The sequence below is a fragment of the Talpa occidentalis genome, unplaced genomic scaffold (assembly GCF_014898055.3).
Source record: "Talpa occidentalis isolate TD23 unplaced genomic scaffold, MPIMG_talOcc4v2.1, whole genome shotgun sequence".
Classification (NCBI taxonomy): Eukaryota; Metazoa; Chordata; class Mammalia; order Eulipotyphla; family Talpidae; genus Talpa; species Talpa occidentalis.
This window is the reverse complement of record NW_026555331.1, coordinates 67,073,098-67,145,186: the sequence shown is the minus strand read 5'-3', so window position 1 is coordinate 67,145,186 and position 72,089 is coordinate 67,073,098. Positions and strand designations below refer to the sequence as shown.

The 72,089-nt window shown below is 38.1% G+C and overlaps 1 protein-coding gene across 1 annotated transcript; it reads right to left on the bottom strand.

Annotated features, from left to right (window-relative positions):
* Positions 1-22,516: 22,516 nt before the first annotated feature.
* Positions 22,517-55,897, bottom strand: OPRK1 (opioid receptor kappa 1). Its single transcript, XM_037506653.2, has 4 exons — positions 55,696-55,897; positions 55,034-55,338; positions 38,868-39,220; positions 22,517-28,171 (listed from the first exon to the last, which is right to left on the bottom strand). Exons 2-4 carry the CDS (start codon positions 55,288-55,290, stop codon positions 27,639-27,641), a joined length of 1,143 nt encoding a protein of 380 aa, XP_037362550.1. The 5' UTR covers positions 55,291-55,338; positions 55,696-55,897; the 3' UTR covers positions 22,517-27,638.
* Between the last annotated feature and the right edge of the window lie 16,192 nt (positions 55,898-72,089).

The following is a 72,089-nucleotide window of genomic DNA, read 5'->3' as shown; positions in this document are numbered from 1 at the left end:
TGGACAAGTGTCTGTGACAGAGAATATCCAGAGATCCTGGACATTCCCTTCATTAGAGACCCGAAATTTGCTTTAGGCCACTGCTGGGTCCATCTAGCATTTCACAGGGATGTTGGGCACTGCTCATAGGAACTTAAGGAGTAAGCATAGCAAGTCCAAACCCTCTCATTGGCATCTTTCTGTCTTTTTAAGAGACTAAATATGAGGGCTGGGGGTACAGATGTCTAAATAACTGTATAGTTTCAATGTCACAATTTATTATGCATTACCTCCCCCCCCCATCCCCCAAAAGTGAGTCTGCCACTAATTATCCCCTGGTAGTTCACTTTATGTGTCTCAGCTGCTTCATATCAAATGAAACAATGTGAATTTATAATATCTCAGATCAAGATCTCCTTTAGCTTTGAAATTCCCATCTACCTTTTCAACCTGAGCAGATTGTTCAAATAAGACAGTTTTAGGCACCCAGCTTGAAGCCTGAGGGGGTTAATGATGCCAGAAAATGGTTAGGAAGCCTCAGGCAGGATAAGCAGTAAGTCTTTACTGAGGCAGCAGAAGCATTTGGATCATGTGCAGCTCTGGACCACAGGGAAGGTGCATGGGAGCGGGGGCAGTGGCAGTTCCCTGGTAGCTGAGAGACCCCCACCCCAGGAAACCCCTTCTGTCCCCCTTGGTCAGTCTCAGTCCCCAGTCTGCAGCAGCAAGAGCAGCAGTGGCAACAGCAGTGGCAGTGGTCATCAGCCACTGTCCCCCTGGGCACTGGCAGCAGCCATTCAGTCAGTAACCCCCTCCCCCGCGGAGTTCTATTAGCTTTTATATGATTTACAGACAAAGCCACAGGCACATGTCCATTTTTAAGCCTAGTTTACAGAACTATGTTTACACGTATGCGAACTATGCATCAAGGTTACATATTATTTTCCGCTCTCCTCAAATGGGGTCTAAATCTCAAGGCTACATGTTATCTACGAGGTCACCTGTGCTGGAAGGTCACAGTGGAAAACAGGCAGAGAAACTGAGAAAACGGTTTATTTCACTTGCATCACACACAAAAACCATTTTTTAAGAAATTCCAAAATCTTCCAATAATGTTCAACAAAGGGAACTTAAATGAATGAAAGTGTTGCAAAAATACATAAAATCAGTGACTGAGATTTCAAGATCTACTTCAACTACTTTCTGGGGAAAATATAGAAAAAATAAAGAAACAAGTATCCAGACTAAAAATAGAAAAAGAGTAGGTGGCAGAATATAGAATTGTATAGAAGTTTGAGAAATATGCAGATTAATGAATGAGCTTAACATGAAAATGAGAGTCTGAAAGGGATAATTGAAGGTCAGGAGTAGTCAGAGAAACTAAAGAAGCCAAAAGTATATAAAACATGAAGAAATATAGTCCATTAAAATATTTTTTTAAACAAATGCAGGCTATAAAGTTGTGCTGAATAAAATAAAGACCATAAAGACCAGGGGAATTAATTAGCATGTACTGAATATCTATTATGTGTTAGACATTGACTTAAGTGATTTACATATCCTATGTAATTTACAAGCTCATTGAAGAAATAAATAACAAAAAGCTAGGATCATCATGAATAATTAATGTTTATTATACATACACATTGGAAATTAAAAAATAATCTTTTTTGATGGCTCTGAATCCAGTGGGACTTCAGCATAGACTTGTCAACTGTATTTTGAATGTTACTTGGCTTCAAAACCATTGACCTAATGCTCAGTCTTTTGCCTTGAGAAGGTTATATTCAAGTGGTGAAAAGATTGCATTGTTGTAATTGTGCACAAGGGAGTAGAGGGCTGTGGAGCCTACCAAGAAGTCGAATTCAATTGTTTTCACTGAAAAAGAAGGTATAGTATTGATTTTAATTGGAAAAAGACCAGAGGGACTAGAAAAGGTCTTAATTGAGTCATCTTAACTATGGGTCAGGGCAAAATAAGAACTGGCTATAGAGAGTTGAGAGTTGAAAGGTCTTTAGAAGAGTTATTGTAAGTACAAGTGTTCCAGGACCCCTTGGAATTAGACCTTGATAGCCTAAACTTTTCTGTTATTTAGTTCCCAGTCAGTTGCCAGTGAGAAATTGACCCTCCACCTTGCCGAGCCTTTTCACCTTTGGGTTATAGCTCCAGAACAAGCCAAACCCTGAAGGCTGCAGAAATGCACATGGCAGAAGGCTGACCTAGAAGTGACCTAGGTTTTATTAGCATGCTAAAAGATACCTCTGGGTGGAGAATTTAGATGCTAATGAGACGTGAGACATTAGATTCTTGCAGCTCATCTGTGCATGCCCGAGTATAGCCCACCCTAGGACATGCTATGACACTGCTCCCCACGGGTAAACAATACCATAAAACCAGAATCTACACCACTCTCAGGCTGAGAATCTGGCTCAGGGCAGTTGCTGCTCCTCTCCTATGTTGTGGTCCACCATAAATGTTCCACTCTTGAAACCTAATATTGGCTTTTCAAAATTTGTTGGGGTCAAATTGGGTAAAGTCAAACGAAGACCCTTCAGAATCACTAATACAAATTACAAAATACCAAAAACCACCCGGGCTTATATTCCACACTTTTGGGGTATAAGAGTAGACACCTCAGGAAAGATACAAAGTTGAGATCTAACAGCAACTGGGCAGTACATGAGCACTATTTAGAAGGGTGTTTTATGTGTGTGTGTGTGTGTGTGTGTGTGTGTGTGTGTGTGGGGTGAGGGTGGGGTCAACACATGGAAATAACTTGAATTATGTTGACAGGTCCCAGACAAAAGATTAGGGCTCAGAACACTCTGTCACAGTGACCTGTTCTTAATCCAAATTTTGCATTTATGATTATGCACACTTGGCTAAGTTGCTCACCTCTATGAACCATAATTTTCACCTTTAAGAGAGGAATCAGAATAATAGGATCTATTTGAAAAAAATTTTGTGAGGATTAATTGAATTGAGGTATGTGTACTTCATGAAAATTAATCATTAATAATCACCACTGTGATTAAATCATTAAGAAAAAAATGTATTGTTGGAAGTAAAAAATTGATGATAAACATGGAAGAAGAGATTGGTGGGGAAGGGGCCAAGGTAACTCATTCTTGGACCCGTGACCTCTGTCCCCCTCACCCAAGTTAGGGTTTGACTTATAAGTGTTGAGATAAGTGGGATTTCTCAGAAAAGAGGAAAAGTTACATTTGACACCAGAACAGGCAGAAAAATAAAGTTTGTTTCTATGGGCATTGTTTTCAGAGGATTAGGCTAATTTCCAGACAGGGTAACATGCATACCCTGGGTTCATTATATCTTGTAGGAGTAGTTTTCAGGAGAGAGAGGAATGACTTTAGGAGATAAAAGATGTGTCATAAGGAAATTTCTGTTTGCTCAGATATCTGCAGGTCACAGTTGTGGTTGGGGCAGAAGGCTCCAGGCTTGTGATATCCATTTCTGTTGATCTGTGTCAATGGCAGGACTAACCTTAGGGAACCTTGAGTTCTTTGAGGGCTATGAACTCTGCTTCCTCCTTTTCCCAAAACTTGTCAGTTTTCTTTCATACTTATAAGAAAGAACTGCTCAAAAGAACTAGCAAAAGGTCAGTCAAAAACCAAACCCAAAACAAGCACTTAACACCTTGTGAGTGGAGGTACCACATTCCCCACCCCACTAACATACAAGATGCCTTGAATCACAAGTCTCAGAATCCCTAACCTGGATTTCCTGAGCAGGGGATCGAGGGGCCAGGTCAAGTGGCCATGATTGGCATATAACTGCATGCATGCAAGCATGGGGGCTTTTTCTGGATTTCTTCTTGTTTCTGCAGCTCCTGGGACTGTCAACCTGGGATCACTTGTTGGCAGGGCATGGTATTTGACTATGTGTTAACCAATTAATTTTGTTCTCTCTCTCCCTCCTTTTCCTCCACTAGCTGCCTTTGTAAATAAACCTTTTTTAATTTCCTCTCCACTTCTCTCTGCGTGTCTGCTTTTGCAGTTTGCCTGGAATTCTTAAGCACCCGTGATACTCATACCCAGGTCATTTCATTTCTGTGGGGTTGCCCTGGAACAATTTGACTGCAAACTTGAGACAAGGGGGTGGGTAGTGGGGTGGGATCCGGGGAGAGAAGGAGCCCAGCAGAACTCAATGAAGGATTATTGGTGCACTGGTGGTAGGCAGGGTATGAAAGTATCCATTTGTAGAAGCTTGAAACTGTAGCCTCCCCCACCAAGCAAATGTGAAGTTGTAAACCTATTTTACCTCAATAAACATCACTTGGAAAAATAAATAAGTAGAAGATAGGAGATCATCAACAGATTTTTAATTTCCCAAATTTGAATATTTGTGATTAGATAGATACGCTTGTCTTCAATAAAGTGACATTTTTTTTTAAAGATTTATTTATTTATGCTTACAAGAGCTGGGGTGTGGGCCAAAGGTGCAGGAGGGTGAGAGGTTTCACCAGAGACAGTGGGGAGCAGAGCAGGTGGATTTACTGAAATACACTGCTGAGGGGAGCAGCAGGTGAGACAGAAGAGGTCTGCTGTGCTATGTGGGTCAGCAAATCCCCTGGCTGGGGGTCAAACTTGTGTTTCAGTGGCTGTGGATTGCTTCATAATGCTGAGACTTAACCCCTTGCACCACCAGGGAGGCCCTGAAATTTAATTTTAAACAAACAAACAAACAAAAAAAAAAAGCGAAGAAAGTTAATTGCTGTTACCATGATCTGGTACGGAAGACTAACCTGGAAGTGGCTAGAGCATCTCTGTAAGTGTGGTTAGGGAAGTGGAACAGACCTAAGGTGAGAAGGCAAACAGGAAATAAGTTAAACTGGGGGTAGAAAAGAAAAGGGTACTTTAAGTCATAGATTAAAGGACATGTTATTAAATCTTGGTTACTGGTTATGGAGAAGAAACAGCCCTGCCCAAGCTGTCCCAAAGAGTTGATGCTTTAGTGACTTGGATAGTTATGGTAACTATGATAAAAATAGGAAATATGTCTCAGAGAGAGGGTTTGAGAAGAAGAGGAGACTGAGATGTTGGAATTTGAAATATAATGGAAGAGACAATGTAAAAGCCCCAGGAGGAGCACCAGGATTCACCCAAAAACAGCTAAGAGAGATGGTGAGGCTGGGAAGGGAACAAGACAATTAGCCTTGAGAGGAAGGTAATAGAGAGGCTAGCACAAGGAGAGGATACATTAAAGGAAAGAAAAATTAAGGACTTAAGAGGTAAGAGCCCCAGAAAATGGAATTCAATGGAAACCAAGTAAGGGATTAAGAACATCGCTATAAAGCCCTGAGGAAGTTGACAGCCTGTCCACAAGGAACTTTTAGCAGGCATGAGAGGCCCAGGTATTGATTATGCATGCTGACCTACCACATGTGGAAGAAACAGGCTCACTCAGGCTGTAGGTTTCTTATTAGGTGAAAAAGAAATCAGAAGAGATTGTTTTCGTTCCTTTCATCTTATAAATTCCTGGGCAGAATCAGAGTGGTGGGGCAGAAGCTAGACTTGTGAAATTATAGACAGAATGCTTTAAGAAGAAGGCACTGTCCAAATACTGTATTTTCCAGAATGTTTAAGGTAAAAGGGACTTGTGTAATATCTTTAAGCATTAGCAATGTCAAAGAAAGGTGATTAAATAACCATAGGTTAAGAGTACTGATCTGTGCTGCCAAGAGAAAAAATAGAGCAGGATAAATAATGGCACAATAGAAGAAATAGGCAAAAGAATCCTATGGGGGATGTCCTTTTTCTCAGTCTCTACAAAACATTCTGGTTTTTATAAATTGAATTGAATCCACCAAAGTCCAGATAGTTCAGAAAACCAGAAACGTGGAGTGCCTTGGAAACCAAGGAAGTCATTTTGAGAGAGTATAAATAATATACATTTAAATATTTTAGTGTTTGTGTTAACTGCTTATGATTTCATGGTCTAGTCACAGAATTTTGTTCTCAAGACAATTATGTTCTCAAGTACCGCAGTCCTATATGGTACAGATATTAAGCAAGTTTCTTATCACTAAGACTCCTGTGTACAACTGCTTCTATATGTAAAATATGCTTGAGATTTCATATTCATGCAGCTTAAGATTCAAGGGGGTAACTAACAAAAGCATAGAACTCCTGTGATGTTCTGGCAATGACAAAACTAACAGTTTTTCTTAGCGCTATTATAGTGATACACTTCACTTTAAAATTATTCTAGGCAAAACTAACCATACTATAAGGACACTACAATAATGAAAGCACATTGAGGGAGAAATAGTTTAGAAAAATCTGTCAGCAGATGATCATTCAGATCATTAGTGACATGGGCCTTTAGCAATCAATGGAAGATTTCTCCAAAACACCAATTTTCTCAGAAAATAGACATTTGCTTTTTTATGGATGACAATATTATTAAGAAAATAGTTTTTGTTCAAGAATAAGAACCTTGGATTATCAAAATCCCTTTGAATTCTAGCCCAGAAATTTTGCTTGGATTTTGATTTAACATTTACCAAGTATATCTGACATATAGACCTAGCCAGACATAGCCAGACAAAGCTCAGTATTGTGAGATTAGAGTTTTTGAGCGTATTTCTTCCTTAGGTCACACAAGCTTTAAATAAGCATTCTTTCCTTCCAAAAGACAGTAATTTACCCTAGACAGAATTCTTAATTCACTATAAAACAATTCTTAACTTTGGTATTCAATAAAGTTTCCTGGTTGCTGCTCCACAGATCATTATTTAGCAGACTGAGAACTAATTTTTGTATGGCGTCTGGCCATTTACAATTTATTGCAGTATAAATCATCTCTTTATAACCATCCCCAGAGGGAGTTATTATCCTCATTTTCTAGGTGAGAAAAACATGGCTAACTTAAGGCTTTTCAATTAGTAAATGGCTCCGAATATAAGCCTACAGCTGCCATAACACTGGGCATTTCCTATTTCACACAATTCATTAATTTAATCATTTATTTAATAAACACTTATTTAATGCTAAATAAAGGAATACCAAGAGGAATGTTTTGTTCACGACTATATGAGCTCCTTCTGTCCAAATCATTTTAATTTGCTTGGCCATCCTCCTCCAAAAATGGCTCCAAATAGCTCTATCACTTATAGCAGGAATATAGGGGAACCAAATAAGACATCAGTGTAAAAAAATAATAATAGTACAAAACACAACAAAGCAAAAATGGACAATTATACATCAGAGACATCCTGCAGGGGAGGAGGAGGGAGAGGGATCAGAGGGAGGGAAGAAGGGAGGAGCACAGGGGACTGAGGTGATGGTGCACCAGTGCATTGGTGAAGGAAACTATGTGGACTACACCTGAGGGGGTGGGGGAAATGTTTAAAAATGAACAATGATGTAAAAAATAATAAAAGATAAAATAAAAAGAAAAGTAAATGATAGTCTGTAAGTATGGCATTATAGTTCTAGAGCTGGTTTTATTGAGAAACATAATGGAAATAAATACAAATCAATGCTATGAAATATTTTCTGGATTCCTAAGGTGATTTGAGGTAAAAGATGGGCTTAAAAGAGCCACAGAGAATAAAAAAATTGGATAAAAGGCAATATGAAGGGAAGAAAATTAGATAAGTGAGTAGAAAAAATCATAGGGCCTATAGTTTTACAGTGATTTTTTTCCTACCTTGATCCCTATCTTGTCAGGAAAAAGGTGACTTTCTACCACTATAAATCTATAAGTATGGTGCCTAATCTGAAATTTCAAATGGAGATGATCATTAAAATAGTCAGGACGTATGGTTGATGTAGACATATAGTTGCACCTGTAGAGTTGCATTAAAAATTTAACTCATGGACTTTTAATTGGTTGATCCTTTGTAATGGTCTTTTGAGTCACAAGAATTAAAACAATGAGGTATGGATTTTTTTACTTGTTGTTTTAATATGTTTAAACTTAAAACATGCTAAATTGTAAAATAACTTAGTATTCAAAATTTAAGTGTGTGCTCTCATACCAAAAAGATAGCAATAAAAACCACTCTATTTTATTTTATTTTATTTATTATATAAGTGTTTTTGAGCAGCTATTAAGTTCAAGGCAGTTTGGAGAAAATGAAGAAAAACATGACCTCAGTTATTGTTGCTAACCTTCAAATAGAAATGTGAAGTACATGTGCTACACAAGACTCTTTTTGTATTACTTTTTGTTGAGTTAACATTGGTTTACAACCTGTATACGAGTCAGAGTTACAGAATCACATTTCTTCAGATATACATTACCAACCACATGCCTACAGCCCCCAAATATCTTTTAGACCCCCTGCCATATTTGCCCCCCACCATTCCTTTTTGAGCATCAACTCTAAAATCAGATTCCTAAGGTTTATTTTGATTAAGTTTTGTCTGTTCTTTTTTTTCCTCTATCTTCCACATATGAATGAAATCATCCAGTATTTGTCCTCCAGCTGACTTATTTCACTTAGCAAAATCTCCTATAGTTCCATCCATATTATTACAAATTGCAAAATGTCATCTTTTTTTAAAATAGACAAGTATTCAATTGTGTATACATATCATCTCTTCTTAATGCACTAATCTGTTTTTGGACACTTAAATTTTTTGCATAATTTAACTATTATAAGTAGTGCTGTGGTGAACATGGGAACGAGTCTACTACCAAGTCAGTGAAAAGAACCACTATCCTCAGAAAATTCTTTAATTTGTAAATGCTTATTTTTCAAAAGATCATTTTATTTGCAATTTGTCATAAATATAAACATGTATCTACACTCAGACACAACAATTTTACTCTTAGGAAGTTACTGGAAAAATAAAAATATATTTAAAAAATAGACAAATATAAGTATGTCTATGACACTTTATTAATAATTGGTCAAATTTCCAAAGAAAGGAAAATGGAAAAAAATCTATATAGAAGAAAAAATAAATTTTAGAGCAGAAATAAATGAAATTCAAATCAAAAAGATGTCCAAAAATCTATGAAAACAAAAGATGGTTCTTAAAAAAAAAAAAGGACACAAACCACCAGCTAGGCTTGCGAAGACAAAAGAAAGAAAACTCAAATAAATAGGATCAACAGTAAAAGAGGAAAAGTTACAAACAACACTGTAGAAATTTAGGTAATAAGAGGTTACTATGAACATTTAGTTGCCAACAATTTCAATAGAACAGGTTCTTAGATTTATACTGTCATCCAAGACTGAATAGGGAAAAAAATAGAAAATATGAACAAACCAATCACAAATAAGAAAGTTGAAACAAAAACAAAACTGTCCCCAAAAACAAAATTCTAGAACCAGATGAACTCACAAATGAGTTCTACTGAACTCTTAAAAATAAAATAATACCCATTTTACTCAAACTCTTTCAAATATTGAGAAAGAAAGAATATTCCCAAACACATTTTAAGAAGTAATATTGTGCTAATATAAAAGCCAAACAAAGACAACACACATGCAATAAAAAAAAAAAAATTACAGACCAATCTCAACAATTACAGACACAAAAATCCTCAATAAAGTCTTAGCAAAAAGAATCCAACAATATATTAAAAGGATTATGCATAATGACCAAGTGGGATTTACACTAGGGACACATTAATGGTTCAATATCTGAAAATCAATGTAATTCCTTACATCAACAAATGGGAAAATAAAAACTATATGGATCATTTCTTTCAATCCATGAGGAGAGGATGTCTTTTCATTTCTTTGTGTCTTCTTTTATTTCTTTTAACATTGTTTTATAGTTTTCTTTGTATAGATCCTTTACTTTTGTTAGGTTTATTCCCAAGTATTTGATTATTTTTTCGTTTCAATGATAAAAGGGATGGTTTTCTTTATTTTTTCTTCTTCAGATTTATTGTTTGTGTATAGGCAGGTTACTGATTTTTGTGTGTTGATTTTGTATCCTGCTACTTTTCTGCACTGCTGGTGGGAGTGCAAACTGGTCTAGCCACTATGGAAAGCTGTGTGGAGGCTCCTCAATCTACTAAAAGTAGAGCTTCCATATGATCCAGCAACCCCACTCCTAAGTATTTACCCAAAGGACCCAAAAACATTAATTTGAAAGGACACCTTCATCCCCATGTTTATTGCAGCACTATTTACAATAGGTAAGCTATGGAAACAACCCAAATGCTCAAAAAATAGATAACTGGATAATGAAAATGTGGTACATATACACAAGGGAATATTACTTAGCAATTAAAAAGATAAACTCATGCCATCTGCAGCAACATGGATGGAGCTGGAAGGGATCATGCTCAGTGAAATAAACCAAAAAGAAAAAGATACATACCAGATGGTCTCACTCATAGCAGGAATTTAGAAAACCTAAATAAGGGATCAGAAAAAAGACTAATTGTAATAAAGTAAAAATCAAAATCTGCAGGCAATTATAAATCAGAGGCACACTACAGGTGGGGAGAAGGGAGTATGATCAAAACAAGGAGGGGGGTGGGAATTTTACAAGGACGATAACCAAGATGAAAATGTATACATTGTACAAAAATGCAAAATGATGTAAAAATATATAAAATAACAACAAAAACAAACAAACAAAAAAGCCATATGGATCAGATCAATAGGTGCCAAGAATTCATTTGATAAGATTTAGCATCCATTTATGATGAAAACCTTTGAAAAACTGGGAACAAATGGGAAATATATTAACAAAATAATAATAGCTACATATGACAAAATCACAGCTTGCATCATTTTCAATGAAGAAAAACTGAAAGCTCTTCTACTTTTTTTTAAAGATTTATTTTTTTTTATACAAGAACTAGGGTACAGGTCAGAGGCGCAGGAGGGTGAGAGGATTCACCAGAGACAGAGCAGGGAGCAGAACAGGCAGACAGACTGAAATACACTGCTGAGGAGAGCAGTGGGAAAGATAGGAGAGGTCTGCCATGCCATGTGGGTATCTCCCTGGCGGGCTGGGAATTGAACCCATGCTGCAAAGGAAGCAGACAGCTTCACAGCACTACACTCCACCTGCTGTGAGACCAGGGAGGCCCTAAAGCTTTTCTATTAAAAAGAAAGACAAGGATGTCCATTTTCACCACTACTATTCAACATAGTATTAGAAATCCTAGCTGTAGCAATTCGGTACAATAAAGCTGTAAAAGCAATTTAAGGTGGGGGCCTCCCCTGGTGAGGAAGCAGGTGGAGCAGAGTGCTCTGAAGCTGTCTGCAGCCTGTGCAGTGCTGGTTCGATCCTGGCCAGCCAGCGAGGGTCCCACATGGCGCAGCAGACCTTTCCTATCGAGCCTGCTGCTCCCCTCCACAGTGTATTTCGTCAGTCTGCCTGTTCTGTTCCCCGCTATGTCTCTGGTGAATCCTATCACCCTCCTGTGCATCTGACCCCGATTCTTGTATAAATAAATAAATCTTTAAAAAAAAAGAAAAAGCAGTCTAAGGTGGGAAAGAAAAAGCAAAGCTACCATTATTTACTGATGATATGATAATATACAAAGAAAACCCTAAAAGCCTCACAGAAAAACTAAACAATATACCAGTTTATCAAAGTGGCAGGATGCAAATTCAAGACACAAAAATCAGTTGGTTTCCTACATGAAAAGAATGAGCTAGAATAGAATAAATTAACAAAGCCGTCCCATTTACAATCTCACACACACAATCTGGGAATAAAACTTAAAAAGGAGATGAAGGAACTTTACAAGAAAAATTATAAATCATTGTTAAAAGAAATAGAAGAAGACACAAAAAATAGAAAGGTAGTTTCTGCTTATGGATTAGAAGACTCAACATTGTCAAATAGCTATTCTAGCTGAAGCAATTTTCAGTTTCTATGCAATCCCAATAAAAATCTCAATGGCATTCTTCAAAAAATGGAATGAATGTTACTGAAATTCATATGGAACCACAAAAACCCTCAATAGACAAATGTCCCTTCACTAAAAAAGGGAAAAGTGGTGGTAGAACACTTCCAGACTTGAAATTATACTACACCATCATGCCATAATAATTAAAATAGCATGGTACTGGAACAAAAACGACACACAGACCAATGGAATAGAATTGAGAGCCCAGAAATAAAATCACACATTTATGGACAACTAATCTATGACAAAAGAGTGAAAAATAATAATTGGAACAAGAAAATCCTCTTCAATAAATGGTGCTGGGAAAATTGGACTGTCAAATGCAAAAAAATTAAAACTAGGCCACAATCTCACACCATACATGAAAATCAACTCAAAATGAATGAAAAGGCTAGGATGTAATAACTGAAACTGTAAAATGGATAGAAGAAAACATAAGCAAACACTCCATGACATAAACTTCAGAAATATCTTTGTGGATTCACCCCCAAAAACAAGGAAAACAAAAGAGAATTGTAAACAAATGAGACTACATCAAAATAAGAAGCTTCTATAGTGAAAGAGAATGTAACCAAAATAAAGAGACACCTGACACCCTCTCTATGGAAAGGGAGAAAATATTTGCACACCATATATCTGAAAAGGGACGAATATTGAAGATCTATAAAAAGTTCATACAACTCAACGAAAATTAAAACAATAATCAAATCAAAAAATTGGCAGATCTAAACACTCATTTTTCCAAAGAAGATACGTATGTGGCCCACAGGTACATGTAAAAATGTTCATTATCACTTACCATAAGCAAATTGCAAGTCAAAACCACAATGAGACACCACCTCACACCAGTGAGAATTGCCCAAATTTAAAAAAAAAAGAAGAAGAAGAAAGAAGCAACAAGTGCTGGTGAAGGTAATGAGAAAAGAAACACTCTAGGGCCTCCCCTGGTGGCGTAGCGGTTGAGCGCTGGGCTGCAAAGCTGCCCGCAGTCTCTGCAGCACCGGTTTGATCCCCAGCCACCGGCGAGGGTCCCACATGGCAGGTAGACCTCTTCCGTCGGACCCGCTGCTCCCCTCAGCAGTGTATTTCATCAGTCTGCCTACTCTGTTCCCCATTCTGGCTCTGGTGAATTCTCTCACGCTTCTGCGCTTCTGACTGTACCCAGTGCTTATATAAATAAATAAATAAATCTTAAAAGAAAGAAAGAAAGAAACACTCTGTAAGACTGTTGGTGGAAATGGAGACTGGTCCAGTTCCTACATAAAGCATGTAGAGGTTCCTCAAAAGACTAAAGTTAGATCTGACATATGATCTGATATTTCCACCCCTAACTAGCTACAGAAAGAACACAAAAATCTCATTCAAAAGGAAACCTACACTGTTATGTATTTAGGAGGTATTATTTGCAATAGCCAAGATATACAGACAACCTAAATGCCTGAAAACACATAAATGGATGAAGAAGATGTGGTGTGTATGTATATATGTATATATATATATATATGCACATATATATACATATACACAAACACACACAATGGAATACTATTCAGCAATCAAAAATGACAAACTCATGCCATTTGTGGCAACATAGATGGAGCTGGAAAGGATTATGCTAGATAAAATAAGCCAAAAACAGAAAGATAAATACTGATTATTATGTGGAACACGAGAAACCAAACAAACAATTAGACAAAGACAAATTTAAAAGCAACCTTTGAAAACTGGCCATAGATCTGAGGCATCCAGAAGGGGAGGGGAAGAAGGAGGCCATGGAGGATGAGTAAGAATGGGGACATGGGGAGAGCACAATGAGCCATGTTTGAGGACTATGGGTGCTTTGGTAGTGGAAGTGCTACAGTTAGCACACTTGAGAAAAGAAACCCTATATTGTCAAATTTTAACAAGTATATAAAACAGTGGTATATCATTAACAGTAATAAAAATAATATTATACATATGCAATGGAATATCACTCAGTAGTTAAAAATGATGAACTCCTGATACAAAAAAACATGAATAGATTTCAAAAACCTTTTACTAAATGAAAGAGACACTACATAAAAATAATGCATACTGTATTATTCCTATTTATAGCACATTTTAGATCAGGCAAAAGTAATTTATGATGGAAAAGAATAAAGACAAGAATTGCTGTGAGGGCTTTGGTGATTGAGGAAGGTTAAAGTTAGCTTTATAAGGTGGGGACAATGTTTTCTATAAATAAAGATTTTGTTAGCCTAGGTTATGTATTTATAAGGACTCAGTTCAGAAGTTAGTTGGCTTGGTAGCAGTTTAGGCAGTCAAAATCAGGAAGTCTGGCTCCAAAATATAGACCTCTAATAGAACACTTTTCTGCCTCTTTTTCCTTTGTGGATGTTGATATGAATTGAATATTTTTTTTTTTCTCCATCAAGTTAGTGCTAGAACTCATGGGCAGTGGCTCACATTTTAAAATACAAATTTGTGTTCTCTGGAGCAGATATTTCTTAACAATGGTAAATATGTTGGTTAACCAATTCTGTTCCATGTTAGTTAGCCCTGTTCTGCTAATTGGCAGTTTCCAGATATATGCTGTCTGGGAGGGGTGAGGAGAGGAAAGAAGACAGGAAGAAAGAAGAGGACATAAATATTAGAATTATTGACTTTTGCAGATTTGCTATTGCCTACTTTTAGTCTAAATAATTAGATATCTCACTGACATCTTTTCAGTTGGTGCTTTCTCTGGCCTCTAGAAATTCAGATCAAATTAGGAAGGCTTGATTGCCCTTTCTTGACCCCTACACGACCATGAATTAATACATTGCCCAGATACTTTACACCCGTCCCAATGTAAAACCATGGTGTAAGATAGTTATTTCTGTGTTAAAGAATGGTATGTGTCCCTTGGCACAAATAACTTTATAGCTTTTTATTACAGTGACAATAAGATCATTCGTGCATTATAAGAAAAAAAAATTACCTCCTTGTATTGTGTACAGAGCAACCTTGACCTTTAGTCAAGGCTTAGAGCCAATTTTAAATAACACATTTAGTAGAGTTGGCATCAAGTTTTCCTCCTACAAGAAAAAAATCTGATTTCATCAGTATTTGACCAGCCCCTTTTGAGACTGGGAGAAGATGTTCATCCCTCAGGAAACACAAGTATCTTAATTGACTATTGATTGACTGTGATTATCCTGAATTTTGTTATTTCTCTCTCACATAATATTTATTTCCCAGAGATAAAGTTAGTTATGCTTATATAATGAAATATGAAATCTATTTAAAGTGTTTCAAAAGGAATGGCTTACTTAGTTACTTAGTTTCTTTGACTTTTATGTTGAGTCACTACTCAAATATGGAGTAACAAAATGAAATGTCAAAAGGCAGATGAGTGAAATGTTCCATGGTCAAACTGCCTTCGAGAGCCATTCTCTATTTCCAAATGCGTTCAGGGCACCAAATGAGGAACAGCATGACTCCAGTTTAGTTTCGGAGTCTTCCAGTTTGACATGTACAGGATTTGGAAGTTATTATTCCCACCTTCAGAATAAGAAAAAGAGAGAAAAACAGAAAATCAATGACTTTTGAGATCCATCAGTGACCTAGGTGACAGGCCCAAAAACTGGAGAGTGGGGGACGATAGAGAATCAGTTTCCTGAGAGTCAAGGCTGCAGCTGGTAGGAACTAAAAAAGGCTAAGGGACTAATTCCTGGAGACTGAGTGGGTACCAGATAGAGAGAAAATGAAAACTCCTGCTGCCAAGCCTTAGATTTGTCCTCATATTTTTTTTTGAGTTTTTAGATACAGGAACCCCACTTGTCAAAGAGAATAATCCCTGCATACTTCACCACTTTTAAATATACCCAGGACATTCTCTTCTCATTGGTAAAGACCTGAGCTCAGGGGAAACTTTTAACAAAGACTAACTAGTTTAGGTTTTACCAGAATGTGTAAAGGAAACATCCAGTTCCAGCCTCTTTAGGCTCCTATAAATAGCTCATATAAGAAGGTGAATAAAAGAGACATTTAAGAGAGTCATACCAGAACCAGGGGCCAACATCGAGTTATAAGGATATAGATGCATTTCCCTTTCCCATACCTCACCATCATACCAGAAGATTCCTTTATAATAATAAATTACTTTTAAGAAGAACACAATGTTCATAAACTTATTTTAGGAGTCTCTAGGAAAACATAAGGCAACAGGGGAAACAAAAAGCAAGGGTACCAGAGGAACTTTTATCTCCTAATACACCCAACTACAATGTATAGAAGGTATATAGTCTAATACCTTCCCAGATAATTATAAAGCATCATTCTAAAGGTATATTTACCTCAGTTTGTTTTACACAGTACATTGTACCTACCATTCAACAAGAAAAACACATGGCATGCAGCGTGGGTTCAATCCCTGCTGGCTGGGGAGATACCCATAGAGTGTGGCAGACCGCTCCTGTCTCACCCACTGCTCCCCTCAGCAGTGTATTTCAGTCAGTCTGCTGGTTCTGCTCCCCACTCTGTCTCTGGTGAATCATCTCAACCCCCACTACCCGCATCTCTGGCTTGTACCCTGGTTCTTGTATGCATGAATAAATAAATCTTAAAAAAAATAGCAAAGAAACAAAATGAAACAAAAAACACAGACCAAAGAGGCAAACCAATAGTAAAATCAGACTCAGGTATGACAGACATTTTAGAATTATCAGACAAGGAACTTAAAATACCTATGAATAATGTGTTAAGGGTTTCATAAGTGCACAGAAAAACAGAAACATAGACACCATAAAAGAATGAATAGGTGCAAGAGTTTAGTCTCATCATTATGAAGCTATCAGCAGCCACTGCAGCACAAATTCGATCCCAGGCCAGGGAGCTACCCACATGGTACAGCAGAACTCTCCTGTCTTGCCTGTCGCGCCCCTCAGCAGTGTATTTCAGTGGACCTGCCTGTTCTGCTCCCCAGTCTCTCTCTGGTGAAACCTCTTACCAATCTGTGTCTACACTCCAGCTCTCGTATGCATAAATAAATAAATCTTTAAAAAAAAGAATAAGTAGCATAAGCAGAGAGATGGGGACTCTAAGAAAAAAACAATCATAAGAAAATGCTAGAAATCAAAAACTCTAACAAAAATTAAGAATGTCTTTAGTAACCTTATCAGTAGACTAGACATGGCTCACTGAACTGCTAAGAGAAAAAAATAGTAGGAAATAAAATCAGAAACAATGGACTATGGTGGACGATTATGGGTATCTTGGTGGTGGGTGTGGTGTGATAACTTACGTGTGAAGAGATGTGAGCCCATACCCCTACATCGGATGCAGTGTTGTAGCCAAACTTATTTCAATAAAAAATCGTACAGGCCTCCTGGTGGTGCAAGGGGTTAAGACACAGCGCTATGATGCTATCTGCAGCCACTGCAGCACAAGTTCAGTCCTGCCCAGGAAGTTATCCACATGGCGCAGCAGACCTCTCTTGTCTTGCCTGCTGCTCCCCGAGCAGTGTATTTCAGTAGATATGCTTGTTCTGCTCCCCACTCTGTCTCTAGTGAATCCTCTCACCACCCCTGCCCCTGCATCTCTGGCTTATACCCCAGCTCTTTTATGCATAAATAAATTTTTAAAAAGTCAAAAATCAAAAATAATACATTTTTTAAAAAAGGAATATTTTTTAAAGTACAATAGAGGATTTTTTTAATAGCTTTATTTTTAGAAAAGATTTTGAAATACAGTACAATTGAGAAGATAGAATAGAGGTTGCCATTGTACTGTACACTCAGGATCATGTATTTTTTTTTAAGATTTATTTATTTATGCAAACAGGAACTGGAGTACAGGCCAGAGGTGCTGGGGGTGGGGTGAGAGAATTCACCAGAGGCAGAGTGGGAAACAGAACAGGCAGATTGACTAAAAATACACTGTTGAGGAGAGCAGTGGGAGAGTCAGAAGAGGTCTGCTGTACCTTGTGGCTAGGGATGAAACTCATGCTGCAGAGGTTGTGGATAGCTTCATAATGCTGTGCTTAACCACTTGCGCCACCAGGGAGGCCCAGCTTCCCCTATTATTAACAACTCACATTAGTATGGTGCATATACTGGGTTTAGCAAAAACAGTTTTGACTCAAAAGTTATCACTAATGTCCATACATCATTTTGACTTCACTAGTTTTTTCTAATGTCTTTTTTCCTGTTCTAGTATTCCATCCAAGTTACTCATTACATTTAGTTTTCATGTTTTATTGACTCTTCTTGACTGTGACAGCTGCTCATACTATTCCCTTTAGATGTGCTGTCAATGAGCTATACCCCCAATCCTGACAGTTTTGAAAAGTACTATTCAAGTTGGGATTTTTCTGATGTTTTCATCATGATGTAGACTTGAGTTATGACTTTTTGGGAGGAAGACTAAAGTATGGTACCATCTCACTATATCACATCATGGGTGCACACTATCAACACAACACATCACTCATGTTGACCTTAGTCAACTCTGATTTAAGTTCACTCTTTTTTCCTGTCTTTCCACATTGTAATCCAGAAGGCAGATATTAGGCACAAGCCCACACTTTCTGACTGACGAGTTGTGCAATGCCTCCTGGAGGGAGAAAGAACTACATAAAATATTTGGAGATTGTCCCTTACCCCCATTTTATTTATTTATTCAATTATTTATCCATGCCACTATGGACTCAGACATTTATTTTACAACCTAGTTCTGATCCAATACTACACTTTTCAAAAATTTCGTTACTCAAATTCTTCTACTTTTGGTCAGTTAGCAATCTTTCACCAGATTCCTGGTTCCTTTGATGTTTTTCCAGAACTATGGGACTAATTATTTATTTTTAGCATATTGTTACTTTTTGGTACTACAGGATGTTCCAGGTTCATCTTGTATTTTACCACCCTCAGTCTTAGAATTATTTCTTGTTATTAGTATTGGAGATTGGTGTTAAAAACCATTATTTGGTCACTATATATGTCATTTCTGTTAGACTCTCTGTTGACAGAGCAAGAGCATACATGTTTATATAATTACCCAAGTATTTACATATCTATAATTTTTTCTATATATATTCATTGGTGTCTACATTACAATAAAAATGAGGTCCTACTGAGGTCTCCATATCTAATCCATTTCAACATGGATTATTTTAGTCTCATTTCCTTCTTAGTTCCCCTTTTCCAACTGGGAAACATGACTCACACCATCTTCCAATATAATATAATCTCTTTTCTCATGAATAAAATGCTAGAATCTACCTTCCTCACAACGGTGTTTAATTTAAACCAGATAGTTAAAGTATTTACTTAGGTATAAATAGCCCCTATTTGACTAATTGCTTGATTTTAATTATTATATATGTATAATAGTATCAGATTAGCACTTACTATCATAGAAAACAACTTTATCAATTAAAATACATTCCACAGATGCAGTTGATTTTGTCTTTAGTCATATCTTGTCATATATAAACCTGTGGGTTTATTTCTGGGCTCTCAAATTAATGCCATTGATCTGTGTGTCTAATTTAATTCATATTAAATTTACTATAGCTTTGTAGTCACATTGTTTTGATATTTTTTTATTTCTTATAAAATTTAGTAATGTTGCTCTATTTCTCTGAAGAAATTATTGAAACTTTGATAGGAATGAATCAAATCTGTATATTGTGATAGTTATTGTGGTTATTTTAATAATTCTAACTGTTGCCATCCATTAGCAAGGAATATCTTTCCATTTCCTTGTTTCCCTATATCTTTTAACAAAATCCTGTATTTTTCATTGTACAGTTCTTTTACCACCTTTGTTAAGTTTTTTCCTAGATATTTAATTATTTTTGATGTAAATGTAAGTGAGATTGCTTTCTTGGTATTCTCTTCTGTAATGTAACTGATTTTCACTTATTTTTGTTGTGTCCTGTTATTTTATTGTAATGATTGGTTATTTCTAATAGATTTTCAGTGGAATCTTTAGGGTCTTTTATATATATTATCATGTCATCTACAAACAGTGATAGTATTAATTCTTCCATTCCAATTTTCTTTCTTTTTTTTAAAGATTTATTTATTTATACAAGAAATGGGTTACAGTCAGAGGCGCTGGAGGGTGAGAGAATTCACCAGAGACAGAGCAGGGAACAGAACAGGCAGACTGACAAAATACACTGCTGAGGGGAGCAGCGGGAGAGTCAGGAGAGGTCTGCTGTGCCATGTGGGATTCTTGCCAGACGGCCTGGATGAAACCTATGCTGCAGAGGCTGCAGATAGTTTCATAGCGTGAAGCTCAACCCACTGCGCCACCAGGGAGGTCCTCCAATTTTATTTCTTTTATATCTTTTTCTTGCTTAAATCTCTAGTTAGCATGTCCAGTATTATGTGTTGTTGCTGTTTATGTTGTTAAATGACGTGGAAACTAATATTTGAATATCATAATCAAGAAATATTCCATAAGTCAAATTTTGCCCAATGTTGCTCTAAATGGAAATGCCTTCTTTTTTAAAAAAAAATAGTCCTTAGAAACAAATGTTTATGTACAGAGGAATGTATACAAAATATGACAAAAGAACACTGAGATTATGTTTAAATCTGAAAATAAAGTTTTTGGGAGAAGTGTCATAGAATAAAGTAAGCAAAAACTCACTGAGAGGGTCACTTTATTCAAGTGTGCTCATCTAAGCACAACTTCAAAATGAAAACAGGTTATTGAAAAAATATCTTCTAGTTAAACAACACAAAAAATCAGCATTTTAAAAAATCTATTCAAGTATTTGTTGGCACAATATTCTTTAGTTTATCTCATAATATAACACTCTTAATTTTTATTCAAATGGAAGCATTCTCCAGCTGACACGCCATAGTTTTGTGTGAAGCTATACAAAGAATGTCAATGTCCATTCTCTGTTCACACATGAAACACAGATTATTTTATATATTTTCCCCTCACTGTCCCTGCAATATATTCTCTTTTCTCACGAATAAAATGCTAGAATCTACCTTCCTCACAATGGTGTTTAATTTAGACCAGATAGTTACAGGATTTACTTAGGTATAAATAGCCCCTGCATAACAAGGTCTCATCTTTATGGAAGATATAAAAAGGTATAAGAAAAGCATTAATTTAGTCAGCCATTGTACATTATGTTTTGTATTAAATGTGCCATTTTAGTGTTATTTATAACATTTGCAAATATTCATTTTTTCTCATGAATTTCAACTTGTTTTATTGATAAAATATTTTTAGGTTGGAACTTTTCAGAAATATTACTTATACTGTGGCTTATGTGTTAAATTTTACCTACTAATTTTAAGGATAGTCTATTCTCATTTATAAATACAAAATTTGCAAATTTTTATGCTAATTGCTATTTAGAATGAATACTTAGGAATATCAATATTTTTAGTGTGATTTTCTTCTTGGCAATACATAAATCTGGAACCTAAATCCCAGAACAGGAGAGAAGTGACACCACCTGTCAGAGCACTATGTTTCTTCATCCTATGGCAGCCTGTGGCATCGTCATTCTCCGCTTAGCCCACCCCCATCTCACCCTCCATCTCTACCTCCACTTCCATGCTCCTTTTATATCCACATTCCTTATAAAGCTGCTGTTTCTGCTTTTCCACTTCCATGAGATTCTTGCCCTTTCTTTATGTAGAACCAAAAATAAAAATATCACCGCGTCTATGCTGGGATAAGGAGCTGTTGTATTTCTTTTTTTAGAGTCCACTTTTCAGTTCTCTGGTTATAGAATACCTATTCTCCAGTGGTAATAATCCATTCTGTGAGGCTCAAGGAAAACTAAATCTTCCTGACAGCTCCCTGCTGATACACAGATGGAGCTAGAGAGAACACACAACCCAGGCCTGGCTAATTGGTTTAACCCTTCAATTATAATTGATTTAGGGATAGGGGAATTAGAGTCCCTCCCTTGGATATATGGGTGCTGTAAATAAGAGGGTCTTATTTTTCATTGTGTGTTGTGAACTGTATGGGCCATGTCATCCTGGAACTTCTAGTACCACTGTTAGAAAAAGATTGCCTAAAAATGAAGGCAACACAGAAGCACAAGAATAAAGAAATGAGGAGAGAAACAGAGATCTAACACAATCATTTGGGCACTGAAACCATCTGCGTTTATCACCTACATGCAGCACCCCCGCCCTGTACTGCATATGAAGCCCCCATGCTCATGAGCCAGCATCCGAGTATTGTTCCTCAAGTTTTTCTGCTTCTACTTGAAAAACTATCCTCATCTTCTCAATACACTGGTTTTTAAATTGTTCTTGGTTTGTAAAGACAATCAACATGAGGTTTAGGAACAGATAATTTACTGCAGTGATGCTATATTAGGAACAGGACAGAAGGCTGCTTATGTTTTTAGGTTTTTGTTTGTTTCATTATTTTTTATTGGGGGGAAAGTTTTATTTTGAATTTTGTACAGTGAACAAGTGTTTTTCACTGGAGGGAAGTTTATAATCTTGATTCTGGGATCTTGACAGCATTATTGTGGAAACAAGGTGAATTTTCCTAAGTGATTGATAGGTTTGGGAAATGAAAATCATAGTTTAGATTTCTGCATGTTTTGTTCCTTTACGTCAATCATCCACAAAACTGTCATGGATGGAAATTTAGAGCAATCATTTTAGTTCTACTAAAGTATCACTGAAACCAATAAAGAAGAGATGACTTACCAGAGTAACCGAATATTGTGATTTTAGCAGGCACAATATTTATTGTATGGCAAGGCACAAAATCATATACACAAGGCATAAGTCTCTGCTTTTAAAAGTACACAATGTAAATATTATGTATTTTAGTAATTATTATTATGAACAGTTTTGTTTTAGCAAAGAAAACTGCCCTAGGTCACACAAGTTTATACCCTTTTGGAATAGAATTTCCATATTTACTTTGAATCTTCCAACAACTCTTGCTTAGAAAATAAATCTTAGTGAATGCATATACAACCTTCTCCCAGTTTCTCACTTAAAAGTTCAAAGTTAAAGTCAATCTATATATTAATTTAGTAATCTTATTATATTCCAATACTCAAAACATCTCTAAATTGTCTGATAATGGTTTTTCAATTTAATGTTTTATTTCTCAGTAATACAACATAGGATGCAACCATTTTCTTAAGATTTATGAACATAATCTTTGATTAAAAAAAAAAAACTGTTTCCAAACTATGTTTCCTTTTAGTATTGAGATTCCTAAGCATATTCTGAGCCACTAAAGGTAGGTCCAACCTCCTTATGGTTAGAACTGATTTTTCACCCTCACTGCTGCCCCTGCATGGCTGTTTCACATTTCTTATTTTTTTTTTTTGACCCCTCACTAGAACCTGTCTTCTAGAAGCTGTTACCAGAGGGGAAAAATGGAATTCGAGGAGGGACTTGATCAAGAGGTTAGATAGAGGAAAGTCTGAGCTCAAGGGGCCCTCTTCACTCTGATGGGAGAATAGGAACATCAACAAATGGGACACACACACATACACACTATCACATTCTTATCCACAAACCTATGCATCACACGGGCTCTCACATACTATCACACATGCACACACATTGGCACACTATCACACACATGTGTGCCTATGTACTTACCCAGAATCATACACACAATCACACATATGAAAAGGAAATATTTAGGTAAGTACTATTTCAGAAAATAGACAATTCATTTTATCATTCTTTAAATGTTACAAGTATGTGAGTAAATAAATAAATAAATAAATGGGTTGCCCTAAAATAACATCTTCACCTTTCCTTTTTTCTGTTTGGGGAAATAGTGTTAATAATAATGGAGGCACTTGGGACAATCCTCATGGCTGCTTAGAACTGTTTCTCTCTCCTCTTGAAGTACACATTTAGCTATGAAGATATGTAGTATAATCAGACACAAATAGTGTCAATGAGGACATGGGGTACTAATATAAAGAAAACACATTACTATAAATTCATTCTGTGATTATGACTCTGTTAAAATTTTGGACTGCGTAAGAATCTTCAAGAAAATCTGTTTTTTTTTTTTTTTTTTTTTTTTTTTTTTTTTTTTTTTTTAACAAAGGAGCAAAGAATATGCAATGGAGCAAAGAAAGTTTGTTCAATAAATGGTACTGGAAAAACTGAGCTGCTACATGCAAGAGAATGAAGCTTGACTACTATCTCACACCATGCACAAAAAACAACTAAAATGGATTAAAGAACTAGAGAGAAGAACTGAAACCATAAAATATATAGAAGAAAATATTGGCAAAACACTACATGACATACACCTCAGTAACATCTTTAAAGATATCACCCAAAGCAAACATAGTGAAGGAAAGGATAAACAGCTGGGACCACATCAAATTAAAGAGCTTCTGTGTTGTCTCAATAATTCAATACGATTTCAAGGATTTAAAACAGTATTTTAAAACATTTTAAAAAAAACATTCTATAGTTTGTCTGAAGGTTTCTTCTGCTGTTGTCACTTGGAGTCTTATGTAGTTGCACTCATCTGAGGGCAGAGAAGGAACAGATGGACCAAGATGGCCTCTCTCCCCTTTCTGGCAGTTAGTATTGGCTGTTGGGTAGGGTACCTTGGTTCTTCACATGGCCTCTGAGGCAACACAGAAGGGACATTGTAGGTAGGAGCAAAAGTGGGGAGGGAGCCTAAATGACTATGGTGGAAAATTATTGTGGTTGGTGAGTATGGTATAGCATACATCTATGGAGTTGTGAACATCTACCCTTAAAACAAGGTGTTGTAAATCTACATTACTTCAATAAACATACAACATGTTTAAACAAATAAAATTACACTTAACAGGAAAAAAAAACCAGCTTCTGTATAGCAAAAGAGACATTAACCAAAACAAAGAGATGATTGGGAGGAAATTTTTGCACATAATACTAATGATAAGGGCTGATCACAAAAATCTACAAAGAGCTGGCAACACTCAACAAAAACAAAGTAAATAATCCAGTCAAAAAATGGGCAGAAGAGCTAAAAAAGGAACTTCTCCAAAGAGGAAATGCAAATGGCCAACAGGCATATGAAAAAATGTTCAACATCACTTTTAATCAGGTAAATGCAAATCAAAACCACAAGGAGATACCACCTTACAGCAGTGAGAATGACACATATTTAAAAATCTAGCAATGACAAATGTTCGCAAGGATGTGGAGAAAAAGTAACTCTCCTGCGCTGCTGTTGGGAGTGCAAACTAGTCCAACCACCTTGGAATGCTGTGTGAAGATTCCTCAATGTACTGAAAATGGAGCTTCCATATGATCCAGCAATTCCACTCCTAGCTATCTACCCAAAGAACAGAAAAATATTAATTCCAAAGGGCACCTGCACCCCTATGTTTATTGCAGCATTATTTGCAATAGGTAAGCTATGGAAGTAAGCCAAATGCCCAAATATAGATGACTGGATCAAGAAGATGTGGTTAATATCCACAACGGAATATTACTCAGCAATCAAAAAAGATAAACTCATGCCATTTGTAGCAATGTGGGTGGAGCCGGAAGGGATCATGCTCAGTGAAATAAGTCAGAAAGAAAAAGAAAAATATTGAATGGTCTCACTTAGAAGAAGACTGGATCCAAATAAGGGATCAGGAAAAAAAAAGGAACTATAATAAAGTAAAAATCAAAATCAGCAGGGAACTCTAAGCCAGAGACATTCTACAGAGGGGGAAGAAGGGAGTAGGATCAAAACAGGGGTGGAAAGAACACAAGGGTCCATGGTGATGGTTCACACATAAATGGGTGGTGGGAATTTCATGGGGACTATAACTGAGATGAAAATGTATACATAGTACACAAATGAAAAATGATGTAAAAATCATATAAAATAAAATAATTAAAGAATAGAGAAAGAAAATATTGGAACATGAAAACAAGTAAAAGAAAATCTAGGTTTTACTGTTCTATAAAGAGGTTTTTTATATCTTACACATCAGCAGGGTTTGTTCCTGGAACCATTTTCTATGTAGCCATCTCTCCTATATGAGAGTCAAAATTTTGAAGCATGATGTGTATGCTAACCAATATTTAAGTCATTTCTATTTACATTTAGTTATGGCACAAGGCCGCCTAAAAATATCAATGAAATTTAATAAATGTTTAAAATGCTCTATGAAAATGAAATGAGCACTTCATTTTCATTAGGAAAATCTGTGTTAGCTGCCATAAAAATGCAGAATGTAGATAAAATCATGGTAAGTTTTTGAGCCACATGTAAAACCTTCAATGAAAACTGTGTTCCCTAAATGAGAGAGTAATTACAGAAGAGAAAGTGAACAGAATTTATATATGTAGTCACGTCTATAGTAATACAGGTCTATGCATTTGATTTTCCTATTAAATTCCAGAGGATGTTGTCCTAATAATATATAGGCTTAAAGAAGAGATGATTGTTACTTCTGTATTATCTCTTTCTTTTACCCAGGTAATTCCAGCAAAAAGCCATTACCTCCGAAACCATAGTTCCAATGGAGAGAATGGCAAATTTATGTATCATCTGGAAGAACTAGCCAAATTGCCCAAAATGTGCTGCTCGTGGCATTATCCCCAAGATATGTGCTCTTCTTCACAGAACAAAATACCAGGTATGTCCAAGTATCATGAGTGACATAATGTCTTCATTTAGCCCACAATTAGGAATGAATCCACCTCTTAAAAGCCACAAAATAATATGTCAAAGTCTAAATAAGCAAAATGTCCTCATTCCATTAATAGAAAGAATATAATAATAAATACCTATTCATAAAGAGACGGTGCACATAAACTGCACACAGATTTTGCAGTGCTACAACCTGGAGTGAGTTAAATATTTCTTGATTCATTAACATGTAAATTATGAGCACTGGTAAAGAAGCAAAGGCTGCTGGGGGGTTGGGAAGGGATGGGAAGGTCAGTAATATCCTAGCTTCAATTCTAAAAACTCTGGAGACCCCATTGGTGTACTCTCAGGAAACTCCCTGCCAGAAGGCAAGTCATTTTTTATTTACACATATATATTTTCACAGATGCAATTTTATATATATATATATATATATACACAAACACACGTATATAGAAACACACTCACATATATATGTGGTATTTAAACCACTTTATATTTCTTGACATTAAGACATACTTTACCACAAGATTATTTATATAACTAGCATGCTTAAACAAGCTGTACTTTTCAAGAAAGTAAAATATGTTGCGAATCATAAATATCAAAATATTTTTTTATTATACATCAACATCAGAAATCTCAGGTATGGGTCTAAGATATAATAAAGGTGGAATTCTCATCACACAGCCACATGAAATTCAAGTCCATAGAGTGAAAGAGAACTGGGCATGGAGCCTGGAAATGGTCCTTGTTCTTATTAAATTGTTGCTATCAATGGTAAGCATCTGAATTGGATGTCCACTGAGCTCTTAAACCACTTTTTTTTAATTTTCCATTTTTATAAACAGAGCTTTTGGAATCACATTGCATAGAAAGACCACAACAGATGGGTCTTGAACTAAATCTTAGTAACCAAAAGGATGACTGTTTCTTGTTCATCAAGGAATCTGGGAGTCAGTCTTGATTCCCTGCCTAGTAATTGCTCTAATCTTCTGTACTCCATTCCTACATCCTTGATGCTTCCACTGACCTAGTTTGCTAATGCAACCTGCGTTGCATGAATTCAGACCTTCATATTTCTAAAAGTTTGTTAAAAATTCTCACTTTCCATTTCAGACTGCAGTAGTAATCTGAGTTAAACCTAAATCATTGAACTCCTCTCTTCCTGGAGAACTACAAGAAGTCATCTCCACGACTAGTCATACTGGCTTATTTATCCCATCAACATCCCTCATGTAAGCAGGATCTTGCACTGTATTTCTGACCCTACTGGTGCTCTGTCGCTCCATTCTCATTTTAATTGGAAAGCAGAAGTCCCTGAAACACCTCTTGAAGTTTTCATCTAGAAAGGCATAGAGAATGGGATTCAGGCTGCTGTTGGTGTAACCTAAAGCAATGCAAAAGTAATAGCTGGAGAGGGCAGCCGTGCTGTGAGAGGTGCTCCCTAGAGCTTCCACAAGGATGAAAATGTGAATGGGTGTCCAACAGATAATAAATACTGCCACCACTACCAGGACAAGCCTGGTGATCCGACGCAGGTTGCGGTCTTTTTCTCTGGAGCCAGAAAGAAGCCGGACACTCTTTAAGCGTAGAATCATCAGGGTATAGCAGATAATGATGATGAGGACAGGAATCACAAAGGCAAAGATAAAGACACAGATCTTCATGAAGAGGTCCCACCAGGTGTAGTCATCATCTGGGAACTGCAAGGAGCACTCAATGACATCCATATCTGAAGGAGTTGAACAAAACAAAGAAAACCATGAAAAAAAAAAAAGCACACTATTGTTATTATCAAGGCTGCAAAGTGTGTTAAATGCCAATTTGAATCCGTTTAGTTGCAAAGGATCAATTATGATGAGGTAGTATTTGAAGCAGATCACGAAATCAGGAATGAATGTCCTATGTACTAAACACCTTGTTTTTGTGTGTAGAACAATAAAGGTAGAAAGTCACCATTTGTTGGAAACATATGCAATGCTATAGAATACATAAGATCACCTAGCAATGTAAATTATCTAGATGTTGAAAGTATTTTTATATTGATTATTTTCAGGAGAGCTAAACTGATAAGTTATAGCATTAATATTTATTTGCATTTCAATTTATTAACAGTTCTCTCAGAGGTCAGGGTCTGGCAATAAAAGCTGATACTGATTTGTAATTAATGACTAAGTATTTAGCCATAATAGAATCAACCTTAACAGAAAAACATTAACAGATTTATAAGAAATCATTATGTATGACAATAAAAATTTATATGAAATTTGTCTAAACATGAATCAGGTATTATAATTTAATTGGAAACACTGACTATGTGACATTGCTGAAACATGAAAGAAGGGAGGTAGAGGAGGTAAAAAAGAAAGAAAATATGAGGAGGAGAATCAACATCATTATTATCATCATCAAGAAAATTCATAATAAAGCAGAAAATCTTCCTTTCTTACCAATATTGACTCTATAACTCAAAATAAATATGTATGGATATACTAACTTAGAAAATTGCTTTACTTGCTCTACTTATCTTTGCTGGATAGTACTTTTTTGCATTGACTTCAATATTAGAAAGAAAAAAGATTAGAAAGAGGAGAGACCCAGGATAAGTAGCTTTTAAAATACTGTCATGGAGGTCCCAACATAACCAACGCTTCCTTTCTCAGCATCAATCAGGCCACACTTTTTTCTTTTGTTTCTGAAGGCCATTGAGCACAGAGAAGCAAAATTCTCTTTGATTTAATCCTTACCTACAAATAAAGTAATCATGACTAATACTTCAAATCTGATTTTTATAATAAAATGATTTTACTCTGACATTCAGAAAATCTGACCCAAAGTTAGTATGAAATATTTGGAAAAAAAATCCTTCAGTGAAAAAATAATTATCTTCTTAGAATTTAAGTTAGAAATAATTTAAAATACAAAGAATATAATCATTTTGGACAAATAATGATGACTCTCTTAGAGACATCTTTTATTACTTTAATTAAATATCAGGTCAAAACTGAGTAGTAAATACATTTCTCAGAGTTACCTGAAAAATTTCTCTAAAAATTCATTTTCCAAACTATTATTACTATGAAAATTCTACTAGAAATGAATAAGCATCTCTTTATATTTTTCCTTTACTGTTTAGGGTAGTAACAACAGTTAACTAAATGTTTAAAAACTATCACCATTATCATAGAAGTAAAACATTTATTAAATAAATTTCGATAGGTGGTACAACCCAAAAGTCTGAGTTTAAAAAGTATCCTCTTCTGGGATTGGTTTGTCTGTTGAATCTAGTTTCTTGGAAGATAGGTGTATATATTTTATACTTTCTGCTAATTTTTTTGCACTTTAACAATGTGTGCTCCTCAGGGTTGTTTCAGCTAAAATGCCATTTCACAGATGCTGGTATCAAGGTTGATATTTCTGAATAACTCTCTAACATGCAACTTACATTGTATATATATATATATATACTCAAGATAGATTCTTTGCTAACATTTTTTTCTCCTTCCAGAATGTATTGATTTTTTTTTAAAAAAAAAATTTATTTATACAAGAGCTGGAGAACAGGCCAGAGTCGCGGGAGGGTGAGAGGATTCACCAGAGACATAGCAGGGAGCAGAACAGGCAGATTGACTGAAAGCACTGCTGAGGGGAGCAATGGGTGAGACAGGAGAGGTCTGCCGCACCATGTGGGTAGCTCCCTGGCCAACCAGGAATTGAGCAAGTACTGCAGAGGCTGCAGACAGCTTCACAGTGCTGCGCTCAACCTGCTGCACCACCGGGGAGGCCCAAGAATGTATGCTATGGTATCATAGCTATGCAGTGCACTGGGTAAATATTAACCAATATTTAATCCCCGCCAATAAAGGGTGGAAGGAACATACAGAATTTATGGAGGATAATTTGAAAAATAAGCAAATGAATACCACATAAAAACCCTAAAAAAATGGCATGATTACAGCAATTTGTAGACAAGAGTAACCTGTGATGATTAACAAGGCAACACAAGGGCAGATTTTTAATTTTAACTTCTTTGCATATCATAGCATTCAATAAATAAATGATGAATAGATGAACTAATCAACTATGGCCACTTTTATAAGACTTTGGAAAACATCAAAGACAGAATTGCAAATATCTTCCCAAAATGTCAATGTATTTGAATTTACACCACCAAAGAGAAGGTACACAGGCAATCACCATGGAAATTCAAATACAAAAACACACAATTTTCATTAAATGTTCCTTTTCAGGAGAAAGAATGTATCTTTAGATTTATGTATATACAAAGACCGTGAAATAATAAAAAAAGATTTTCCTTGAAAATGGTAGCACAAAGAGGGCAGGAATAGTCATACTTATATCAGACAAATAAACTTTAAGTTAAAAACTGTGATAAAAGGGCCTCCCTAGTGGCACAAGGGGTTAAGGCTCAGCAAGCTATCCATAGCCACTGAAGCATTAGTTCAATTCCCGGGCAGGGAGGTAACCCATATGGCTCAGCAGACCTCTCCTGTCTCATCCACTGCTCCCCTCAACAGTGTATTTCAGTAGATCTGCCTGTTCTGCTCCCCACTCTGTCTTTGGTGAATCCTCTCACCCTTCGCATCTCTGTTCTGCACCTCTTGTATGCATAAATAAATAAATCTTAAAAAAAAAAAACTGTGACAAGAAGCAAAGATGGACATTATATAATTATTAAAGTGAGAACTTACCAAAATGATATAATTGTAAATATATATAATATTAACAGACATAGATAGAAATACAACAAATTACTATCCACTTCCATTCAGTTAGAAAATCCATAAGAAAATAGCAGACTTAAACAAAAATATGAATAGAAATGTACTTGGTAATGGTAGGAGACTTTTAAAATATTCAAACAAAAGGACTTACAGCACAGAACATTTTAATCAGCAACATTATCATTAAAGACAGAAGGAGGGGTAACAGACTTCACTGAAAGGCAACATTTAAGAGAATGTATTCAATTTTTATGGAAAACAGTATGGAGGTTTCTCAAAATACTAAAAATAGTCTACCATATGATACACCAACTCCACTCCTAGGTATATAATCAAGTAATACAAAAATACAAAATTGAAAGGATATAAGCACACCTATGTTCACTGAAGCACTATTTACATCAACTATTAAACATCAGCTATTAAAAGATGAATCTTGACATTTGTGACAACACGGATGGAACTGGAGGGGAATTATGCTAAGCAAAATAAGTCAAAAAAAGAAACAAAATACTAAATTAGTTTACTTATATGTGGACTATAACAAGAAAGAATAGAGATAACTAAACCAAAACAAGTCCTAGAAATCTGACTTCAGAATTAGGACATCAGAAGGGAAACATGAGGTGTGGTGACCAAAGTAAGGAGGAGCACCCAGTGGTAATGGGTAATGAAGGATTCATAAGATAATGGAATAGGAACCTAAACAAAACATAGCAGATGTCAAAAAAGAAAAAGGCAAACAAACTAAAAAATAGAAATGAACACTTATGTCTCAATAATTACCTTCAATATAAATAGCTTGAATTCATCAATGATAAGACACAAGTGGCTGAGTGGATTTCAAAACAAAGCACAACTTTCTGCTGCTTGCAGAAATGCAATTTACTTAACAAAGACTTAAAGTTAAGGCTGTAGGACAATCCTGCAAGTATATGGCAATTAAAAAAAAAAAAAACAAAACTCAAAAAGTCTGGAATAGCTATATTTATGTCTGACAAAATTTCCAATTTAGAAAGGCAATAAGAGATAGAAATGGATAGTACTTTACTAAGGATCTAATAAAAAATAACACAAATATATCTGCAACAAATGATGGCTGTCCAGATGGTACTGGAACAAGAACAGACACACAGACCAATGGAATCGAATAGAAAATCCAGAAATAAACCCACAGATTTATGGTCAACTAATCTTTGACACAGGAGCAAAGACTATGCATTGGAGCAAAGAAAAGTTTGTTCAATAAATGGTCCTGGGAAAACTGGGTTGCTACATGCAAAAGAATGAAGCTTGAACACTACCTCACACCATACACAAAAATCAATTCAAAATGGATTAAAGAACTAGATGTAAGAACTGAAACCATAAAATACATAGAAGGAAATATAGGCGAAACACTACGTGATATGCACATCAAAGACATCTTTACAGACACATCACCCAAAGCAATGATAGGGAAGGCAAAGATAAACAGCTGGGACTACATCAAATTAAAGAGCTTCTGCACAGCAAAAGAGACAATAACCAAAACAAAGAGAAACCCCACCAACTGGGAGAACATTTTGCACACAACACTAATGATAAAGGACTGATCACAAAAATCTGCAAAGAGCTGATGAGACTCAACAACAAAGAAAATAATCCAGTCAAAAAATGGGCAGAAGAGCTAAAAAGAAACTTCTCTGAAGAGGAAATGCAAATGGCCAACAGGCATATGAAAAATGTTCAACATCACTGTAATCAAGGAAATGCAAATCAAAATTACCATGAGATACCATCTTACACCAGTGAGAATGGCACATATTTAAAAAACTAGCAACAACAAATGTTGGTGAGGTTGTGGAGAAAAAGGAACTCTCCTGCACTATTGGTGGGAGTGCAAACTGGTCCAACCACTATGGAGAGCTGTGTGGAGATTTCTGGACCTACTAAACATAGAGCTTCCATATGATCCAGCAATTCCACTCCTAGGTATTTACCCAAAGGACACAGGAACATCAGTTCCAAAGAGCACCTGCACCCCTATGTTTATAGCAGCACTGTTTACAATAGCTAAGCTTTGGAAACAACCCAAATGCCCAAAAATAGATGACTGGATCAAGAAGATGTGGTACATATATACCATGGAATATTACTCAGCATTCAAAAAAGATAAACATATGCAATTTGCAGCAACATGGATGGCGCTGGAAGGGATCATGCTCAGCGAAATAAGCCAGAAAGAAAAAGAAAAATACCGGATGGTCTCACTCATAGCAGGAATCTAGAGAATTTAACTAAGGGACCAGGAAAATGAATAACTATAAGAAAGTGAAAATCAAAATCAACAAAAAACTATGAACCAGAGACACTTTTTGGGGAGTGGGGGGCGGAAGGGGAGGGATTGGGGTCAGAATGGGGGGGTTGCAAATGTATGGGGAATATAAAAATAAAATTTATTATTTAAAAAAAATAAAGTTTAGAAAAAAGAGAAAAATAATAAAATAAAATTGCAATAAATAAAGAAACATGTAAAAAAAAACAAAAAAAGTTAAAATCTTGCCATTTGCATTTAAATGGATGGAACTGAAGGGAATTATTCTAAGGAAAATAAGCCAGAAGAAGAAAGCTACTTCTCCAATGACACACAGAAATGGTCAACAGGCACATGAAAAGATGCTCATCATCAGGGAAATGCACATAAAAGCTTCACACCTGTTGGATGGCAATTGTCAACAGAAACAAAATGTAAGTGTTGACAATAATGTGGAGGAAAGGGAACCCTGGTCCATTGCTGGTGGGGGTATAAATTGATACATCTAGTATGGAGACTAATATGGAAAGTCTTCATAACACTGAAAATAGAGCTACCAGATGATCTAGTAATTCCACTTCTGGGTATTTATCCAAAGAATTGAAATCAGAATCTCCAATGATATTTGCTTTCCCAAATTTATTGCAGCAATAGTCACAATAGCCAACATATGAAAACAACCTTATGTACATTGATTGATGAACAGATCAAGGAAATGTAATGTAGCTATACCATGTGGTACATAAGTGGACGTTATGCCAAATGGAATAATCCTGACATAAAAAGACAAATACTGTATGATTTCACTTATATATGGAATCTAAAGTAGTCATACTCATAGAAGCAGAGAACAGAATGGCAGTTTCCAGGCGCTGCAGAGAGGGTGAAGTGGGAGGTGATATCCAAAGAGTAAAATGTTTCAGTTATGCAAGTAAGTTTTGAAGATCTACTACACAACATAGGTCCTATAGTTAATAACACTCTACAATATGCTTGAAATTCTGTAAGAGAGTAGATCATATGTTTGATGTTTTTCCATGCATACAAAAAATAATTATAAAGGAGGAGGAGACTTTGGGAGGTGACATACCTGCCTATTGTCTAAACAGGGTGATGGTTTCACAGATATAAAAGAAAACCAATCTTTGTTTTCATTTTATATTACTATGGGAGGGTCACAGTTTTCTTTGTCACATATTCCAGTGCTACATGACTGTTGTAATTACAGAGTTAATTCTAATATCTAAAAAAAAGTTCCTCTTGTGAGTATTCTTTTCATTAACAATAACTGTTTCTGTTTGTAGTTATTATAATAATTCCTAGCTATCATAGTCATAGGCAGACTATGAATTCCAAATAAATAGTACACACATGTATAATATAAAAAATTCTATATTTAATATTTTATGCTCACAGTGAAAATTTTACTGTACATTATTGAATAAATACCTGTAAGATGTTGCTAAACATAAGTAATTAGCAGGAAATCATGTTAAACCCAGTATGTCAGATGAGTGCCCACCAGACACTGGGTCCTTTACCAACTTCCCACATATTCACTGGCTTTATCTGGAAAACAACCGAGGTGGTGGGCACTTTTATATCCCTGTTTTGTAGATGAGGAATTGAGACACCAAGGTCTAAGCTTATTTCCAAAGTGATACTGTCCATAAATGATGAAATCAGGATTTAATCCCAGGTTATTTGAGTCCAGAATCCATGCTACAAATCAAAAAGTCCTACTTCTTTCAGTGAGCCTTCTCCACAAGTATGCTACTGTGAACTCCCAATGCCATCAGTCCTGATTTAGTGCTTAACAATTGTGTAAAATGCTCCTCTGTGTCACTGACCCTTTTTTTATTTTGTTTTATATATTTTTGACATCATTTTTCATTTTTTGCACAATGCATGCATTTTCATCTTGGTTATAGTCCCCACACAATTCCTGACATGAAGTGTCATGCAACACTCCAGCATAAGCACACTAGACAATATAGGGACAACCTTTTATCACATAAACAAAATTTCTGTTTTAGAAATCTGTTTTAGAAAACAGAAGACATAAAAATGGAGTTCTCCTACTAGACTACTTTAATTTCTCCCATTTTCTCCATATTTGTTGCCCACATTAACCTGCCAACACTGGTAGATCTGTTCTTCCACTGCATTTGCACATATTCATCAACAGCAACTCCTTTGTAGAAAAATTGCATCTATCTTCCTCTTTCAAAAATCTTAAATGAAACCCAAGTCTTCTAGTATGTCATTTTCTGACAATGATTAGAAGAGTGTGGTGGTTTAGTCCACAAGATAATGTGAAATGTAAAAAATCAGTTCTTTGCCCTGAGCAAAGTCATCCATCTTTTTGTATAATTTAGTCTATTTTTCTATAGTGTTGCTGTTGCATCTCCACTTGAATCTGACTTACTATTTATGAACACCTAGGACTCAGAGGAGTTTCTTGCAATTTTATGTGTTTGTTGTATGCATGAAGAAACACAATCTGTGTGCAATTAATCATATTCAGAAATGCTTCTCTGATAAAATTAGGCATTTCTTAAAATTTACTAAGTATATAGCTTTACACCTGTGATCAGTGGCCATGATGGAAATTTATTTTGTAGCTTCAGAGGAAAAGTATTATGCTTTACTAAAAATGTGTACCATGTAAGATAAGCTATAATATAACAACTGTCCTTTTACTCTGACCTGGAAAGTTGTTGTTAGACATTTTCAATTATGTGTACTCACAGGTATGAAACTCCCTAATAAACTGTAGCATTTAGACAACTGCTAGAGCAATAAATAACATTTTAAAAGTCCAAAGTGATCTTTCAAATTCCTCCCTGCAAATGTATTTCCATTAAGACCAAAGATATATTCACAGCCTTATCTTTTATTGGTGAAACAAACCTCCTAGAATGGTAATTCTCACCTTTGCAGATGAGAAATTGAGGCACCAAGGTCTAAGCTTATTTTCTTTTTTTTTTTTTAATAATAAATTTTATTTTTATATTCCCCATACATTTGCAACCCCCCACTCTGACCCCAATCCCTCCCCTCCCGCCCCCCACTCCCCAAAAAGTGTCTCTGGTTCATAGTTTTTTGTTGATTTTGATTTTCACTTTCTTATAGTTATTCATTTACCTGGTCACTTATTTAAGTTCTCTAGATTCCTGCTATGAGTGAGACCATCCAGTGTTTTTCTTTTTCTTTCTGGCTTATTTCGCTGAGCATGATCCCTTCCAGCTCCATCCATGTTGCTGCAAATTGCATGTGTTTATCTTTTTTGAATGTTGAGTAATATTCCATGGTATATATGTACCACATCTTCTTGATCCAGTCATCTATTTTTGGGCATTTGGGCTGTTTCCAAAGCTTAGCTATTGTAAATAGAGCTGCTATAAACATAGGGGTGCAGGTATTCTTTGGAATTGATGTTTCTCTGTCCTTTGGGTAAATACCTAGGAGTGGAATTGCTGGATCATATGGAAGCTCTATGTTTAGTAGGTCCAGAAATCTCCACACAACTCTCCATAGTGGTTGGACCAGTTTGCACTCCCACCAACAGTGCAGAAGAGTTTCTTTTTCTCCACACCCTCGCCAACATTTGTTGTTGCTAGTTTTTTTAATATGTGCCATTCTCACTGGTGTAAGATGGTATCTCATGGTAGTTTTGATTTGCATTTCCCTGATTACAAGTGATGTTGAACTTTTTTTCATATGCCAGATTCAATGCTATTCCAATCAAAATTTCAATGTCATTCTTCAAAGAAATAGAACAATTATTGTTGAAATTCATATGGAATCACAAAAAACCCCAAATAGCCAAAGCTCTCCTGAAAAAAAAAAAAAGAAGGGAATGGAGGCATCACACTCCCAGACTTCAAACTATACTACAAAGCCATAATCATCAAAACTGCATGATATTGGCACAAGAACAGACATACAGACCAATGGAATTGAATAGAAAATCCAGAAATAAAACCACAGATTTATGATCAACTAATCTTTGACACAGGAGCAAAGACTATGCATTGGAGCAAAGAAAGTCTGTTCAATAAATGGTGCTGGGAAAACTGGGTCGCTACATGCAAAAGAATGAAGCTTGACCACTACCTCACACCATACACAAAAATCAACTCAAAATGGATTAAAGAACTAGACATAAGACCTGAAACCATAAAATACATAGAAGGAAATATAGGCGAAACACTACGTGATATGCACATCAAAGACATCTTTACAGACACATCACCCAAAGCAGTGATAGTGAAGGCAAAGATAAACAGCTGGGACTACATCAAATTAAAGAGCTTCTGCACAGCAAAAGAGACAATAACCAAAACAAAGAGAAACCCCACCCACTGGGAGAACATTTTTGCACACAACACTAATGATAAAGGACTGATCACAAAAATCTGCAAAGAGTTGATGAGACTCAACAACAACAAAGAAAATAATCCAGTCAAAAAATGGGCAGAAGAGCTAAAAAGAAACTTCTCTGAAGAGGAAATGCAAATGGCCAACAGGTATATTAAAAAATGTTTAAGCCTATTTTCAAAGTGACACTGCCCATAAATGATGAAGTCAGTATTCAATCCCAGGCAGCTTGCATCCAGACTGTGCTGCAAACCAAAAAAAACCTGACTCCATTCAGTGAGCTTTCTCCTTGGCTATAGGTCAGAGTCTCCTGAGATCTCAAATATTTTCACACCCAGACTGTGCCTCAGGCAAATTAAACCAGACCCTCCAGGCATCGGTATTTTCTAAACTACCCAGGTAATTCCAATGTGCAGCCTAAGGTGATAACCATTGTCCTCGAAATTTAGGGAAAAAGACCAAATATCCTGTTCTATGAGATAAGAACTAATATGTTCAAAACCTAAAGATTTGCTCATCTGCAATCCATGTACAAACCCAATTTTGAATGTCATCCAGCCAAATCAAGTTGTTATGATAGTGACATGGAGATTAACTCCTAAGGAAGAGTAAAGAGTGCACATAAGTTTCTAATGATCAAGGACCCTTTTTAGGGAGAAAAGGAGTGACAATGTGTTATCTTGGTATTGCCAGAATCCAATGGAATTGCATCTTAAAGTCCACATGCCTATAGTTCCGCACTCCAACTCTCCAGATTTTGGTTAGCATTTCTTGAATATGTGATAGGTCAGAAGTCTGTGTTTGGATAATATCATTATTCTATTCCAAGTTTCAATGTGGAAAAGGAAACAAAAACGTTTTATCATCTTCATGGATTAAGGCATTATATTTCTACTGACTTTTGACTTTTCCCCTAGATGTGTGTCTGATCTACTTCCAAATGAAGAGTCTATATAATTAGAAGTTATAGTCTTAAAAAATGGAATGAAAATGACTGCCCTTACCTTCCCTCACTTTGGTTCCTCCAAGGACTATTGCAGATATGCCCACAGATGAAGACAGGAGCCATATACAGATATTGATGATCTTTGCTTTCAAGGGTGTGCGAAAGTCCAAAGCCTTGACTGGGTGGCACACTGCAATGTATCGGTCCACACTCATCATGGTCAAGGTGAATATGCTGGTAAACATGTTATAGTAGTCAATGGAAATGACAATCTTGCACAGCACATCCCCAAATGGCCAGGAATTCATCAGATAGACGGTGCTCTGGAAGGGCATGGTGGTAGTAACTAATGCATCTGCTAAAGCCAGGTTAAATATATAAATGTTGGTAGCTGTCTTCATTTTTGTGTATCTAAAAGACAAGAAACAAGATCATTTCTCCTCATCTTCACATCAAATCCATGAGATAAATGTGCGGGATTACTGAATTTGCTTTTCCTTCACCTATTCTTTATATATTTATTGAGTGTCTAATATATAAAAGACCTGTTCTAGACACTAAAGGTAGTGGGAAGATCTCTTTTATTCTAGTGATTTTTCTCAGAAAACATAATTTTAATAAAAAATTAAAAAGTAAATAGCAAAAATACATAAATAGATAAAAATATAGATTTTTTAATAGACTTGGATATAATACAAGTCTTTTTTCTTTTTTGCAACTGGCCAACCAGAGTTGTTGGGCTCTAAGCATTTTTTAAATACTCCTCAGGGTAACTTGGAGAAAACAATCACTGCAATTACAGTGTTTTTTGGAAAATGCAAAATAGTTTTCTCCTTCAAAATGCATTCCAATTTCAACTGCTAAAATAAAACCAAGCTTGTTGATTTTTTGTTTGCCAGTGTGGCACAAGTTTTTAATTTTAAATGCATTATGTAGATAAAGCAGGTAGAATTCTACTCTTACACATATAATAGCACTAAATGAAATCTGGTACATATAGTTCTTTTTCTTTACTGATGTATACTTCTTTTTCTTTACTCTCATGTTGAGAGACATTTTTAAAGCACATAATTTGTTTCATCTTCCAATGAGGGGATAGTAATTTTCAAAATAGGTCAGAAAGGCTGTCTTTAAACCCAAATTATTCTTTCCATTTATTTCATGAAGTTTTAAAACAACTCCATTTTCAGCTAAAACTTAATGAAGTGTACTGTTTTACTTAGAGAATGCTTCCTCAGAGAACTACAGGGCATGAAAAAAATCCAAGCTATCAGCAAGTATTCAGAGGCCAAATGCTAAGACTTACTGGGAAAACCGTATGTTAATTACTTTCTAAAGCTGTGTAGACCTTATCACATTTTATTCAGCCATGCCTCATGGACTGTCAAGGAACAAAACTTCTTCAATGTTATGGCCTTCACTTTATTAAAGGTCATCTATAAGGAGCTGTTTTGTGGAAAACTATTATTTTGTTTAAAAAAAATCAGTGTCAGTGGGGGCCTCCTTGGTTGTGCAGGCGGTTGAGCACCACACTGTGGATCCTGGCGAGCCCAGGAGAATCCCATATGATGGGGCAGACCTCTCCTGTCTTGCCCGCTGCTCCCCTCAGCAGTGTATTTCGATCACTCTGCCTGTTCTGTTCCCCGCTCCGTCTCTGGTGATCCTCTCAACCTCCTGCGCATCTGGCCGATACCCCGGTTCTTATATAAATAAATAAATCTTTAAAAAAAATCAGTATCAGTGGTATATATAAATTTCCACATGAGAAACATTTTTTAACATGTAATGATAGAACAGGCTTTACTCTCATGTTGTCTTTACTCTCAATATTGTCATGTTGTCTTTACTCTCAATATTGCCTTCTTCCTTGGAGATCATGTGGTCTAATGTGAAGTCAGATAGTCCTGATTCCAAATGTTTATTCTGAGTTTCAGTTCCTATTAAAGAAAGGTTACAGGTAGTAACCAGTGGCACATGAGATAAGGCAATAGATGACCTAACTCAAATGAACTGAGATAAAGGATCATGCTTCACTTTCAGAGCCCACTCCCCTCCCGTGTGTCCCCTAGGGTTTATTTGTTTGTTTACATATTTATTTTATATATTTTTACATAATTTTTCATTTTTGCACAATGTATGCATTTTCATCTTGGTTATAGTCTCTGTAAAATTCCCACCACCCTTGTTTTGATCCTACTCCCTTCTTCCTCCCGTAGTGTGTCTCTGGTTTAGAGTTGCCTGTTGATTTTGATTTTTACTTTATTATAATTAGTTTTTTTTTTCCTGATCCTTTATTTGGGTCTTCTAAAGTCCTGCTATGAGTGAGACCATCCGGTATTTTTCTTTTTCTTTCTGGCTTATTTCACTGAGCATGATCCCTTCCAGCTCCATCCATGTTGCTGCAAACGCCATGAGTTTATCTTTTTTGATTGCTGAGTTATATTCCATTGTGTATATGTACCTCATCTTCTTGATCCAGTCATCTATTTTTGGGCATTGGGTTGACCCTCCTCTCTTTTTTTGTTAGGAAATGGATTTGTGTGAAGGCATTGTAAAGACAGGTACCAGAGTCAGTATCTTTAGGATCCCAATTTGATACTCCATTAAATAAACAGTGCTTTAATCTGGAGAGTGAAGCATTTATTTTAAAATATATTTTTCCTTACAGATTTTATCAAATGCTCTGTAAGTTTTCGGCCAATGCTCAGGGCATAGACTTTATGAAAGCATAGATAGCGAAGCAAGCAATCTTACAAAGAGTCAGCTGTTTCTAATAGGAAAGACTGGAAAGCTGTATGTTCAAATATTGTCTTCTTAAAATGTTTTTATATTTTAAAAATGCATTACAAGCTGACCTCTGACATTCTACTTCTTCAATGTTTTCTCCCCAAATCCCTGATACTAACAAAAATCTAGCAGACATGTTTCACTTCTGCTCTTGTTTGTGGGCCTGATATTATCCTCATTCCTTATGACATTAAATGGATATTCTCTGCCTTATACAGCTAGGGAAAGCTGAATTCTAGTTCTTGTATTTCCTTCCACCTAATAAACAGTGGAGAGGTCACTAAAAACCCTGAGTTTCAGTTTTGCAACTAAACAATGTGAATTTTATCTTATGGAGTTCCTGAGATAATGGGATACACTTACTCCAGAAAATATCTAATTTATTTCACATTTCCCAATACCTCTGTCCCTTCTGATATGGGTGGAAGCCCCTAGTTACCACACGAAGCAGAGGGAAACATGGTTTCTATTTAATACCTATTGTCATATTTACCAAATTCAGTTTGAATATGAAACAGTAAAAATAAAACCAGATACCTTACATGCTAAAAGACATGGTAGGAATGACATATGAATTACAATAAAATACAATGTCATCTTTAAATAATCTTAAGAAACAGTGATAACTTTCTCTTAGCTTTTCAAAAATATTATATATATATATAATTGCTTAAGGATTGAACTTACATAAATATAAAAATATTCAATCCTACTATCAGATCTCAGAATAAAAAAGATGAGTGCCAAATATGTCTACAAATTATACTAATAGTTACACTAGTCTCTTAGGAGCTACCATTGTGTCCATCCCCAAGGACTGAAGAAATCCACTAGGGACCTAGAAACACTGGATCTGCCAATATCCCAATGTCATTACATCATCTCCTATTTTCCAATGCTTCATATTGATGACAATACTTGTAATAACCATTTATTCCAGGTACTTTCTAGGTCAGGTACTCCACTGTCCATCCACATGTTTTATCCCATTTTGTCCTCATAGCTACTCTACGCCATGGGTACCAGAGTCCCCAATCTATAGGAGGAGTCACCAAAAATCACAGGTATTATGTAAATTTCTCAAAGTAATATAGCTATAAAAAAATTCCAGGAATTCAAATATGAGAATTTGATCCCAGTCCCTGCATTCTCACATCTCCCCAGCACCTTATAATGCATAAAGTCCAGCATTTTGACTTCCAATTATCTTATTTGATTCTCACAACAAGTACCATTAGAATTTGCCTGGGAGATTTATGCTTTTTCCCTGATGCAGCTGAAGAAAGTTAGACTTGGGCAAGTTAAGCGATTTGCCTAGAGTCAGCAGAGTAGGACTCAGTGGAGGATATGCAAAGGGCAGCAGAGCAAGACCACCCTTCTGTTGCTCTGCAAGACACATGCTTACAAGCCTACAATATTGAAAGGGAAAACTTAGCAGGCATAATTAAAGTAATAAATAAAACTGTGAGTTCAATGAATATTTATTGACAGTACTTTCTATGATACACTGGAATGGATGCTGTAAACACATGCTTTTAAGACTCTCACCCACAAAGACAGTGTGGTTGAACACACAGGTATTGTTTATATTTAACTAAATGAATGACTTGCTAGTCACTGTATGTCCACTGGTAAAAAAAAAAAAAAACAGGTAAACTTTCTTGGTATAATAGCATATGACAGCATTTTAATTTCATCTACACTGCTTTACAAAAAATTGCAAATATTTCAAGTGAAATGGCACCATCTGGGTGGGAAGTTTGGGCTTGGGTGGAGAAGCTGGAGGTGGACTGACAGCGAGTGGTTGCACTTTTTAGTGTACACACCACAGGAGCATATGGCAGTAAAAGACCAAAGTCTGTGGGCTGTCCTTGCTAAACTTGACAATGTTAACCTAGAAACGATGGTAGAGGCTATCAGGTAGGACATGATAGCAGGGGCAAGGGTCAACTAGGAAACTACAGTGCCCATTGCTGGGCTACATGGTAGAAGGATGTATCTAGGAATTAGAAATTCTTCCTACCTCATCACACCTCAACTTACAACCTTTCCGGGATAGTTTTCTTTACAGAGAATTAGCCAATGGCTTGTAAATTAGCAGTCATATATAGCTGTGTGGGATGGCCAGGGAAAAAAATTGATGTGCTAAGAGATTAGCAACAAATTTCACAAGGCAAGGCTTCTGCCAAAATGGGGTGCTGGTGATCTTAGGGCTTCTTGCCCTTAGCACGTGCTTAGATAATACACAGGCAAAAGGGATCATTCTTAAACCAGCATAATAAATCCATAATCTTGATGGTTAATCACCATATAGTTTTTTTTTTTTAAGTTTTATTTATTTATTTATATAAGCACTGGGTACAGTCAGAAGCGCGGGAGGGTGAGAGAATTCACCAGAGCCAGAGCGGAGAGCAGAACAGGCAGACTGACAAAATACCTTACTGAGGGGAGCAGCGGGCGGCAGGAGAGGTCTGCGTGCCATGTTGGACCCTCGCCGGCGGCCAGGGATGGAACCGGTGCTGCAGAGGCTGCGGGCAGCTTCGCAACCCAGCGCTCAACCGCTGCGCCACCAGGGAGGCTCAATCACCATATAGTTTTAAACACAAGCACAGTTTTGGTTTTATTGGTTTCAGTTATTTTTACTTCTTACTGACAACTGTCTCCCAGTGTTGACATACACATGCCCTCTCTTTTCTTTCCAGTTAAGGTCATCCTCCCTCCTCATGCTCATCCTATTCATTATTCATTACTTCAACATGTTTTAAGTGTCCATTCCATACACACCAATATACTGGACATTGAGAAGGGATGAAAAATAAATTCAATATACATGTCCTGCTCCTAGGATCTTTTAAGCTAATTGAGCCAAAAGAATTAGAATGAAGGGAAATATCAGTGTGTAATGAACAGATCAGGATATATTTTAAAGACATGAGAACCTGGACAGGACCTTGAATTTTGAGAAAGATTTGGATAACAGTGCTGATAGCTAGAGTCTCACTCAGGGGTCAGGGGTCTTGTTGGGGTGTAATGAGAGACTGGTTGGGATGAAAAAAAAGGGGGCTGAGTCACAGAGAGCCTTGAAAACCAAGAGGAAACATCATTTTAAACATATATTAGGGTTTTACTGTTTGACAGTAAAGTTTTGGGAACTTTAGATTACCTGACACGGTACTCATCAATGATTAAATGAGAGCATCTCAAATTACTCAGTATAAGACCTGGTATCATAGAATGCCAGCCCTTATTGTTACCAAATGGGTGGGTTCTTATGTCCAAGTGATTGAGGAATAATCACCAACATACTGGACTGAAGATTAGCAAGCTTAGATTTATTACGAGAGACTCCTGACAGCAGAGGGGATTCAAAGGAGGAGCCCAGAGTTAGGGTGCTGGATTCCTTTGGGGACTCTCCACCTTCCTCAAAAGCTTCCGGGGGGGGGGCTCCCCTGATGGCACAGGTGGTTGAGCAGCATTGTGAAGCTGTCCGCAGCCTCTGCAGCGCGGGTTTGATCCCAGCCACCGGTGAGAATCCCACATGGCATGGCAGACCTCTCTTGTCTTACCCGCTGCTCCCCTCAGCAGTGTATTTCAGTAGATCTGCCTGTTCTGCTCCCCACTCTGTCTCTGGTGAATCCTCTCATCCTCCCGCAATCTGGCCTGTATCCCAGTCCTTGTATGCATGAATAAATAAATCTTAAAAAAAAAAAAAAAAAGCTTCCAGGAGCTTTTTTCATTCTTTGGGATACTTTTCCACTGCCCCTCCACTGCCCCACTTTGCCTCCTCACCACCTTCTCACCCAGAGGTGTGAAGCAACCACAAGCACTGTTCTTTACCCACATTTTTCTTGTGGTTGCCAGCTCATGCCTGCAAGCTCGGTAGCTGAGCTCATGCCTGCCAGCTCTGAGGCTGTCAGCCTTTGCCTACAAGTCCCCCACTCCTTCATTATTGTCAGCAAAGCAGTTGCTGTTGTTAATATCATTACTGTTATTATTAAGTACATACCATAGGCCTAATAACCCATATAAAATACCAATGCCCAATTTTTGGAAAAAGGAAACAGTCTTAGAGGTGTTTTTCAAGGGTTCTCAGAGTTCAACCTAATAGGTAAAGGAATTCAAGGCTGTCATTCCAAAGCTTCTCAGGAAGTCAGAAATTTTATCAGAGAAATAATGTGATTCTGCAGATTCTACCAATTAAAGTACCTAAAGACTGAAAAACATTCTGATTAGTGTGGTTAATTATGTTTCACAAGGATAGAAGACATCTTACAGGAAGAAAAAAGGCATGGTCCAGGGAGGAGCCCTAATATCAAACATTAGTATACCGTCCCCTAATGGGCATAGGTGGTCATGTGCATTTTGGTGTTAGACTCTTCCTCTTGGAACTACCCATTTTGCCAGTAAGTAAATGAATAGAGGAAGTGAGTTGCCTGAAACCACAAATGAGTGAAACACTCAAAGTAAAATCTCAGCATTTGAGTAGCAAACTACAGCTCCAACATAATGGAAAAATTAAAACTCAAACCATAGGGATTTTTTTCCCCCCTGAATAGTCTCCTTTAATATAACAAATACCTAATGGCTAGTAGAATGTCCCTGAATAAATGTTGTTTGGTCTTGTGAAAAGTGAGTGTGGTCAAACACTTGGGAAACTGACCAATATTTTAGAACATTAGAGCTGCACTAGTAGTCTGGAGACACCCCCAAACACCAAACTCAGTAGGCGGGAGGTTCTGTAGCACTTGGGAATCCTTTCTAGCAAATGCAAAACTTTCTAGTAAAGCAGGAAGAAACATCATGAGAGATGGTTTTGATATTCTTTTCTTTACATTTCCAAGAACATAATTAATTCACTTTCTGAGATGGTGTTTTCCAGGGATGCAGCAGATATAATGATGGCTGATGTGAATTCTCAGAACATATTTGAAAACATAAGTTTAGTTCATTAAGTTCTCCAGATATCTTCAGTTCATCTCATTGAAATTAATTTTCTATACACTCTTGGTTTATTTCCTAATGAAGTTGTGGTTCTCTATCAAAGGGTAGTAGCTTTATTAATTTTTTAAAAGGAAGGCAAAGGCATCCATTGCTTCTCCAGTGATCTGTGAAATTGCATCAGTCTATAGTTTTCTAAGGGAGTCAAATTTACAAAGGGGCCAGGTTTCTTCGGTTCTCCAGATTTACTCTTCCATGCAAACAGTAAAGAGAAGAGAGGGGCAGAAGTGGTCCCTGAGTTCCTGGATTGTCTACACTGCAGTTACTATTTGGGTGGTGAAGCACAGTCAGAACTGTGGATATACATAGCAGGTGCCCCAAGCAGGCTGTCCTTGCAGGGTGAGGGAAGAAGGGGAATGTCAAAATAATGATCTTGCTGCCATTGTCAGTGCCTTCGTAACTGTTCATCTGGTGTGTAGTCAGTCACTCATGATCCTGACTTCCAGAACAAACATTCTAGTGCATTCAGCTGTGCACACAGGATGAACGTTCAAGTCCAATAGCACTTGAAAGAAAATTGCAACTCTCTTATGACTGCTGTGTTGTTTCCTAGTGGACACCTGTCTGGATACCTCAAAGTATAAAGATATCTTAAATGTTTTTTTCTGGTTTTTAGCTAAGGTCAATTTACAGGGTACTATCAGAGGGACTACAGGATTATCCTCCTGTTCTGTTCGCTATCAGAAGGAAGTGACCTCTTCACTAGGTGGGAGAAACATAGTGAGAAAGGAGGCTTTAGAAATTCATTGTGACATTGAATGGCCTAATACACAACAGGAGCTCTGAATATTGATTTTACTATAACTAATCTCTAAATAACTAAGTAGTCATTCTTAATCTGAAGTTTCCCCTGCTTAATCTGAAGGTTTCCCTGCTAATTTCAGACCAATTCTTTTGGAATATCTCAATTCATCATGTTATGTTTTTGGCATCTTTAATTTAAATTCTGATTTGCTTAGCCAGTGAAGTCAGTAATGCTTAAAACACACACACACACACACACACACACACACACACACACAAGCTTTTTATGATATCTTCACTCTTAAAATCTATTCTTCTTACATAATTCTTCCTTATTTAAGACATAAACCAGCATCTCTGCCAAAGAAATAAACCATTGGCTAATTTTCTGTTGAGAAAAAGTAAATGTTATTGTGACACCATCTTTTGCTAGTGCAGTCCCAAGTCTGAATTACTTGCACCACTAAAACCACATAAACCAAACCTTAGAAAGATAACTGTCCTATAGGCATGCAATTTTAGGTTTCCAGTTGAGCAGAGTCTCCCAGGGCAACGGCAGTTGAGTTCATCCCCAAGTTATTCTGGAATGAAGGGGAAGCCAAGCTGCACAGTGCACATGAAGACACGACTGCTCAGGAAAGACACTGAATTATGAATGGAGAGGAGCCATCATCTCCTGGGGAGAAATTAGTTCCACTGAAAGTAACTCTATTCCAAGCACCGGGAAAACAACACAATTGAGAAGTGACTCTAAGGACTACAGTTTAGCCTGGAATCTATTAAAATTTAGAAGCTATCTACCTCATCACCAAATGGTCTTTTTTTATTTTATTTTATTTTTTTTGGTGGGGGGAGTAGGGTATAAATGTTAAACTATGATCTCTGAAATAGTTCCAGGAGGATATTAACTTCATTTGTGATCACAGACCCATAGGGAAGAAAAAAACTGCATTTATTTTCTGATCCATATAAACAGTTGCAATGAAATCAATTCTCTTTTAAGAGCTTGTCAAATAATAAAATTACTTTGAGAAACGGCAGCTAGATAGGCTATTTTGAAAGTAATTGCTGAAGTTATTTTTGTTATGCTTATTTTAGAGGAAATATTCAAAGTTGATTCTGAGAAAGGACCTAGGATAAATTAAAAAAAAATTTAGTCAAAGTCTAAGCTAAGACATAAAGCACTTTGAGTATGTGCATAAGACATCTGGAATGGACACAGGCACTGTAAAAGATACCCTGACTGGATTATTCCATTTTTCCCCAGTTTTGGTGGAACTGGTACAAGTTCAGATATGGGACCCAGACTGAACCCTGGGCAACCTGGGCACATCAGGATATGCTGTGTAACCTAAGATGACCTCAGTAGGGTGGAGCAACAAACTTGTATGAGTGGCTTGGGGAACAAATGCTTCCCCTATTTATGCTCAAGGAAAAGCAGGTACTTTCATGAGAAACAACCTTCATACCTAGATAGTTTGAGTGGGTTGGCTGCCTTTGAGAAGAAATTTGAGTTCAGGAAATGGAATCATTTCCACACTATTTTTGTGGTTTTGTTTTTTACTAAGTACCTTAGAAATATATCCCTTTAAGGAGCCCAGGCTGTAGAAGGGAAGCAAAAGTCCTAGTGAAAGTCAGAGAAGATTGATTCTTTGAGGTTTTTATTGTGGTAGCAATGAATTAATGAAAATTAACAAGAAAAAAGAAAAACACAAGTCCAATGACCAAGTAACATTCTCATGTAAGAAAGAATAAAGCTTTCCTTAAACAAAAGGAAACACATATTTATCATGGAAACTATAGCTTGAGTAGAGTGTTTTGTAAGGATAACAAAAAGAGAACAATTAACATTTAGGCATAATTTTGTCCCCTCAAATTCATATACTGAAGTCCTAAATTCTCCCTCAGAATATGACCATATATCATAAAAAAGATAAGATGAGGTAAAATTAAGTTAAAACAAGTTCATTGGATTGGGTCTTAATCCAATAGGACTGGTGTTCTTATAAAGAGGAAATTAGGACACAGAAACACTCACAGAGAGAAGAACTTGTGAAGACACAAAGAGAAGTTGGCTATCTCCATGCCAAGGAAAGACTGGTTTGTCAGGAGAAACCAAGAAATCTGGGCCTTCTTGTCTCCAGAAGTATAAGAAAATAAATTTCTGTTGTTTAAATCCATCCAGTCTGTGGTACTTTGTTATGGCAGGCCTAGCAAAGCAATACAGCCAAATTCTCTGGAAACCTAAGAGACCTGCAAAATTATCACACAGAACTAACAAAAGGAAGGAGGACAGCTTATTCTGTAGCCAGGGAAGAATGACTTGAAGAAAGATACATAGATTGAGGATTTGTAAGAATTTCCCTGAAAGGTATGGCCATTAGAATGGATGATACCAACGTAGAGAATATGGCAGTCAGATTGGTCAGGATACAGTCCCCCATTATCATGCCACTGTGAGGGTGTACTACTGTGAGGGTGTTTGCAGATACAGTCAAAATCTACAATCCATCACATTTAAGCAAGGGATGTGATCTTGGACAACGCTGGTGGAATTGATCTAATAAGCTGAAAGGTTTTAGACAGAGTTGAGGCATCACTGAGAGAGACAAAATTCTACTTGGGGACCACAGCTTTTCTTCTCTAATGCCTGCCTTGTAGGCAGGGACTTGCTGAACAGTCCTGCAGTCATGTAAGCAATATTCTTGTAGTAAATCTCTTAACATGTGTATCCCGGACTAGTTTTGCTTCTCTAGTCAAATCCTGACTAATATGGGAATATTCAAAGTGAGGGCACAAGAAAGCTAAGCCAGCTCTAGAAAACATTTAAGAATCATCAGAAGAGGAATCTGTGATGAAGACGGAAGGGAAACCCTGAGGATGTGAATGCTGGTGAGGACAGCATGCTTTTGGAGAGAGACGTGATTGGTCAAGCACACCAAATCCCTACAGAAGTCAAGTGATATCCTAAAACCTACATCTGAAATGTGAGAGCTGTAGATTTGGTAAAGGGACCTCATGAAGAGAACAGGAAAGGAACCCCCAAGGAACAAGGAGAAGACACAGACATGAACAGGAGGGACTTTTCCTCCCAGACGCTCATCTGTGACAGACAGGAAGCTGAAAGATCATCAGTTAAGGTACTTCAGAAAAATAGAAGGTTGGAAAACACTATTATTTGTAAAACAACTGATACCTAAATATGTTCCATTGCTTAAGGTATTAAAACAGCCCAGAGGGAGATATTATGAAGATTGCAGAGAGGATATAACTGATACCAAATACAAATACCCCTTTAATGCAGGTGATGAGCTCCAAAATATGGAAACAGGAATTTTCCTTGGAGAGAAGGAAACCCTTCCACTGAGATGGAACAGGATGAAGAGGATGACAGCGAACGCACGCATGGAGGATGAGGAGGGACCCCAGAAGCTGGAATCCTGTGTCAAAGTGAACTATGGGGTAAAAGCATTTGCTGACCATGAGGGGAATATTGTCAGGTGGAGGACTTGGGAGTGAATACCAATATGAATTAACTTTTTTTTTTTAAAAAAAAAACAGGGAAAGGAAACAAGATTTGGCTCTTTTGGGAAAATAAGGAAAGACATAGAAACACTAAGCAGAATTGTGGTCAGATACACTTGAAAGCAATGAATTTGCCTTGATAAAGATAAAATTGATTTGTGTTCAGCAGCTTTCAGTTAGCTAAATATAGGAACAAGCATTGTAGGTTACCACTTGATCCAGAGTTAAGGTTTGGGGGACGATAGTGGCAAAATGACAAGAAGGCAGGGAGTTAAGTGTATTTTCAGGAAAGGCTGAAGTGATGGCCCTTGGAGTTAGGTTAGGCAAGAAAAAAATAATCTGGGGGAAAATGAAGGCCGGCCAGGTAAGGAGGTATTGAGGCATTGGCATGGTCTAGTAGAAAAAGAGTAACAGAAATGAGGATATGGGATCAGGCTGCTGGGATCTTTCTTGCCCAAGTTAGCAAGTCCATTTATTTAATCTTTCTTTAATTTAATTTAATTTAATTTTTCTTTATTTAATCTTGCCTTAGTTTCATTACCTGTTAACAGGTTGGTAACTGTGGGCAATATGCAAAGATTAAGTAAAATAATTTATATGAAGTAGGTGGCTTAATCCAGCCAAGCATATATTAAATGTCCATTATATCTTAATCATTTTTACCAAGGGAGAAGGCAGCTCTACATTTGGGAAGCTATAGTGAGAATAAGAAAATGATGTTTTAAGATGTCAGAGGTGGAGCTGCCTGGTCATATCCAGGGCATGAGTATGAGTGGGCAACCCAGCATCTCTGCAGGTGATCTTCACAGGAAGGAATGAGGAGAACACAGGGTGAACACCCTGAGTGTCACACACCAGGTATTGACAGATCAAGGGCTGAGGTAAGAACTTCTCACCCGAGGAACACAAGCTCCCAAAGCCTGATGACAGGGAAACTAGAGAGCTCAAATATTAAGGTTTTCACAGTAAAAGATTAATGTGTCCTAATACTAGGGAATTACAGCAGCTGGTACACATTAAATGGTGAAAACCCTCAAAACTTAAAATGTCTTCAGAAGATACTGGGCAGCCCCCATGTTGAGAAGAGCTATTTATAAGACAGGTCTAAAAATATCCAAAGCTTTCTCCGCAACTTTAACTTTCTCCCCAGGTCTGAGGACCAACCATCTTAGATCTATATCAGCTCCACAGTCTGCACTTTTAAATTCATCTCTGGAACATTTTTCCTGGTGAGTGAACTACCAGGACCCGTCTGCATGTGTAATATTTTAAAATAGTATTTTCAAGAATGATCCTCCATCATTTCAAGCAATGTTGCTCATTCTCAACATCATTTATAAAAGCTGCACTTGAATCCCACACCCTGGTTTTGTTCACTTCCTAGATGTAATATAAATTAGCTTTTGACTTTTCCCGATTAACTCTTCTTGATCCCACCCTCTTGCCACTCCTTAGTCCTATCTCTGAGTAAAGTAAACCTCAGTCCATCAAACTTTTTCTGGAGTTGCTTTTTAATTCATTGACACTTAGTCTAAACAAATTCTTCAGCCAATTAACTATAGATTTAAGTAAATTAAATATAAGATACCTAGGTATCTATAAGATAGAAATTAAATATAAGATACATTTATATACCCAGGGTAGATACCTAGAAGTGGAACTCCTGGATCTTATGGAGGCTCTATTTTTAGCATTTTGAGGAACCGCCACTCAGCTTTCCATAGTGGTTGCACCAGTTTGCACTCCCACCAGCAATGTAGGACAGTTCCTTTTTCTCCACATCCTCACCAACAATTGTTGTTGCTAGTTTTTTTATTTTATTTTTATTAATTTTTTTACATCATTGTTCATTTTTAAACAAAATTTTCTACCCCCCACACCCTCAGTTGTAGTCCCCATAGAATTTCCTTCACCAATGCCCCCGTGCACCATCACCACAGTCCCCTGTGGTCCTCCCTCCCTCCCTATGACCCCTATCCCTTCTCCTCCCCTGCAGAATGTCTTTGATTTATAATTGTCTGTTTTTGCTTTATTGTGTTTTGTACTGTTATTATTTTTTTATATTGATGTCATGTCTTATTTGGTTCCCCTATATTCCTGCTATAAGTGAAACCATCCGATATTTTTCTTTTTCCTTCTGGCTTATTTCACTGAGCATAATTCCTTCTAGCTCCAGCCACGTTATGTGAATAACATGAATTTATCTTTTTTGATTGCTGAATAATATTCGGCAATAATTCAGAATAATATTCAACCTACTAAAGTAGGTTGCCTATCAAGATGACAGTATAGCTTCACTCTCAGTTGTTAAGAATGGGGTGGGAGGATGAGTAATATTTTTGTGAACTACTCACTTTTGTACTTTAACAGAATTTATCACTTTGTATTAATTTCAGTCTGGGATATATAAATGTATCTTATATTTAATTTCTATTTACCATAATACCTTAGCTAATCTACAGTGACACTTTTTCTCTTTCTGACATGTTTAACATTCTCTATGGTGCTATCATTGCAAATATTTTAGCATTCTGCATTCTTTTTAATCCTGTCTGCGGGGCTACATAAAAAGTTGAGAACTTCTCAAACTCAGAACTTGAGCTGCTCATTCAAATGACTAGAAGATATATGTTTTACTCAAGCACTTAAATATATGTAGGACACAGGTTTTTTTTTTAGCATCTTCTTTGTGTAACAATGTTTTGTTAAAAACAACAAACTTTGTACCAAAGAGCTCCTACATTTTTAACTCTAACTTAGAATACTATTTTATTTTTCCTTTTGGTTACTATAGTCTTCTCTCTAATGTAGAGTAATTGTGAAATTACTAATGACTTTGACAAACATTTTGCTTTTAAAAATATTCCCCCTTCTGCAAGCTTTACTCATCACTAATAGACTTCCTGTAAAAATGTAATAAGCAATTACAGAAACCAAGGGTAACAACACTAATTGTAGGTGAAATGAGCTTTAGAATATGTATTTGGAGGCTTAAATGAGGATTTTAGTGGATGAGGCTGAGGATGAAAGGAGTGGCATTCATTCCCAAGGAAAAAGGAAAGGGAAAAAAGATAAAGGGGCATTTTTATTATGATTATTTCAAGAGAAAGATTCAAATTGCCGTAGCCCTTGTCCTTAAAGCTCATAATAAATAAAGAGCCTGCTTCAAAACTAAAGTCAGGATAAAAAAGAAAGAACTCAGTTCTTCATCCTTACAATGTCACTAAACAGAGACTTGCTTCCTTCACTTCACAGTTTCTTCTCAAAGGAATGCAAGCTTCTTATTCATTCTCAGAGCTGCACTTCCAAAGCAATAAGTCTTCCAGAAAGGGAATCACATATATCTCAAAGTGTGTTCAATATAGAGTTGGGATTTTTTTTTTTTTTGTTTTCCTTTTTTTCCCTTGTTGAAAGAGGGCAAAATAAGAATTATTGCACTTACCAGAAAATTAACATATATGTGAATAGTTGGATATCTATTATTGGATGTTAATTTACATGTAATTCCACAAAAGAACAATAAAACTTTGTTTCTCCAAGTGGAAAAAAAATGCATCACGATCCATACTTTAGAGGATAACTTATTTACGAAAGTTCACTGATATTCTAAATAAATGAGATGGCATTGGCGATACAGTACTAAAAAGGTTCATGCGTCGACACCAACAACCCTAGATAAAATATTGGCATTTGTGTCATAAACCATAACACCAATCTGGGTCACAGGAATTCTGAATTATCTTCAGAGCATTCAACTGGAAATTCTTAAGAAAGATATACAAAGGACAAAACAATGTGTTCCAAACTGATGCAGGCAACCAGGCAAAAAGCCAGGCAAATGCACTAATTTCCTCATCAGGAGACACACCTTGATCCACACCCTACCTAGTATTTTTCTGTCCATTAAGTTTTCAGCAGGGACTGGAGGCTGATTCCAATCCTCCAGGAGCGTTTGGCCATTAGTATTCGCCCTATGAGCCTGGCAGTCTTCCACCAAAATATCTACGAGGAAAATCTTCCCTTCTAAGTAAGTCATCTTAGAATCTCCGGAGTCCTGCACGCAATGGAGTCCCCAGGACCTGCCTAACGCCCTATCACCCTTCCAATTAGCTGGGCCCGACCCTCTCCCTTCCAGCTCTGGCCACTGTTGCGTGCCGATCCTGCACTCACCGGATGATCACGAACATAACCAGGGAGTTGCCCACCAAGCCCACGACGAACACCACGGAGTAGACCGCCGTGATTATAACTGGGATGGCCGGGGAGATGTGCGAGGGCTCCAGCGGCGTGCCCTCCGAGACGGCACTGCTGTTGGTGTCAGGCTCCGCCGTACCCGGGAACGAGATGCTGTCATTAAGGCTCAGGCAGGTGTTCGGAGCGCAGGTCGGAGCCGGCTCCCCGCGAAAGATCTGGACTGGAGACTCCATAATCGGGTGGCTGCAGCTGGAGGGCGAGGAGTGGCGGCACCTGCGGGGCTGCGGGACCGAGAGAACGAGTTGAAGCCAGACAAGCAAACTTTGGCCGAGCCCGGGCCCGCGCGCAGAGGCCAGCAGCCCTGGGGGCCCTCAGCCGGCTGGTGTCCACTCAAGTTCGCTTGTCCCTGGAGGAGTAACAGGGAAGACTGACCTGTTGAGCCACCCTGGCCAGCAGACACGCCTCTGAGTGCAGGGTCGGGGAGGGTACTGGCTGCAGTCCCAAGCTCCTCAGATGCCTTCCCCCGCTACCTCAGCACAGCCACCCCATGGAAGTGGCCCCAGACTTGCTGCTTCGGGGCCGACAGATCCCTCAAGCACAGAGTCCTTGCTACCAAGGTCTTTGCCTCGAAATCTCACCTCTAGCTCGCCGACGGGTCACCAGCTTCTTGGCTGGTGCTGAACCTCGGTCCCCAGGTCCAGCCGAGCCTCAGCCGTGGGCTTTTAGATCAGGACTCCGCTTTCTGACCAAGGGCGACTTTTCAGCCCAGCGCCGCCAGCGCAGCGCAGCTCTCACCTAGCAAAACCGACTGCGGCTCAGCCAGGCGGTGTGCGCGGCGAGGACCCGGCGGGAGCAAGTACCCAGCCCCCGGAGGCCCGCCCGAGGCCCTCCCCCTCCAAGCCCCGCCCCGCCCCGCCCACCTAGAGAGGCCGGTCCTGGGCTAGAGGATGGAAGCTGTCCCGGCGCCCCCAACTGGCTCAGTCCGCCCACCCCGCCCTTGAACTTCCCAGAACCAAATCGCAGCTTCTGTTGAATAGCCTTGTGGTCTTCCCAGCGTCCTAGGAAAATGCGTTTCTGTGCCATAGATTTTCAGCAATTAGGAAGGGTGTGCCTACTGAGTGCGATATACATTTGGATTGTGCATAATAGATTAGAATTTTTTGTAGGCATAGTTCTTAGGACACGTCTTCTTCCAGGTGAGTAGAAAAATCACAGTTTTGTTTATTTGAATGACCCATTCAAATAAAGTAGCAAAGTGATCCTATTAGAATAAGACCAGATCATAAAATGTTAGCAATTTATGTACATAAATGAAAGAGTTCTGTGAATGCTGTGCATTTTAGTCTAACTGGAGCTACACACATACTGCGCCTCATAGGCATTGCCTGTGTTGTGTAATATCAACATTCTCCTCATTCAGGCATCAGTGTTGGTCTAGATAGTTAGCAATATCTCTGTCTCTCACATTAACCCCTGCAACTATCATGTTCTCTTAATTCTCCCTCACGGTAGTGCTTTCTCTCTAAAACGTCCCAGAATCGCAACCCCCATTGAGAAATTCAGTCAATATCATTCCTTTGCATCACTGTCACTCCAAGGATCTCTGCCAGGTGGGACAGTGACCAAAAGGTAGGAAAACAAAGGTGGATTGGAGGAGGGGAGCCAGGAATCACTAAGGTGAAGACCCTGAAGCAGTGTAGGGAAGTTCCCTTTCCCACTTGGGTAATGAAGTCATTGATTCCTTCTCACAGCTCACATCCTTGGCATCACAATGGCAGATCCAGTTATTCCATCCTTCACTGGTAGCAAAAAAGTGCTCCTATTTATTCTTTTTTTCTATTATTTATTTATTTATTTATTTGTTTGTTTATTTATTTATACAAGCACTGGGTACAGTCAGAAGCGCGGGAGGGTGAGAGAATTCACCAGAGCCAGAGCGGGGAGTAGAGCAGGCAGAAGGACCGAAGTACACTGCTGAGGGGAGCAGCGGGCGGCAGGAGAGGTCTGCGCGCCATGTGGGACCCTCCTCCGGTGGCCCGGGGAGCAGCCGGGGATCTAACAGGCGCTGCAGAAGCCACTGGCAGCTTCGCAACCCAGCGCTCAACTGCTGCGCCACCGGGGAGGCCCTATTTATTTATTCTTAATTTATTTATTTATATATTTTTCACACTTGATCTTACCAAAAGCTGAGAAGTGATTATATAGTTTTTACATCATTGTTCATTTTTAAACAACGTTTGCTTCCTTGCCCCACCCCCAAGGTGTAGTCCCCATGGAATTTCCACCACCAATTCACCCATGGACCATCACCATAGTCCCCTGTGCTCCTCCCTCTCTCTTTCCACTACCTCTCCCTCCCCCTCCCTGCAGGATGTCTCTGGTTTATAATTGTCTGTTTGTTTTTGTTGTGTTGTGTTGTGTTTTGTATTATTATTATTTTTTCCCTGATGTAGTATTTGGTTCCCCTATATTCCTTCTATAAGTGAAACCACCTGATATTTTTTTCTTATTCCTTCTGACTTATTTCACTGAGCATAATCCCTTCTAGCTCCATCCCTGTTGCTTCAAATGGCATGAGTTTATGTTTTTTGATTGCAGAATAATATTCCATTGTGTATATAGTCCACATCTTCTTGTTCTAGTCATCTATTTTTGGGCATTTGTGTTGTTTCCATAGATTACCTATTGTAAATAGTGCTGCAGTAAACCTAGGGCTACAGGTATTCTTTTAAATCAATGTTTTTTTTAATATTTTATTTTATAAAATTCTTACATCATTTTTCATCTTTGCACATCGTATGCATTTTCATTTTAGTTATATTCCCCATACAACTGCACCTTCCCTTATTTTGACTCTAGTCCTTCTTCTCCCAGCCCCTCCCCCCTCCCCCAGTGTGTCTCTGGTTTATAGTTGCTTGTTGATTTTGATTAAATCAATGTTTCTGTGTCCTTTGGGTAGATCCCCAGGAGTGGAACTGCTGGGTCATATGGTAGATCCATTTTTAGTAGACTGAGGAATCTCCATCCACCTTTCCATAGTGATTGGGCCACTCTTACTTTCAAAATACCGTAAAACCCCCAATGAGTGATTTGACCCATAGGGTCTTACCACACAGGTGGAAAGCACAGTTCTTTGGACTTTAGTGCAGTATGAGAGGGAGAATAGGAAAGCTCCCCTTTGCCCTATGGTATCCCCTTAATCCTAGATACTTTGGGAGTTTTAACAATAAGTATTATCAAATCTTATGTTTAAGTCTGATTTCATTAAGAGATGATATCTCCTCTGTGTGTCTGAGGACCATGTCTGTTTTAGGAAGATGGCAGACAAATTGTCTCCGGATGTCTTGGGGCTCACTTCCTGCCAGTGGTATCCTATGCTACCACCAAAACAGCCCAGCAAGATGTTTTGTTTGCATGTCACCAGTGTCACTTGGAGACATGTCCAAGTCAGAAAAAAAGTAAAAATAGTGTGTTGAAGGAAAATAACTAGAAGGACAGAAATGATCTATCTATAATCACCTATCTGCTGTCTCTGATTTTATTGCATTTAATTGAACGACATACTTCTGAAGGACTGGTTATGACATCTGTACTTCTTATGCACTCATTTCCCACATTGGCTGGTTAGATTTTTTTTTTATCTAGCACACAGGTGGCTCACACAGCTGGTGATGTTGGAGTTGGTTTCAAACACAGGCATTTCTAGCTATTGCCATCTGCTGATTGAACAGAACTTTTTCATATAAGGGGGAAAATGGAAAGCGACTCTTACCCAAAAGATGAAACAAATACATAAGAGGGTATTTAATCGGGGGGGAGGGAAATGAAAGGTGTTACCTGATAAGATTTCATTTTAAAAAGGTTAAAAAAATCAAAAACTTTAAGGATGTTTTCAAGTTGGTACAATTTCAATAATCCAAAGCTTTGATCTCACATCTCAGATTCTCACCTATACACAGTGTGTGAAGGGGGTTTGCTGGGAAAATACTTCTATAATGAAAGCAGAATCAGAATTCAGTCAGGACTTTTGAACTGTTAGATGATGTTCTAAATTTGATTATTGATAAGAAAACTCTACTTGATCTTTTGAAGGAAAAAAACTTACTAATCATCATAAAAGTACTTTCATTTCATTTGTGTACTCCTATTTTTTTTAAGCCAAATTAATGGCCAGAATTAAGGGAAGCCAAAATGGGCAGAGCTCGAAAGAGGAAACCTTCTGGCAACTCTGGTTGCCAGGGGAACCTGGCGTGTATCTCTGAACACAGAGGAAAGCTGCTTATGTGGAGTCAGGTTGTCAGGAGTAGGTGATTTTATCATAATATTGGAGAAAAGCTTATAAAATATGAAGAAACATAAACTGCTTGAATGCAGTATGCTATTATACACTGATCTAAAACACATGTTATTGAACCCCCTACTGCTTTACTTCTGCCATTCTCCTCAAGGCAAACACTACACACATGACTACTAGTAAAGCCCTTCCAAAGTGGAAATATGTTCTTAGGGTTATTGCTTAATGCTGCAAAGCATCTTTGTTGGTGGGTGGTTTGGCATTTCTGCCATAGAGACCAGGAACTCACCAGCACACTATGAGGAGCTCCCTTTATTGTGCTTCTAAACGCAGACACAAACCTGCAATGAGTGCAAAGCTGAGAAAAACAGTAACATAAGCTAGAGACCCGAGGTGCAGCCCACACAACTTCGCTAAAGCCAAAAAACAACAGCTTGGGTCACCCCACTCAGTAGATATTGCTGAATTTCCTCAAATGGTAGAGGATATGGCAGGACTTGATGGGGTAACAATTGAACAACACAAAACAATTCTGCCTGAAAGAGGAGGTGCAATCTGGTGTGAGAGACAGAATCTAATTTTTAAAGTTATGACGAATTAATAACAATTAATTTAACTCTGTAAATGTTATGTAGGAAAAGTATTTTAAAAAGAAAACAAGGCTCGGGCCTCCCTGGTGGCACAGGGGTTAAAGACAGCGCTGTCAAGCTATTGCCAGCCACTGCAGCACAAGTTGTGTCCTGGCCAGGGAGCAACCCGCATGGCTCAGCAACCTCTCCTGCCTCGTCCGCTGCTCCCCTCAGCAGTGTATTTCAGTCAGTCTGCCTGTTCTGCTCCCCATTCTCTCTGGTGAATCCTCTCACCCCCTGCACCTCTGTCTTACACCCCAGTTCTTATATGTATAAATAAATCTTTAAAAAAAAAACAAAAGAAGAAAACAGGGCTCCCAATAGCCACTGCAGCAAGATTGGGAAAAATAAAGAATGCCCCCCGCCTTCTTCAAGACATTTCACTTCTGTCTGCAAATTGTCGTAACAGAGATGTATGTCTTTTAGTCATTGACTTGAAGGTGTCTTGTGGACTATTAGAAGTGCACAACCTGAACACATCTGACTAGACACATGTCAGTGAACCTTGGTACAAAAGCATCAGGGAAGTCCTTCCTGATAAAGTGACATTGAAGCTACATTTAAAGACTGGTGGTAGCTCTCCCAGTGGAGTGCAAGGAACCATTCTAGCAGCATGTAGGAAGGACGTGGAGGAACAAGGGTCAACTGAGTTATCTTAGCCTGGTGACCAAGAGAATCATGGCATAAGATGAAAAGGCAGTCACAGCCAGATCATGCCTGGTCCTAACAAATATGCTGATGATTTGGGATTTCATTCTAAGTAATAGAAAGCCATTGAAGTTTTCAGATAGGAGTGTGGCACATTCAGATTTGGGATTTTTATAAAAGTATCCCTAATTTGTAAAATGTATTGGAGGAGACAAGAGCAGATGTGAAAGCTCTGTATTGTATTAGTGTCATGCACTATTGTGCCTAAAAGACATCTTTTATGCTGTCTTCCTCCTTGCTACGTAAATGGGGTAAAATCTTCATTATACCGTGGTCATGGAATTGAACATAGACCTGAAACTTCTGACACACTCCAAAACTCTTGATAAAATTAAATCCACAAATTTGAAAATTCCGTGCCAGACCCATGTCAGGCAGTAGGTTGTAGTGAGAGAAATCATGGCAGTGCAAAGCAATAAACCACATAAAAGATATATGGGCAGAATTAGCCCAAAGGATGTCAGGATTATTTTTGGTAGTAAAGGAAAGGTGACAAAAAGTAGCGATTGAAAGTTGAGCAAGAGTTTATAAGGAAGAAATTGCTGGAAGCACACAGCAAAGGTGTGACAGCTACCACTACAATGGTGCTGAGGTAAAAACACACTACAGACAATGGTGGGAGACAGAACTGGCATGTCAAAAGGACAACAGGTGCTCATAAGAGTTGGCTGATGGATTAGGGGAGGGTGGTTTTGGAGAGAACCATGGTAAAGCTATTGTAGAGACAATTCAATCCTGAAGCTAGAAAATAGCGAGGAGATGATAGTTATGAGATCAATTTAGAAAATTAAATTGGCAAGAATATGGAACTTAGGGTGGAGGAAGTCTAAAATTACTTAGTTTATGCTGGGCAGACCGAATAAATGACAGTGCCATTAACTGAAGTAGGAAATACAAGCAAAAACACAATAAGCTTGGCAGAAAACATAATGAGCTCAAGATTCCCAAAGACATGTTTGAGGCACCAGCACGGCATTGAGGTATATGACGTACGGCCATTTATTGCTGGGGAGATCCTGTATTGCAGAGATGAAGGGTACTTTGAACTGTGGCAGAGAATATGATTACCAAGGTGAGGGTGGCAGGAAAATCAAACTGATGAGAAAATGCCATTTAATGAGGACTGGGAAAAAAGACTGATGATAGGCAGAAATGAAGGAGGGGAAAGAGAACCAGAAAATTCAAGGGATAGAAAATTTCTGGAAGAAGTGATCAAGATATTTGACAGGGAAACATTAGGATTGCAGAATGACTGATAATTAAAATCATTGCTGTCCGGAGCCGTCCGGAGTATGTGCCGTGTTGCACATGCGTGCCATGAGTTCGCTTTACCATTTCGCCTTCGGAGAACCACAGGTTTTTCCTGTAAAGCACATGAGACTGGGAGGTACGGGGGGAGGAGCTACGAGGGTATAAGAGGAGAACGCGGGAGAGAGAGGAGAAGAAGAAAAGAGATTTAAGAGGAGAACCACGAGAGAGGAGAGTGCTGCGAGAGGAGCAGAGAGAAGGCCAGGGAAGTAAGAAAGACAGGGAAAAGGAAAAGAGAAGGAAAAGGAAAAATAAAGAAGCAAACGCTAGCGTCAAGTTGTCAAGCCCCTCATTTCAATCCTCAGCCCTTCTCTTTTCGTGCCTCTGAATCCCGCGGGTCGGGACACATTGCATATTTTAGCATTAGAACAGAGATGAACAGACAATGAAACATAATAAATGAATAAAACTCCAAAGACCTACTCTATATCCAGCAGGAAGGAATGCTTTCCCTGGGAAAAGGGCTGTGTATAGCGGCCAGGGTAGTGTGAAAGGCACCTTATCATTTTCTGCACTGCTCTGAGGTCATTCCTCACTTCATCTCACACTGTGGGAACAGAAAATCCCACCTATCATCTGGCCATTATGCTGGAGACCTGTGCACTCTGGGATGCACAGTGAGGGAGTACGCTCTTTGTGTTAATAAAGACCCCAAGCTTCCATCTTATCTGATGTTTGGGAGTCAAGGACTCAGCCCCAGGGCATGAGGACACTAGCTTTCCTGCTTCCTCAGAAAAAAAGGTTTTGTCTAAAGCTTTTTGCAGAAACATTAGCTTTAATGGGTTTTCTACTTGCCCCTGCATATACATTCTTCACGTTCACCACTCTGCTCTGTGTCTGAAAAGTTCTAGTTGGGTCCATGTATGGGAGGCATCCTGGGAAGAGATCAGTAGCAGACAGAGAGAGAAGTCTGTGTTTGTCCCAGTGCCCTCCCACCACAAGGCTGTACTCAGCCTTGTGCCTTTCTGTAGGTCATGACTAGGCCAGATATTGAACACGGATTGTATTTGCTGGCTATTGTGGAGAGAGATGTCTGGTGATCTTATCGTACCAGCTCATGGGGACAGACATGGCAAAGTTACATTGAGTCTCAGGTCACTAGACTATATAAATAATTTGTAGAAAGTATAAAAAAATGTGGTTTTTGGTAATCACAAATCTCACAAAATTTTGTTTATCTAAAGGCATTTGTACAAACATTAGAATTTTTTTTTCCATGTTACAGTCTAGTAATTTATATTCACCAAGTCACTTACTATGTCTGATCATCTGTGCCTGTGAACGTGAATCACAGTGTGTAGTGACAGGGCTAGGATTTCAGTATTGTCAGAGTATTACCACACAACAACAGCCGCCACAGCAACAACATGCAGAAGATGGTTCACTCAGATAAAGCTGCCATAAACAAACCATTTTGTCACTCAGTTATTTAACTGTGTTTAGCTCATCTGAATCAAAAAATGTGTACTTTAATCTAAAATGTTTTAATATGGGCCTCCCTGGTGGCGCAGCGGTTGAGCGCTGGGTTGTGAAGCTGCCCGCAGCCTCTGCAGCGCCGGTTCAATCCCTGGCTGCTCCCTGGCCACTGGGGGAGGGTCCCACATGGCGCGCAGACCTCTCCTGCCGCCCGCTGCTCCCCTCAGCAGTGTACTTCGGTCTTTCTGCCTGCTCTGCTCCCCGCTCTGGCTCTGGTGAATTCTCTCACCCTCCTGCGCTTCTGACTGTACCCAGTGCTTGTATCAATCAATCAATCAATCAATCTTTTATAAATAAATAAATCTTTAAAAAAATAAAAAAATAAAATGTTTTAATAGCCTGTACTTCTTATGATTTTAGCACTATGAGCTACCTGTCTCTAAGAAATCAAGTAACCAAAATGCACCTATAAATTATAGAGCATTGTAGATTTTTACCACGTGGATTTATAGCAGTAATTTTAAGAGGGCATTGTGCAATAGTTAGTTGTTTCCTTGTCCAGCTATTTAAAAGCTGCTTTAACTTGTTTGTCTTTGTATTTAACTACTTCTAATCCAATCACTAGAGTTATTATATTCTGTTATGATTGACCAGAATTATATGACAAGAACTGGTGACAGTGCTTCTGCCCATTGTCCATGATTTACACTAATTGTGAGCAATCTTCTTACACGTTAGCTCATTGTTTTTGAAAGGTTCATCTTTAAGCTGTTCTTTGAGGTATCAATGAAGTGATTGAATTTGAATACCTCGATTCAGTGCATATAATACTAATCTAACAGCAAATGAAAACTGGTAAACCCAAAAGAGAGTCATCTAAATTTGCAGTTCCTTATTTCTGTGGGGTTGACCTGGCCACGTGTGGAGAGGAAATGGTATTTGGTGATAAGCACAGGGTGTTTGGGGGTCCAGGAGCCTAGGTTCTCTCCCTGGATCTGTCACTAACTTGCTGCGTGACCTGAACACGTCACTTTACCTCTCTGTGCCTCAGTTTTCCCATGCATTAAAAAATAAAATAAATTGGGGATTCTATTTTTTGTAAGTGCTTTGAGATCCTTGATCAACAGGTGCTATTGGAGTGCAAAATGTTACTCTTGCATGTTTATTTTGAGTAAAAAAAATAAAATTAAATTAAAATTAAAATTAAAAATTAAATTTAAATTTTCTCTTTCATTTTGCTTGCTTTGTTTTCTGTCAAGCCAACAGGTCACTTCTCTAGTTAGCCCGTCAGTACCTTATATTGTTACCAAACGGCTATTCTGAGAATTGAGCTTTTTTTCTCAGTGCTTATATGTTCTTCACTTGGCTTAGAAGAGGCATAGTAAGAAAGGGATCCTCCTCTCCCTGGGAGTCATTTTCATAAACATTTCCTGAGCTCATTCTTACATCTCTTATACGATCCACTTCAAATAGGCCAAGATAAGAGGAGGATGTTTCTCTTCTTCCATCTCTGCTGCCTACACTCTCCTTGAAAACACTGGTTTGGAGAATAGCTAAAGGTACTTCAGATCTTCAACTTCTGAGAACTAAATCAGAAAAGTCATTTGAAAAACATGAGCACATTATTTAAGTTTTGCTCATGGCTCATACAACTGTCTTATGATTTCACCATGTGTCTAAAGATAAGAATTTCAAGGAAAAAAATGTTTGAAGTCCTGAGTTTTTAATCTTCAGAAATAACTATAACTACTAATGCACAACTTAGCAAGCAAGGACATTTAGAGCAGGTTTACACAGGTATTGTCAATTGAGGAACTGAATGACTATTAGTTTAGAGGATAACTGGTTTCCCAGGAACTAAGTGTCTCCTTGGAGCCCAGAAAGCCTTGAATAACTTGTCTTTGAATGACTCTAGAGAGGCTGCGCCAAAGCCCCAGAGTATAGTCACAGTGTCCCACAGAAGCAAATTCCCACCTCCCCATTCACTTAGTTTGTTCAGTTTCACAAAACTCACTGTCCTGGGTGCAAAAAGATTAGATTTACCAATTCTAAGTGTATTTTCTCTTCCTTTACTTACATACTTCTTAAAGCTTAATTAGGAGCAAAAATAGCAGTAGCAATAATAAAGCTGGAGAAAATGAACTGGTGCATTCCTTTGAGTCCTCCGGAGCATTGTGTGCATTTATTATGATCAATAATCTCACTGAGTTCAACAAAACTTAGAAGCTCACGACTCCAAAGAGTTCAGACTCAGAATAAGCATTGTATTTCAGGCAGTGTTTGCCAAAAATGGTACTTGCTTTGCAATAAATTTCACAATATTCAGTTAGCATATAGTCCTGAAACAAAATCTCAGGTGGAGAAGCCACAATAACTCATGATATCTGATAATAACATCCCTAGCCGACTCCTTTGCCTTTTTTAATATTTATTTATGCATAAAAGAGCTCGGGTGCAGGCCAGAGATGCTTTGGGGACTGGAGGAGAAGATTCACTAGAGACAGAGTCGGGAGCAGAACAGGCAGACTAACTGAAATACACTGCTAAGGGGAGCAACGGGCAAGACAGGAGAGGCCTGCTGCACCAAGTGGGTAGCTCCCTGCCTGGGGATTGAGCTCAGGCTGCAGAGGCTGCAGTGGCTGCAGAGAGCTTCATAGTGTTGCATCTTAATCCCTTGCGCCACCAGGGAGGCCCTGACTCCCTTGTCTTATAAGAAAAAGGTCTCATGCAATTTCTAGCATTTTTATAGCATGTATGATTAAAATTAAAAACTTTAGACTGCATTCCAAAGAATGATATTTAAAAAGTGCAAAGTTGAGGTCTACAAATTAAAAAAAAAAAAAAAAAAAAAAAAAAAAAAAGGATATTGCATGTTTGAATAATTTGCCCTAAGAAAGAAAGAAATAATTATAAGAATTTTTCGGGTGATATAGGAGTGAATTTCATTTGATTTTACTTATGATTATGTTTAACCAAATGTGACAACAAGGACATTTGAACAGCAGAGGGAGTAGGTACTATAAAAAAATATTGCTTTTGGTAAACAGATAAAATAAAATAGAACTGACATATTATATCTTATTTTCAATAATAATAATAAAGCAAGGGCCTCCCCGGTGGCGCAGCGGTTGAGCGCTGGGTTGCGAAGCTGCGCGCGGCCTCTGCGGCGCCGGTTCGATCCCCGGCTGCTCCCCGGCCACCGGAGGAGGGTCCCACATGGCGCGCAGACCTCTCCTGCCGCCCGCTGCTCCCCTCAGCAGTGTACTTCGGTCCTTCTGCCTGCTCTGCTCCCCGCTCTGGCTCTGGTGAATTCTCTCACCCTCCCGCGCTTCTGACTGTACCCAGTGCTTGTATAAACAAAACAAACAAAGAAACCAGCAAACAAATAAATAAAGCATGCCTCTATATAAAAAAAAAAAAAAAAAAAAAATAAAAATAAAAATAATAATAAAGCAATATTTGAACCAAGTTTCATTTGAACTCAGCTATATTTCAAAATATCAACCAAATTTACTGTTTTTCCCCCGATTTCAACATCTATATAATATACGAAAAATTTCTTTGTGCTAAGGGTAATAGCAATATCAGTAATAGCAATATCATAAATTTGTACAAGCCTTTTATTTTGTCAAAGTACTTCATATGATAATATCTCATAAATTCCTTGTGCTTTATGTAGAAGAACTGTATCTCTATTTTATAATTTAAAAAAAATTCTGATGATTTAAGTCATATAACTATGACCACTTAATAAGTGAAGGAACTAGGAATAGAATCATTATTTTGAAACCCAACCAGCGATCTCTTCACCTCCCCAGGTTGCACAAAAATTTTAGTTTGAGTGAAAGCAGAGATGAGTCACAAGAGTAAAATTAAAATGTGAGAAAAATGTCAAGTGATCACTTAATATTGAAGTATGAACTGCAGATTCATTGCCTATTTGCAAGGGCTAGTTAATGTATTTTATGAAACAGACACAAATGGTCACAATGAAAATTGCTTTAAAAAAATACATCAAAGTCGGTATGTTAAACTGCCCTACAAAAGCAATATATTTAGTTAACAAAAACAAGTAGAAAAAAAAAGACTAATGAAGTCTACCATGAATGCAAAGAAAGACATTGAATCATTGAATACAACTGATATGTTTATTTGGGGAAAATGTATAAACAGGATTACATAGCACATGTGAAAGTAATGCACACAATTATAAATTTGAAAATAACCAGTTTGTCAATTTCAGGTGGTAAACCTTAAGAAAATATCATTTGCATTTCAAAATAAAGATTTATTTTATTGGTTTAAAAAGATGGTTACATTCTGTGGTATTAAGCTCACATAAATCACAAATCTGAACTATGTACAAAGGTATTGAGAAGTTTTGTTCCATTCTGCCCTATCTCTGTCTTCCCTATTCTATCCCCATGTCATATAAGTAAATTATCTTTTGTGTGCTTTTTAGTGTTTTTATGTAAACACAATTAAACTGTATATTAAAGATATTACTATGTCATTCGTTCTGTTTTAAATTGCTTAGATTCTTCAGAGGATTCCATTGTGGATATACCAGTTTGTGTAACAACAATTTCACAAAAAGAAGCTTGGATTGTTTTCATATCCTGCTATCACAAGCAATGGTGCATATTTATATATCATTAAGCATATTCACAGTTATATCTGTAGGCTAAATTCTCAGAGGAGCAATGATTTGCTTAAAAGGAGAGAGCAGGGTCTCCCTGCTGGTGCAAGGGATTAAGCATAGCACTGTGAAGCTATCTGCAGGCTCTACAGCATGAGTTCTATCCCTGTAGCTACACACATGGCACAACAGACCTCTCCTGACTTGCCCACTGTTCCTCCTCAGCAGTGTATTTCAATCGGTCTGCCTGTTCTGCTCCCCACTGTCTCTGGTGAATCCTCTCACCTCCCGCACCTCTGACCTGTACCCCAGTTCTTGCATGCATAAATAAATAAATCTTTTAAAAAAATGGAGAAATCAGCTGTTAAAATTCTGGGAATCATGACCGTTTAAAACAGACATTTCTAAGAGTAAATACATGAATTTATAATTTAATAAATTATAAGTAAACATCATAAAATCTTAAAATTAATAACTTCCAATCATTGTACTGTGTTTTACTATAATCTTTGCTTTGGAAATGATGACTATTGATTTAGTATGGGGAAACAATATAACAGGGCTCAACTGCCCATGTCTTCCCAGCTTCATGCCCAGTAACATAAGTAGCCAAAATCAACAATGATAGGAGAACTCACACCTGAGAAACTGGGCAAATGCCGCAAATCAAGGTTTGGTTTTTCTGCAGATAGTTAAGCATTTACCTACATTCCGTTCATTGATTTCTTTAATCTATAGGCAATTTATAATAATTTTGTAAATTTTACTTTGGTAAACAAAATTAAACATTTTTAATTGACACTGATACTCACCTACCACATAATTAATGAGTCTCTTTACCTTTCATGGCAACACAGTTATTCACATAAATTCAATAAGAATTTGTCCTTTCTACCAGAATATAATTGGAAAAAGTCTTTTCTGGTGTCAGTTTTGATAAATTATACCTTTCTATAATTTCTTATTACAAACTTTATGATTGCTTATTTATTTTGAAATTTCTCCTCTTTTCAAAAATAGGTTGGCTAATGTTTTACCTATTTAATATTTGCTATTACTTCACAGAAGATTTGAATTTAATGTTTCTTTTTTAAATATTTGTAATTTCTCCTCTTAGCTTTATTAATTCCTTCTGTTTTTGTTTCATTTGATCTGTTGCATTTCTTCTAACTTTTCCATTTCATGGATAATTTTTTATTTCTTTTAAAACTAGATGAAAGTATGTTAAGCTGTTCTTATCCTGAGTTCTTATTTTATTCCAAAGACTTTTTAAATACAGTATGTTCACTATCTTGATTTCAGGAAATTAATTTTGGCTATATTTTCTTTTTAACTGGAAACTTGTTTAAGTGACATTTTAAAAAATGTTATATGAAAACAAATTATGCTTTCAGATTTCAAAATTAATGTCTATTCTTATGACACTGCTAAAAATGCTGTCTGAAGTAATCCAATATGCAAATGGACATGGAACAGTTCCCTCTCAAAAGATTCCCTCTGACTCCTACCCACTGAGTGAATGAAATAACACCTCCAGACACCATGGTCAATTGCCCCTACATCCATTTAAAAACTGCTTCTTTGTTTTTTATGGTACTGCACAATTAATGAATGCAAACCATGTTGGCTATCAGAGCTAGGTGATTTAAATAAATATACTCAGGTGGCAGCTGCAAAAATTGGGATTGTCTGTGCTCCTTCCCAGAGATTGGGGTAGAAAACATCGCCCTCAACCTCTCCCACTGTGCTGTGTAAAGGCAGGAATGGACACGGTGCAGGTTTTCTATGATCCAACAGACCGGGTATAAAGGGCAGGAACAGATACAGTGCAGGTTTTCTAGGACCCAGCAGACCGAGTAAAGAAGGAGACAGAGTCCTCAGTGGTTTTGCAGGTTTTTATTGGGACTACCAGGTACACGGCAGGCTGGGGGGCTGGGGGGCTGGCAGGCCTCCCAGCCCCCAGCAGGTCTTCACTCTATGGGCTCTCTGACCTTCTCTCGGCTTCTGCTTCATTCTCAGCTTCTACTAGCGTCCCTGTGACACCGCCCTTAAAAGTGCAGTCTTAGCCCAGGTGAATCCCATCTACCCATGCCCACACCCTATTCCAGGTGCCCGCCATCAGGCATTCATTCAGGACCGCAAGGATCCATCATCTATCCTGATGGCGGGAGGGCAGAAAAACCTGCCATTTTTCCTTGCCTTACAGTCCACCCCCTCAGGGTTTTCTGCCATATAGTCTTCATATATACAATTTTCTTAGCAAACATAAACAATGCAGCCATGGCCCACAAAAGCAAATACATCACAATATAACAACAAAATACAACAGAACACAAATAAGTCCAGGCAGGGCCCCAACCTAGTGCAAAAGACAATTATTGGTACCAGCAGATGAGCCACCAAATCTGCTGCTGAAGGCACTGCTCATATGAGGGAGGGGAACCACTCACGGCATCTACTGTAACACGCCAGGAGCCATCAGGCTTCCTGGCCTTCTCTGGCTGTAGTCTCGGCTACAAGCCACACACAGCATCCACCCCCATCGCTCTGGGATTGGCGATTCTATTCTGTTGGGGGTAATCGCCAACCCTCAGGGTTTCTGTCTGCAGTCGCTCCAACATTCGGCCTTCATAGCCACCAAAGAGACTCGCAGACCCCTGCATTCAGGCCAACGCACTGCACAAGCACATGGGTCGGGGATCCAAACTCTACATTCAGCTTGGGCTCCACCCCAAGCCACGTTCCCCACCCATCCCCCAAGGACGGGTTCCTCAGCAACTCACCCTCACTCGAGAATGAGCACGGCATCACCCACAGGTGATATTACGAGACTCACAGGTCTTCAGCATACTCAGGCTGCTTAACAGCTGCTCAGGGCTTCTCAACCTAGCATCAGCACCAGCTTTTGTCTTCTCAGTTGGCTTTTCTCCTCCACCTGGCTGCTGGGCATACACAGGCTGCTTTTGGCCATCAAGGCCCACTGGCCACCCCCAGATTCCCAAAAAACCATAACCTGCCAAGGTCCTCCGCCTTCTGGCAGGATTGTCAGTTCAAGTTCATCAGTCCAAGTCCATTAGGCCTTTCCATCAGCACTGGCGAGCTCCGAATCGCAGTCCTCTCTTCCCCAACAATTCTTGCTGCCTTGGGGGTCGTTGGCTGGTCCTCTCGGGCATCTCCTTCACTCCAGGTCTCGTCCTGTATCTCCTGGACCTTGTCCATCTCCTGTGCTGCCATGATGCCTCCAGCATCATCACAGGCACACAGTCTCTTACTCCTTAGTCCCTCCAGGTCTTTGGAGGGCTCCATACCTGTCTGCATGGATCATCTTGCCGACTTACACCAATTGTAAAGGGCAGGAACAGACACAGTGCAGGTTTTCTAGGATCCAGCAGACCAGGTAAAGGAGGAGTCAGAGTCCTCTGGTTTTGCAAGTTTTTATTGGGATTACCAGGTACACGGCAGGTAGGGGTACTGGGGGGCCGGGAGGCTGGCAGGCCTCCCAGCCCCCAGCAGGTCTTCACTCTATGGGCTCTCTGACCTTCTCTCGGCTTCTGCTTCGTTCTTGGCTTCTACTAGCTTCCCCGTGACACTGCCCTTAAAAGCCCAGTCTTAGCCCAGGTGAATCCCATCTACCTATGCCCACACCCTATTCCAGGTGCCCATCATCAGGCATGCATTCAGGACTGCAAGGATCCATCATCTATCCTGATGGCAGGAGGGCAGAAAAGCCTGACATTTTTCCTTGCCCTACACCAGGTAAAGGAGGAGTCAGAGACCTCAGTGGCTTTTGCAGGCTTTTATTGGGATTTACCCGGTACACAGCAGGCAAGTGTGCAGGGGGGCCAGGAGGCTGGCAGTTCTCCCAGCCCCCAGCAAATCCTCATTCTATCAGGGCTCTCTGGCGTTCTCTCTGCTTCTCTGCTCTCGGCCTCTCTTTCAGCTTCTACTGGCGTCCCGTGATGCTGTCCTTAAAAGCCCAGTCTTAGCCCAGGTGAATCCATCTACCTATGCCCACACGCTATTCCAGGTGCCCGCCAT

Excerpts from the sequence above, each read along its gene's own strand:
- OPRK1 (XM_037506653.2), bottom strand. The coding sequence starts at position 55,290 with ATGGAGTCTCCAGTCCAGATCTTTCGCGGGGAGCCGGCTCCGACCTGC. Across the intron at positions 39,221-55,033 it reads GTTATGTTCGTGATCATCCG|ATACACAAAAATGAAGACAG; the intron begins GTGAGTGCAGGA and ends CTTGTCTTTTAG. Across the intron at positions 28,172-38,867 it reads AGGAACCAAAGTGAGGGAAG|ATATGGATGTCATTGAGTGC; the intron begins GTAAGGGCAGTC and ends CAACTCCTTCAG.